Source organism: Pleurodeles waltl, chromosome 10 (genome assembly GCF_031143425.1).
Source record: "Pleurodeles waltl isolate 20211129_DDA chromosome 10, aPleWal1.hap1.20221129, whole genome shotgun sequence".
NCBI classification, from domain to species: domain Eukaryota; kingdom Metazoa; phylum Chordata; class Amphibia; order Caudata; family Salamandridae; genus Pleurodeles; species Pleurodeles waltl.
The window spans coordinates 358417198-358489286 of record NC_090449.1 but is presented as its reverse complement, the minus strand read 5'-3'; positions in this window follow the sequence as shown (position 1 = coordinate 358489286).

Here is a 72089-nt window from a genome sequence, read left to right as displayed (position 1 = left end):
TTTGGAGAATTTTGGAATTATACATTCATGAAGAAACTTGCCAGATAATCATTTAGAGCCTAAAGACTGCTTGCTAGTTCTTTTTAAAGGATTAATATGTTTTCAATAGTAAATGTATAAAGTATGCTTTTGTAAACTAATGTCTTGGGATTCTGCACTAAGGTGAGCTCCTCATCATGGCAAAATGCTAAGCAACTTAAGGACTAAATGATGCTGATCACACTAATGCTTCTGTATGCAATGATTAATTGGCTTGACTACTGTTATATCCATGGACTGTGGATGTGGCTATTTTGCTTAATACAGGCAAGTCACATATTGATATGGACATATGAGTGTGATTTTGAATACAGCACAACCCTTTTGATTAAGTATGTGATGCTTGCTCCAATAAGACTTCTATATGAGTTGCAAGTGTCGCTGAAAACTATGAGATTGCTTTCTGAGGCAGTATTATCTGAAGTTGTTGTTGAAACATAAGGCTTTAGTAATCTTTAGTATTTTAACGTACATTTTCAGTTATTTTAGCCTGGACTACTGGACTACCGAGCTTGACATACTCTAAATCATGTTTGTGAACTTCGCTGGTTTCACTCCTTATGCTTTCAGACCTCTTACTGTGAATAAGGTATTTTGGTACTTAAGGCACAGCACAGGTTATAGGTGGTTTAGCACTATTTTGGTGATATTTAAAATAAGGGTTGTCAGTCACTCTGGTTGTAATGGTGTAGGTGTTTGTTTTTATAAATGTTGTACTTTTCTTAGCTTTGTGACTGTGCACATTGTTGTTTGGTGCTGATTTATGTAGGTGTTTGGGACTTTCAGTTGTCTCTCTTTCCCTTACTTTTTCTCTTTTTTTAATCCCCTCTCTCTCTTTTTATGTTCTTGCTTTATTTTCTGATTTAATCGTTTTTTTGCTCCTACTCTCATGTGACAACTGACTGTAGTCATAATTTAACATTCTAGTATACATTGGATATTGGCTAGTCCCAGAGGAATTCATGGTCTCACTGGGGTTTTGATGCAGTTTACATTGGATCATGGTAGATTATAGACATACCTCGTGAGTTATCTTTTTCTATCTGTACACAGTATTCTTGGTTTGTCTACCACATGGGGCTGTAAAAGGTGACATGGGCAAGCTACAGTATGTTTTTCCTTTTTTTTTCCTTTTTACTTGCTTTGGTTGCACAAATTCTTGACAGTAATTGTGTTATCTCTGATTAGATGTCATAACATACATACTAAAGAGGAATGTTTTTAAGTGTAATTAATGATTGTATTTTAAAGTCTATATGTAAAGGTTCAGTTACGTATTGTATGTGTGTATTATTTTTTGTGTTCTTACATGCTGTCAAATACACACATTGGTGTGTGTGTGTATATATTTGTAGATTGTGTTTACCCTAACCAACATACTTGGGGTGATTACTCTTATGTTTTATGGACTGTGAATGATATGATATGCTTGTGTATTTGTTTATTTAAATGGTGTGCTAGGTTGACTAATTTGTTGTAATGGAGATCTTCTTGTTTTGTCATGTATGTGATGTAGTCATTCATAGTATGTTATAATATGAATTGCAGCCCTGAGGAAGCCAGTGATAGGGTGAAACACATTGGTTGTGCTTTAGCATAAATTGAAAACAAGAATAAATGACAGAAAGGACAGAGGAGGTGCCTACTTTGCTTTGATTTGACTCACTTCTTTTAATATACTTTTTATTTAAGTTGCCTCTCTAATGTAAATACGTGCTATCAATGTTGGACCATTTGGTTGCTGGCCTATAGAGGTGGGCAATTGATACTGTGTACAGAGTGGCTATGACAGGTGGTGCAGTAAAAGGTTCCCTGGCTGTCAATATTTGGCCAGTACACAAAATGCTGCATGCATGTAACTAATCAAATGCCATAGCCAACCAGCTAATTGTGAGGCTAGTGCAACATTCATCTCTGAATGGAGGAACTCAAGATCAGACCATTTTCTTTCTCAGTCCTTATCTTATCAGGGAGGGGATGCCCAAGACATGTTTAAATATAAACTCCACCAAAACCAAGCATTTGCTTACCTCCAAATACAGTTCAATATGTGACAGGGGTCTGGTCTCAACTCCTGGATACATCTCACTTCGGCTAAGTCAGTTTACAGTCTGGGAATGTGGATAGATACTGACCATTCCTCGAAGACACAAGTGCTCACGGTCACCTCCCCTTCTTTGAACTTAGAAAGCTAATGAGAATACTGTAATTCATTGAACTTCAGTGAATATCTGGATACAATCTTGGTTGGAGCTACAGTGATCTAATTCTTTTGCAGCCCAAACCAAAAGTTTACACCATTTAGCACTGGTTCAAAATGTTAAAGCCATGCTGCTGTTTGATGTTATTAGGATATGTCATATTTCTCAGGTCCTAAGATCCCTACACTGGCTTCACGTCAGTTGTTATAGTATCTTTAAAGCAAAGACAATTGTACAGAAATTGTAAATAAAACTATGCATGTGTTCACAGAATCCTCAGCCATTACGTTTATTTGATACATCCCAAATTCAATATTATCATCTGCTTAACAGTCTGCTCTACTGGTGATAAAACCAGAATGGTCTCTTATATGAAAAGGTATTTTTTAGCAACAGCTGCCAATGCATTAAATGGTCTCACTGTCCTTTGTGGATAAAGGGCAGATTTCTCATAGCCTGAAAGAGCCTCACATTCTTTCTTTTCATCCAGTAGTTTCAATCACTATGTTCATTAGTTAAATTCCTTATTAGAAATGTTTTATTTAAAAAAAAACAAATACAGTACTTTCTTAACTCGTCTTTTCCGGGCATAATTTAAAAGTCAAATATCTACCAAATGTACATTTAAGTATAATACAGCTGACACCTGTTTTTTTGAAAACCCTACTTCTCAAGACTTGATAGTTTAATATATTTTCACTTGTACAAAATGTGCAAGGAATTCCCTACAAGGGGTTTACAGTAATGAGTCTTGCAATAGGTCTCACTGGGATCATTTTTTCACACCCCCATACTGAACGACTTAAAATTCCCTTTAAGATATGTGCTGTATATGGCTTCTGAGTCACATTACACAAATGACTCATAGGTTGGCCTTCTCAACCGTTTCAGTAGTCCTAATAGTATAGCTCTGTTAATCCTCACCACTGAATCTGTGTGTAGATGTAGATACAAATTTATCTCACTGATTGACCACCCCCTCAGAACCTTACGCACCACAACAAAACTATTCCCACATAGTCCACTCTGATAAACTCACATTCTTCCAACAAGAACAGCGAATGGTGGAGCATATTACTCGGGCTTTGGGGTTCTATCCAGGTTATGGTATGTTATGTAAAGGCTACAGTATAATAAGTGCAACGTTGTGTGAAAATATATATTTTATCAGATGATAAAAGCTGAGAAATCCTTGTTGTTATTTCTACTATAGTTTCACTACCAATAACTCCTGCCTCAGAGATATCAGTTGGGAGGTAATTAACTCTGAAACCGAAGTTTGTGTACTAGGATGAATCATTTTAATCCCAAAGGTAATGCACGGCGAGTCATCCTGATGAGATCTCTCCAGCTCAATGCTGGTTATCATGTGGGATCACTCCTACGTAAAATCCTGATTGGAGGGTTCTTTGTTTGGTCAATAAGAGGCAACATGTGAACGATATTGTAAAATGACAGCACGAAAAGTAAAGCTCAATGAAAAAGATGGGTTTGCAAAAAAATTAGGCCCATATTTATACTTTTTTTGCTGTGCTTTTGCATCATTTTTTGATGAAAAAGCTGCACAAACTTACAAAATATAGGGAGATATTTATACTTGTTTTGTGCCGAATTTGTGTCATTTTTTTACGCAAATTCGGTGCAAAACTAACTCTATATTTATTCTTTGTTGTGGAGTTAAAGTCATTTTTTGGACATGGAAACCTACCTTGCATCAATGAGATGCAAGGTAGGCATTCCCATGCAAAAAATGACTCTATGGCCCTAGTGCCATATTTACCACCTGTGTGAAAATCACGCACGGGGAGGAGGGGTCAAATAATGGTGCAAAGCTTTCTTTGCACCATTATTTAATGCCTGGGTCAGGGCAGGAGTTAAGGGTCGTGTGGGCCTACGTCCATGGTGGAACACCATGGATAAGCCCACAGGTGCCTTCACCAGTCCCCAGGGACACCCCACCCACACCAGAGGGACAGCAGAGGATGGGGGACCCCATACCAGGTAAGTACAGGTAAGTATTTTTTTAAGTACAATGGGGGACCCTGAAATGGGGCCCCCTATATGGCACTGGGTGAAATGGCCATCCTCAGGGGACCCTGGTCCCTCGTGCTGGCCATTGGGGTGATGGGCATTACATGTGGTATGGATGGTTTGCGTCAGAAAATGATGCTAGGATGGTTAGAGTCATTTTTTTTTAACTCTAACATGCCTAAAGTCATTTTTGGGTGCAAAACCCCCTTCTCCCATACTACCACCCCCACCCGGCTAACGTCATTTGTTTTATGCTAGCCTACCCTTTGAGCTGGCTTGCACCATTCCATAAATATGGTGCTCGACTGGCGGTCAAGAATGGTGCAAACCAGTGAAAAACTTTTTTATGCAAAAGTGCGATAGTGCAGTTTTGCACCATAATTGTATTTTGTAAGTTTGTGTCGCTTTTGCATCAAAAAATGAAGTAAATGCAGCGCAAAAAAAGTATAGATATGGGTCTTAAACTCAAACTATAACGACTTACTAAAATAGTAAGAACATTTGCCATCCTTTGTACATCTCCCAAGTGTGATAAGAAGTAGTGGCAATGTGCCAGAAAGTTGCCTTTTCCAGTTACTTTAAAATATTATGTGATAGATAATAGAAGCCACATCAACTGTTATGCAAATTTTATGCTCACGTCTTTCTTATACTGCAAATCGTGCACAATCTGTGTGGCTATCTGCACTTTTTGAATTATGGAACTGCAATATATAATTGTCAAAAAATACTAAACATAATATTAACAAAATCATTTTAACAGTAACAGTAATAGTAGTAGGAACTACATTTAAATATATATTTTTAATGGATTTCGAGTGGGTGAAAATATATTGGGGGTCATTACGACCTCGGTGGTTTTGCAAAAAGACGGCCGAGGCCACGGGAGACAGAATACCGCCATTGCCGGCGGTATTCCTGGCTCCCTATTATGACATTTCCGCTGGGCCACTGTTACCGTCTGCTGGCCCAGCGGAAATGTCACATCCACATTGCTGCCGGCTCGTAATAGACGGCTCTGATGTGCGAAATTTAGGCAGTGAAATGCGCGACGGGGCTATGCCTGGGGGCCCCTGCACTGCCCATGCCCATGAAGCTCAAGTGCATGGGCAGTGCAGGGGCCCCGAGGGGCACCCCAAGTCCCCTTACCGCCAGCCTTTCAATGGCGGTGTTTACCACCACGGACAGGCTGGCGGTCGGGGACTCATAAGCACCTGGGGATTATGACCGCCAGGCGGAAACCTGGCGGAAAAGTGGAGGGGCCGGCGGTATGGCCGTGGCTTTTCCGCCACGGTTATGATTGCTGCCGGAACACCGCCAGCCCGTTGGCGGTGTTACCGCCAAATTACCGCCGGACGCCAGGGTCGAAATGACCCCCATCGTTTTAAATCTGCAACCTTTTGAGGAGTTCAGATTTCCGACATTTGCTTAGTGTGAGACGCTTCCCTATTTAAGTGTTAGCACCTGTTCATTGTGAGGTATTTTTCATTCTAATAGAAACTAGCCCGATGTAGAATGTATGCAGACTTTACCTAGCTGTTTAGCATTTGCATCGTAAATTGTCATACTTTTTAAGCAGCTATGAGGCAAACTTTGCTGTTTTCCATAGAATATTGCGAAACGTGAGAAAATTGCAGAATAATACACTCAAGTAAGCTATTCCTGAGACTGTTCTAGAACATATTGACATTATGTGATCCTAATTAGTGTTCCAATATTTACTGCTCAGAGCAAAGTAGCACTATTGACTATACCGTCTGCTTTTCACAAAAAAAGGTTGGCTTCAACTAATATAACGGTTTTGAATGTCTGTGTGACACCAACAGTACAAGGTTTTGATTCTTCCCCCTCCCCCTTCCTTTGGTATGTTTGGTCCAGTCCCATGACGTAGCGTAACTGAATAAATAGGTTCATAACCGTGTTCCGAAGCAGCCACAACCAAGTAGGAATGTGTGTGTCCGCCTTAATGTCAAGGTTGCCTCAGATAAAGACTTCTGTACAAGTGCGGCCAACATAACTAACACGAGAGCAAGATGAATGACAGATAGAGTAAACTGTTTTTTTTTTATATATATATATATCTTGTGTGTAGTAAACACGAGAACCTACAATTCCCACAATGAGTCAATTTGGGATTTTACCTCCAAGGAACACTTACCCAAATCTACCAGGTCATGAAACGTTTCAATTTTTGTGTTTGCTTAATTCACTTGCAGTGTATTATAATAAATATTAGCACTATTAGTACTACATATAAGACTATCATTAACAGTTTATATTTAGAGCCCGTCCAAAATGTAATGTGTGATGTTAGCTACTTAAATGTGCAACAATATTTTCTGACACTGAACGTGTTTCTTAGTTAATGAGGTCGTTGCTTCAGTGCGCTGCCTAAGCCAAACACTGACTATTCCTTATCCTGTGCTGCCATCTGATGGAAAAATGAAATTTTAACTTTACCGAAACAGAAAGAATGTTGGTAATTTGTTGAATAAATATTCAGCTAACCTGAAAGCTAGGTGAGAAGAGGCAAGAACATATTATAGTGGTTCGGAAAGTGGCTGGATGGTAGGTAAATTAGATTACTGTGATAACACGATGACTAAAAACGATAGTAAGTATCTGCTCGGTGGTTACGAGTTTGTCTTCATACTATCTGAACACGGGTACGTTGCATTTCAACTCACAGTTAGATTTCCATACTTTGGCCCATATTTATACTTTCTTTGCACCGGATTTGCGTCATTCTTTGACGCAAAAGCGGTGCAAATTTACAAAATACAGGGGCATATTTATACTCCGTTTGCGCTGGAATTGCGTCGTTTTTTTTGACGCAATTTCGACGCAAAACTAACTCCATATTTATACTTTGGCGTTAGACGCGTCTAGCGCCATAGTCCATGGAGTTAGCGTCATTTTTTAGCGTGGACACCTACTTTGCGTTAATTATATGCAAGGTAGGCGTTCCCGTCTAAAAAATCGACTCCGAGGCATGTGCGTCGGATTTATACTCCCGGGCAAAATTCACGCCCGGGAGTGGGCGGGTCCAAAAAAATGACATACGGCCGCTTTTGCGCCGTTTTTTAGCGCCTGCAAAAGGCAGGCGTTAAGGGACCTGTGGGCTCTGAAGGAGCCCAGAGGTGCCCTCCCATGCCCCCAGGGACACCCCCTGTCACCCTTGCCCACCCCAGGAGGACACCCAAGGCTGGAGGGACCCATCCCAGGGACATTAAGGTAAGTTCAGGTAAGTTTTTTTTTTTTTTTTGTGGCATGGGGGGCCTGATTTGTGTCCCCCTACATGCCACTATGCCCAATGACCATGCCCAGGGGACAGAAGTCCCCTGGGCATGGCCATTGGGCAAGGGGGCATGACGCTGTCTATCCCCCTACGCCGACGCTGCCTGGTGTACGTCATTTTTTTAACGCACACCAGACGGCGATGGCGGCTAACGCCGGCTAACGTCATTCAATAAATACGGCGCCCGCATGGCGCTTCAGAATGGCTTTAGCCGCCGCTAAGTTTTTTGACGCAAAACTGCGTTGGCGCAGTTTTGCGTCAAAAAGTATAAATATGGGCCACAATTGTTTATGGGCCAAAAAGTGACGCTAATGCGGCGCAAAAAAAAGTATAAATATGGGCCTTTATTTTGTAAGTTTGCACCGTTTTTGCGTCAAAAAATAACGCAAATGTGGCGCAAAGAAAGTATTTTACCTCAGTTTATTGGTAGTCTCTGATTTTGATATGGACGACTTATCACCAGCCTTATTCAGGTCTTCAGTGTGAGAATCACAAATAAATCTTTCAAGTTACCCATTTCCTGTGTTGTGGGACTAAAGTTTGTTAAAAACAGAAAATCTGCTATTAAATTAGGTCAATTTTGATAATTGTTCCCTTTGTTTTAGGTGAAGTTTCTGCCAGGGATGATAACAGCTCCTTCATTGAAACATAAATTATTCTGCAGATCCTTACATCTAAATGTATTCTCTTTGAACGTTCTCAGTGTAAAGCAAGAAAGCTGAAAGCTAGGGTAGATTGGCCCTTGCCATGAGGCCATAGTGCAAGGATTAATTCCCACGGTCGTATGTCTAATGAAAACCTTTTACGGTCCAGCACGCAAAGCGCTCTGTCGCTGTTGTTAGCTCTCTACAAGCCTGTAACCACGCCCATCAGTTAGGTTGGTTTGTGGGCTTGCCTTTTAAAATTTGCTTGATTTGATTATTGAAAGGCATCCATCCCTCATGCCCGTTCCACTGTTTAGGCCTCCTCAAGCATACTGGCCAACTACTGAGAACATACAAGGCTTGATGTTTTCTTTATGGTTTCTGGATTTCTTTTTCTCTTTATTTCGTAGTCAGTGCAATCTCGCTGGGCAGTAGTTGCGCGATTTGCATGACACTAATCATGTTACATAGATAATTGCACTTTTGCTGGTTACATGGATGATTGCACTTTTGCCAGAAACATGGATAATTGTACTTTTGCCGATAGATTCACTGCGAGCTAACTTCTGTTTCCTTTTGTGTGCTTGCTTCAGGTTTATGGGCCATTGGTTTGCTTTTGTGAAACTATTTATCAGTTTATGTGGCAAGAAAAATCCAGTTAGGAGTTCACAATGCTAATAGCTCTAACCCGAGCAAACGCGAGACCCATTGTATTGCAAATGCTTGTTTATCCTTCCTATTAGTCCAGGTGGGACTGATCAACTAGGAGGGTTAAGAGGGCTATCCAGAGTAAATCAAAAACATTTCTCCTACCTCTTGCATTACTAACAATCATCAACAAAATGTCTTTTGAGACTGGATAGCCCCTTTAATGCACGTGGCCCCGTTTCCTGATCCATTGAGTTGAGAAACAAATTGAATTTATGGGTGCATTTTCTCTGGAAGCAAAAGTGGCTTAATGCCACCTGTAAATACGGCACAGGGTAGTGCGCCACAAGAGAGTCTCTTCCGGAGTGACCCTCCGGGTGCACTAGGGGCTCATAAATATGCTGCTTTATCTCCTGCCCAAGCCTCTTAACATCTTAGTAGAAAAATAACTTAATTGTCCACAATTTTCTGCAAAGTGCTTATCAATATACTAAGATCAGAGATGTAAAGTTTTGCAAATGATGAAGGGCTGTATCCACGTTTAAGTGTCACCAATACTGGGTTACACAGAAACGTGACTAACACTATGAAAGCTTAAAACAGAGCTCACTAATGAAGGGCAGTCCTGAAAGGCATTTGGCATGCAAAATTGCTTGTGCAATGTAATACGACTTTGTATGTTTTATAAACTTGAAGGCTAAAGGTGAATTCATGAGTGGTTTAAAAGACACCAGAATTTGCTTATAGTGAAAATGTAATAAACATCACCAAATACATTAAAACAAATATACAAAAAAGATTAACATTCATTTGAAAAGTGACTTCAGTCCAACAGACGTTCATGAAGCCATGCATTAACAGTGCAATAAAAGGCATCACAAGTCCTGTTCTAGGAAACTTTTCCGTAACATGTCTACTTGCCTATAGAATCTATAACATATTTACACATATAAAATCAAGGGTTTTTGAAGCTCTGGAAAACAAAGATTGTACAAATACTCTAAAGCAATCAAATTGTACAGCGCCTCAACAGTTGTTTCTTTATTGCCCTTCACCAAGCATCCAGTGACCTTCACAAATAGTCAACACATTCCAACTATGTTTGAGATTCCTTCTTTTGTAGGACCTAAACTTGTCCTTATACTGCTTAGGGGTGAGATCATCTCTTGTGATTAGGGTGTCCTTCATGATAGAGTAAGTGAGCCCCTGAGGATCCCCTAAGGGTGTCAGAGTATCCCTCCCCTCTACCTCAAAGTGCTTCCACAGACCCAACCCCTAATGTGCTTCAGGGACCAGATTCATGTGGAGAGCAGACTCATACCCCTTAAACCACAGGTAGATGTCACCCTCCCTCTTGTAATCTTTCACTAGGTGTTTAGGAATGTGCACCCTCCTCTCATACTGCACTGTGGTATTACTGCCACCATCTCTACTAGATTGGCTCCTCTGATCTAGTTCCCTCAAACTAAGGTCATGAGCCAATAGAATCTTCTTCTCTTCTATGCCCATCATCATCTTCAATAACTCCAACTGGTGAGCCCTCACTGCCTGTCTGTCCTGCAACTCTTCAGGTGTCAGACCCTTGGATGACACACTGCTACCTGCCCTGGTGACCCTCCCCCCAGACATAACAGGTCCACACCATTGTGAAAACTCTGTGCTTCCTCATCCCCATCCTCATCCTCTGTTTGCCCCCCAGCTGTCACCCAGGCCCTCAATGCCTTTTGAAGTTCCTCCTTCCTGGTGGAGCTCCTAATGGGACATGCACGATCCTTACAGAACTGTTTCGACTGAGCACCTGAGTATCTTTTCAGTTTCCCTAATTCAAAAACGTATCCAGGTGCATCTCCACATTAAGACATGATGGCAAGTCAGAAAGTGCAAAGTTCCAAAGCAGAAAAAGAATTCCCAATGAAGACTTCAAGAATCACTAAAAAGACCACCAAAAATATGGAAGCAGGACAAAGTCCAAAAAGAGAAACAAGTAAAAACAAGTAGTATGTGGTCACGTAATGGTCTGCACTGAAAACAGTAGTGTACACTTAATCACTGTATGTCAAGCACAAATACAAGTCCAATCGTCACCGCTGATCACCAATGTTAGAAATGGGGTCTTTGGTTGGCAGTCAGGTTACCCCCTGTTCAAACAAGGACCTTCACTCTACTCAGAGTAAAGGAGAATCACACTCAGTTAACCCCTGCTCACCTCATTGGTAGCTTGGCACAAGCAGGCAGGCTTAACTTCAGAAGCAATGTATAAAGTATTTGTACTGACCCCCACAGTAATACAGTGAAAACACTTCAAAATGTACACCACACTAATTTAGACAAGACCAAAACAACGAAAATTCAACATAATCCATTTAAAATATGAATTTTCAAAACAAGAAGAGTCTTAATTCTTAGAAAACAGTGAGAATGCTGTTGTTACACAAAGTACCTGGTTAGTGTCAGTCAGTCAGTCAGTCAAAATAACTTTATTCGGTGTATTGCCATAAAAATACACATACGTACATATAAATCATCATAAAAAACAGTACTTATTGCACAATTCCAAAGGCAAGACTCTTCGATCTGCAAGTCTATAAAATCTAAGCGTACCACTTAAGCCTACTAAGTCAATATATAATAATAAATACTTATAAAGTCATATACGACAATAAAACAGTATTTGAATTCCATTAATAAATAAATAGTCACATCACTAATTCATATTGAATCCTAATGGTGATAGCGGATTTGATAAAACTTAAAATAGAGCTGCACATTTGTTTGGATGAAAGGCTTTGAATGCCAATCAATCCTTCTTTATAAGAAAGAGTGTGTAAATTACACAAAATAGGTAATAAAAAGGTTTCCCTAGGAACTGAATAGAGTAAACAAAATAAAATAAAGTGATAAGTACTTTGTTTCGAGAAATTGTCACAAGGGCATGGCGGTAATGTTTTTTCCCACATGCATTTTGTTGGAAACGCCACTCTAAAGTGAATCATATTAAATCTAAAAAGTACAAGTAAAGAGTATAGGGAAGGGATCGGAAACCAAACAAAATAAGGTTCTATCGAATTTGATGATGAAATTTGTACATATAAATCAAAAGAACTCTTTCTCTGCCACTTGGGGCCTTATTTATACTTTTTGGTGCAAAACTGCACTAAGGCAGTTTTGCCCCAAAAAGTTTTGCACCGGCTTGCACCATTTTTTAGCACCAGCTGGGCACCATATTTATGGAATGGTGCAAGCCGGTGCAAAGGGTAGGCTAGCTTAAAAAAAAAAATACGTTAGGCAGTTTTGAGTCAAAATAAATGATTCTGACCAGATTAGCATCATTTTTTGACGCTAAGTGGCGTATTTATACTCTGTTTGCAATGAATTAGCGTCATTTTTTTTTTACTCTAATTCAGTGCAAAACTAACTCCATATTTATACTTTGGTGCTAGACCCGTCTAGCACCAAATTAATGGAGTTAAAGTCATTTTTTGGAAGTGGAAACCTACCTTGCCTTAATGAGATGCAAGGTAGGCGTTCCCGTGCAAAAAAATGACTCTATGGCCTTAACACCATATTTATACTCCCATGTAAAAATGGTGCAAGGGAGGGAGGAAGGGTCAAAAAATGGGGCAAAGCTTGCTTTGCCCCATTTTTTAAGACCTGGGTCAGGGCAGGTCTTAGGGGACCTGTGGCCCTATTTCCATGGTGGAACACCATGGAATAAGCCCAGAGGTGCCCTCCCTAGGCCCTAGGGGCACCCCCACCCACACTAGAGGGACTGCGAGGATGGGGGACCCCATCCCAGGTAAGTACAGGTAAGTGCATTTTATTTTTGAAAGTGCCATAGGGGGCCCTGAAATGGGCCCCCATATATGGCACCGGGTGCAATGGCCATGCCCAGGGGACCCCTGTCCTCTGTGCTGGCCACTGGGGTGGTGGGCATGACTCCTGCCTTTCCTAAGGCAGGAGTCATGTGGCATGGTAGGTTTAGCACCATAAAATGACGCTAATCTGGTTAGAGTCATTTATTTTTACTCTAACCTGCCTAAAGCCATTTTTTGGTGCTAAACCCTCTTCTTCTATACTGCCAGCCCCACCCGACTAAAGTCATTTTTTAAAACTCTAGCCTACCCTTTGCACCGGCTTGCACCATTCCATAAATATGGTGCCCGGCTGGTGCACAGAAATGGTGCAAGCCGGTGCTCAACTTTTTGGTGCAAAACTGAGTTAGTGGAGTTTTGCAGCAAAAAGTATAAATAAGGGCCAATATTTTGTAAGTTTGCGCCACTTTTGTGTCATAAAATGACGTTAATGCGGTGCAAAAAAAGTTTAAATCAGGGCCTTGGTGCTAGATGGGTCTAGCACCAAAGTATAAATATGGAGTTAGTTTTGCACCGAATTAGAGTAAAAAAAAATGACACTAATTCGGTGCAAACAGAGTATAAATATGCCCCTAAATATGGTATTAAGGCCATAGAGTCATTTTTTGCACGGGAATGCCTACCTTGCATCTCATTAAGGCAAAGTAGGACTCCACTTTCAAAAAATGACTTTAACTCCATAAATTTGGTGCTAGAGGGGTCTAGCACCAAAGTATAAATATGGAGTTAGTTTTGCACCGAATTTGAGTAAAAAAAAATGACACTAATTTGGTGCAAACAGAGTATAAATATGCCCCTTTGGCCCATATTTATACTTTTTGACGCTAAACTGCGCTAACGCAGTTTAGCGTCAAAAAATTTAGCGCCGTCTAACGCCATTCTGAAGCGCCATGCGGGCGCCGTATTTATGGAATGGCGTTAGCCGGCGCAAGCAGACCGGCGCTGCCTGGTTTGCGTGGAAAAAAAACACGTAGACCAGGCAGCGCCGGCGTTGGGAAAAAATGACGTTAGGGCGTCTTAAAATAGGGCAAGTCAGGTTGAGGCAAAAAAATCGCCTCAACCCGATTTGCGCCATTTTTTTTACGACGCCCAGACGCCATTTCATGACTCCTGTCTTAGTAAAGACAGGAGTCATGCCCCCTTGCCCAATGGCCATGCCCTGGGGACTTGTGTCCCCTGGGCATGGTCATTGGGCATAGTGGCATGTAGGGGGGCACAAATAAGGCCCCCCTATGCCACCCAAAAAAAAGTAAAAAAATATAAAAAATAATACTTACCTGAATGTCCCTGGGGTGGGTCCCTCCATCCTTGGGTGTCCTCCTGGGGTGGGCAGGGGTGGCAGGGGGGGTCCCTGGGGGCAGGGGAGGGCACCTGTGGGCTCATTTTGAGCCCACAGGCCCCTTAACGCCTACCCTGACCCAGGCGTTAAATGGTGGCGCAAATGCGGGGTTTTTTGACCCGCCACCTCCCGGGCGTGATTTTTGCCGGGAGTATAAATACGACGCATTTGCGTCGCCGTCATTTTTTTAGACGGGAACGCCTTCCTTGCATCTCATTAACGCAAGGAAGGCGTTCACGCAAAAAAATGACGCTATTTGCCAATACTTTGGCGCTAGACGCGTCTAACTCCAAAGTATAAATATGGCGTTAGTTTTGCGCCGAATTTGCGTCGAAAAAAACGACGCAAATTCGGCGCAAACGGAGTATAAATACGGGCCTTTGTATCTAAGATTCGTAGCGTACTCTTTATATCAGAATTTAACAATTTCCTTCACATTGGTGGGCAAGAGCTCTGGTTTAGAATACATAAACTCCAAGTCCAAATTTCGAAAATTTTCGAATTTTGTTGTGGTTTGCTAACGAAATACAGGCCCATATTTATACTTTTTGACGCAAAACTGCGCCAACGCAGTTTTGCGTCAAAAAAATTCGCGCCGGCTAACGCCATTCTGAAGCACCATGCGGGCGCCGTATTTATTGAATGACGTTAGCCGGCGTTAGCCGCCGGCGCCGTCTGGTGTGCGTTAAAAAAAACGACGTACACCAGGCAGCGCCGGCGTAGGGGGATATGGAGCTTGGGTGTCAAGAAATGGGGCAAGTCAGGTTGAGGCAATTTTTTCGCCTCAACCCGATTTGCGCCATTTTTTTTCACTCCCAACCCCCATAGAAATGACTCCTGTCTTAGCAAAGACAGGAGTCATGCCCCCTTGCCCAATGGCCATGCCCAGGGGACTTCTGTCCCCTGGGCATGGTCATTGGGCATAGTGGCATGTAGGGGGGCACAAATCAGGCCCCCCTATGCTACATAAAAAATAAAATAAAAACACTTATCTGAACTTACCTTAATGTCCCTGGGATGGGTCCCTCCAGCCTTGGGTGTCCTCCTGGAGTGGGCATGGGTGACAGGGAGTGTCCCTGGGGGCATGGGGGGGGCCCTCTGGGCTCCTTCAGAGCCCACAGGTCCCTTAACGCCTGCCTTTTGCAGGCGCTAAAAACCGGCGCAAAAGCGGCCGTACCTCATTTTTTTGGACCCGCCCACTCCCGGGCGTGATTTTGCCCGGGAGTATAAATCCCACGCACATGCCTCGGAGTCGATTTTTTAGACGGGAACGCCTACCTTGCATATAATTAACGCAAAGTAGGTGTCCACGCTAAAAAATGACGCTAACTCCATGGACTTTGGCGCTAGACGCGTCTAACGCCAAAGTATAAATATGGAGTTAGTTTTGCGTCGAAATTGCGTAAAAAAAAAAACGACGCAATGTCGGCGCAAACGGAGTATAAATATGCCCCACAGTCTTTTACACAATCATGTGTTAAAGTAGCCGCCGGATTTGACCATACTTTTATCCATAACAAAAGGGGGGCAATATCTATCAAATCTGTAATGTAGCGGATTCCCAACTACTCATGGCATATAATATTCGCTACATTCTTGGGCACCATAAGTAGCCGGTGGAGAAATTTGTTCTCTGCCCGTTGTAATATACTTGAACTGGTATATCCCCAGAGGCCTCCCCCATAAATCGCCGCCGAGACACATTTGGATTTATAGAGCGTGATGATCTGATGAACCGGTCTATGCCCTAATCTACGGGCAAAGCGAAAGATTGCTTCACCATTTCTTTCCATTTGTTGAAGCTTAAAATTCAAATGGAATTTCCATGACAGAGAGGAACTTAGGTACAAACCTTGTTAAGGTGTTCCCCCCCATTTTAAAACATTTAGTGCGTGTGTTTTTAGGACCACAGATCATAACATGTGACTTTTTAAAATTAACTTTCAAGTCAAGCTCTTGTGTGTGCACCTGGTTAGTGTAAAAAAAAAAAGACGCACGGGTGAGCATTCATTGGAAAAGGCAGGGATGCTTTGATCCTTCCTTGCAAGGGAGGGCACATGTCATTTTCTTCTCCGGTCAGGTCGGTGAAGCGTAGTTTCTTCTCCCTCGCAAGAGAGGAATGTGTTGATTTCCAGATGGGGCACCTTAGATCTGTGCCGAATCAGGTTGACTTTGAGGCCCAGAGATGATGTTTGGAAAATAACCTGTTGCACGGTGTTAGAAGACCCAGCTGCGTTGGGTTCGAGTTGTTATCGGCAGCCGCAAGCGGGTGTTGTGCGTCTTTTCTCCAGCCACAAAGAGTCCATCTACCAGCTGCGATGAAGGAGGAGTGTCGATTTTAGGCACGAGTCCGGCAGCGCGTCATTTATCAGCCGCGTTGCAGGTGGTGTGTGGAAAGTTCCCCCGCACAGCGTTTTGTGCATGGATTTTCAGCTCTTGACTGCTACCTTTACCTCTCAAGGGCCCAGGGACTGGATAGGACACGATTTGGTAGGGCTGGAGTCTCAGCAGAGAGTCCAGATGTTAGCAAAAGAAGTCTTTCATGGCCCTGATACTTCAAAACAGGAGCCAAGCTCAACTCAAGCCCTTGGAGATTCTTCACAAGCAGGAATATACCAAAAACGTCCAGTCTTTGTCCTCTTTCACTGGCAAAAGCAGCAACTGCAGGATAGCCAAACAAAGCACAGTCACAGGCAAGGGTAGTACCTCTCTTCAGCTCTTCTCCTTGGCAGAGGATCCTCTTGAATCCAAAGTGATCTAATTTTGAGGGGGTTTGGGTCCAATACTTATACCCCTTTCTGTCTTTGAAGAAGCCTACTTCAAAAGAAAGTCTCAGTTGTTCATAAGATCCTGCCTCACCCAGGCCAGGCTCCAGACACACACCAGGGGGTTGGAGACTGCATTGTGTGAGGGCAGGCACTGCCCTTTCAGACGTGACCGACCACTCCTCCCTCCCTTCTTACCATAGATGTCTCATCAGGATATGCAGGTTACACCCCAGCTCTCTTTGTGTCACTGTCAGGAGGAGATTCACAAACAGTCCAACTGTCAAACTGATCCAGATGGACAAATCACAAACAGGCAGAGTCACAGAATGGTTTAAGCAAGAAAATGCCTACTTTCTAAAAGTGGTATTTTCTAAATAACAATCTAAAAACCAACTTCACTAAAAGATGTATTTTTAAATTGTGAGTTCAGAGCCTGTAAAGTCCATATTTCTATCTGCTTTCAAAGGGAATACAATATTTAAAACCAGCCCCCAGGTTAACCTATGCGAGAGATAGGCCTTGCAACAGTGAAGACTGAATTCAGGTACATGTCACACCTTTAACATACACTGCACCCTGCCCATGGGGCTACCTAGGGCCTACCTTAAGGCTGCTTTACATGGATAAAAGGGAAGGTTTAGGACTGTCAAGTGGGTTATTGACAGTTTAAAACTGCACACACAGACACTGCAGTGGCAGGTCTGAGCCATGTTTATAAGGCTGCTTATGTGGGTGGCACCACTAGTGTTGTAGGCCCACTAGTTGCATTTGATTTACAGGCTCCGGGCACCTCTAGTGCACTTTACTAGGGACTTACTACTAAATCAAATATGCCACTCATGGATAAGCCAATTTACACATACATTTTACATAGGAACCTTTGCACTTTAGCACTGGTTAGCAGTGGTAAAGTGCACAGAGTATCAAAAACAGCAAAAAAGGAGTCCAGAACACACCAATGACTTAGGAAGAAATTAGGGGAGACCACGCCAAGGATGCCAAGTCTAAGAACTGCCATGATGGGTGAATTTGTGTCAACACGGACCACTGGGATGTGGTCAGTAACAAATACCAACATGAATGGCTTGCGTAAGGGTTGCTCCTTCTGAAATGGAAATATTAATTTCTGTAACTAAAAGCTTTCATATCCAGAACCACATTATATTTTGTCTGTGATTCCAGAAGGACAAAAACTGTTTTACATCCTGCAGGTAGAGGAAGGCTTGTGCCACCTTGGATGAAGGGACTGTGATACGAGTTGCATTAAACTGAAAAAGGAAGTACTAAAAAAAGGTTTGACTTTGATGTAAAATGATTGTGTATAGTGAACTCTCCAGTCACTACCTAGTTCTTAGGAACCTATTCAGAAGATTCCTGGACCAGAAAACAAACATAAAAAAAGGTACCAGATTCTGTCTGGCATCAGGGCAAAGAGGAGCCAATAACTCCTACTGGCTTAAGTCATTGGTCTCCTTTTGCTGCTTCAGTGACACAAAAGGCAAAAGGGATCCCTGAACTGAAGAAGGTACGTCGATCCATTTTGGAATAAACTGTGATAGGGCCCTGGGTGGAGAGAAACCTGGCACCTAGAATTCTGGTGTGAGGACATAAAGGCAGCAGGAGAAGGAAAGAGGAACTTTTGAACAACTGAGAACTTTCAGGGACTTTGTGATTTTTTTTACCACCTCCACAGGATGAGGACTATGGGCAAAGGCTTCCTCAAGAAGAGTGCACCCTAGATGGTCAAGATTATCCGGTATGAGCCATGCTGAGCTTTTTTTTTCTGAAGAAACATGTTTCAGCTTGTCTTGTGCATCCCTGTGACAGAAACAGCTTCCAAAACCAAAATTGTGGCTAACTCACCTTTTACATTAAAACATCATATCTCATGTTCCCCTTTATCAATGTGATCCCTTTTTTCTATTTGCTCCTTCGATTTTTTATAATTTTTCTAAATTGGTTTGGTTATTTTATGGTGGTGTGTTCTTAAGTTTAATGTGGTTTGGTGCTGCTAAATTTAACATATATTTCTATGGAGAGTTGTCTACTGTTTGTGCCACTAATGCCAGTGCTTGAGGACAGATTCTCTTAAAAATGTATTGCGTCCTAACCAGATTGTGTTTATTAAATTGGTAGTGGTACCCCCTTCTAAAATAAATAAAAAACTAAATTTCTAACAATTAGAGCTAGTTGATTGCAACATTTGATGTGGAATTAAGTGGGTCAACAACCATCAATTTCATGTGACAGCTAAGATGGCAAGTGACATGGACGGTGGCTGGAAACTGTAAAGGTACCTGAAATTATAAAGCATTTTTTTATCCTTAAAGGAGACAGTTATGCAGAACACTTCATGAAACCATTACAATCTTGATGTCATTTAAAATCTGGATGGATTTTCGCAGGTGTAAAACTGATCTTTTCACAATGACCATCCCGTGAACCTGGAAATCTCCCGAATTCCTTAATAAAAGGAGAGTTATGAACAGTCAAGGAGGATACACAGAAACATTCTGTGTGATAATTACTAATAATAATGAATAATTGTATGGATTAAATATAAAGTTCATAACATCTGGATCCAACAAATAAGCCAGTTGCAAATTTTACTAAACTGCAAAACTTCATGCTAGTCCACAGGCACCACCAGAATCATGCTTCGATCTGAGTGTCAATAATGCTACTTTATTTTTTAATTAGATAATACAACTGAAATCCAAGGGCCTCATAATGAGTTTGGTAGTCGGCCCACCAGATCGCCATGCTGACTGTCTTTCAGACTGCCCTATTACGAGTAATACAGGCATGACCACCGACCACTAACCAAAAAAGGCAGACGGCCATCAGTGCGGAGGCCTGGCAATAGGCGTCCAACCTCCAGCGATATCAGGACCATGACCAACCACTGACCATATTACAAGCACACAGTAGCTACGGAGGACCCCCAGCCAATGGTGGTCCTAACCACGGTGGTCTAATGTGACCAAAGTAATACACAACTGCACATTTGGATGAATTTGAAAACAACACAGCTGACTCACATTGCCACACTGGACAAACCTGCAAAGGAGACTATAAAACACACCCCTTCACAGACCACAATCTTTTGCATTTACACTGCAATACATAGAAGCCAGAGCATCTTTTTTTCCACAAAGTAGAGATACTTGGCACCACTTTTTCCAACATCCCATACAACACCCTGAACAAATTTTTTGCCGAGTCACACCCTTTTACACTCCCCCTGTTTAGTAAGTCACTGTTACCTGTTTTTTTTCCCACCATGGCATGCTTAAACAATCCCCATTTTTCAGAAGATGAGTTTGGCAGTAGGACCACCAGACCACCATGTTGACTGTCTTTCATACTACCCTATTATGAGTTATTCAGGGAGGACCGCTAACGAAAAAAGGCAGACCGCCAGCAGTGCGGAGGCCTGGAAATAGGCGGCCTGACCTCCAGCACCATCAGGCCCACAACCAACCACTAACTATATTACAAGCACAAAGTCACCAGGGAGAACCCCTATGGCGGTCAGTCAATGGCAGTCCTAACCACGGCAGTCTGGGGTGTCCAAAGTAATACACAACTGAATATTGGATGAATTTGAAAATAACACAGCTCACATACATAGCCACACTGAACAAACCTGCAAAGAACACTATAAAACACACCCATTCACAGACCACAATCTTTTACATTTACACTTTTTTTCACCATCCCATACAACACCCTGCACACATTTTTTTGTCCAGTTACACCTTTTTGCACGTCCTCTGTTTAGTAAGTCACTGTCACCGGTTTTGTTTGTTTTTTCCACCATGGCATGTTTAAAAAATCTCATTTTTTCAGAAGATGGGTTAAGGGTCATGGTGGATAAAATGAAGGGAGGTATGAGATGAGAGCCACAATTGTCTGGAGCACAAGTCCAGCATACTCCTCTCAGCAGGAAAATGGAATTGTGGAACAGGATTGTTGACAGAGTCAGTGCTGTAAACTCTACCCTGCGCACAAGGGAGGACATTAGGAAGAGGTGGAACGACTTCAGGGGCAAGGTCCATTCCGTGGTCTCCAGATACCAGCTGCAGGTCAAGAAGACTGGTCGTGGCCCTCCCAGTGCCCCATTTTGACCATCTGGCATCTTTAGGGCTTGACGGGAATGCCTGGAGGAGTGGAGTCTTGTACGTCACAACATTAAAAATGTCAACATAAAGCTATGTCATGTATGCTTACAGCTCAGCTTTGCCACTTTTATGGTGACTCCACTCACCAGCCCAGTGTCCAGCTGTCCTAAGACCTCTATAGGAAACTCACATTTGAAGTGTACTCACTTGGGGAGGTGACATTTGTATATTGTGTGTAGTACCGGAACTGACATGACTACAACTTACAGTAGGCACTGTTCTATAACTCAAAATTTCAGATCAGTGGTCACTTCTCAAATACCGATGTTTGGTACCTCTCAATTTAAGGGTACACACCTGGAGAGATACCATTTGTCAAGTGCATGTAGCATAAGCACTGACATGACTACAACTCTCAGCAGGCATTATTCCTGTAACCACAAACACTAGCACAGTAGTCACATGCTGCAATACATCTGTTAGTGAACTCTCAATTGAAGTGTACTCACCGGGGGAACATTGGTCAAGCGTGTGTATTAGAGGGAAGTTGCTGAATGCATCTCACAGGAGGTGCTGGTTCAACCACTCGAAACACCTGAACAGTGTCTGGCAATTCACAATTTAGGTTTACTCAGCTGGGAGGATTCCATTTGTCAAATGTGAGACATAGAGGGACTGACATGACTACTAAGGTCAGGAAGGTCATGTGTCTATTAAACCAACCATCAGCCCATTGTTTACTTGTCCAAATACCATTGTTTGGTAACTCTCAAATGAAGTGGACTTGCCTCGGAGGATAACCTTTGTATTGTGTGTATAGTATAGGGAGCTACATGACTGCAACTCCCAGCAGCCCTTATATTTGTGACTCTAAACACCAGCACAGGGTTCACGTCCCCAAAAACACCTGTTTGTAATCCCTCCAAAGCTATTTACTCACCTGGGAGTATATAATTTGTCAAGTGTTTTGAAATAGAGGGAGTGACATGAATGCAACTCCCAGCAGGCCCTGTATCCGTAACTCTAAACACCAAAACAGTGTTCTTTTGTCCAGATATTCTGGGCCATATTTATACTCCGTTTGCGCCGAAATTGCGTCGTTTTTTTTTACGCAATTTCGACGCAAAACTAACGCCAACTAACGCCATATTTATACTATGGCGTTAGAGGCGAATAGCGCCAAAGTTCCCGGAATGTGCGTCATTTTTTAGCGTGAACCCCTTCCTTGCGTTAATGATATGCAAGGGAGGCGTTCCCGTCTAAAAAATGACTCCCAGGCCTTTACGTGGTATTTATACTCCCGGGCAAAAGAGACGCCCGGGAGTTGGCGTGGCTAAAAACGGCGCATTTGCGCCACTTTTTAACGCCTGCTCAGGGCAGGCGTTAAGGGGCCTGTGGGCTCAAAATGAGCCCACAGGTGCCCTCCCATGCCCCCAGGGACCCCCCCTGCCACCCTTGCCCACCCCAGGAGGACCCCCAAGGATGGAGGGACCCACCCCAGGGACATTCAGGTAAGTTCAGGTAAGTTTTATTTTTTATTTTTTATATTTTATTTTGGTGGCATAGGGGGGCCTTATTTGTGCCCCCCTACATGCCACTATGCCCAATGACCATGCCCAGGGGACAGAAGTCCCCTGGGCATGGCCATTGGGCAAGGGGGCATGACTCCTATCTTTACAATGATAGGAGTCATGTTGATGGGGGATGGGTGTCGTTAAAAAATGGCGCAAGTCGGGTTAAGACGATTTTTTCGACGTAACCTGACTTGCCCCATTTTAAGACGCCCATGTGCCATTTTCCCCCTACGCCGGCGCTGTCTGGTCTACGTGGTTTCTTCCCACGCAAACCAGGCAGCGCCGGTCTGATTGCGCCGTCTAACGCCATTCCATAAATACGGCGCCCGCATGGCGCTTCAGAATGGCGTTAGACGGCGCAAAACTTTTTGACGCTAAACTGCGTTAGCGCAGTTTAGCGTCAAAAAGTATAAATATGGGCCTCTGTGTCTTAACTTTCTATTAAGGTTTACTCCCCTGGGAGGATGATATTTGTATAGTGTGTGTAGTACAGGGAGTTACATGACTGCAGCTCTCAGGAGGCTCTGTTACTGTCATTCCAAACACCAGTCCAGTGTGCCTTCCTCCACAGATTCATGTCTGGAAACTCACACATTGAGTGTACTCTCCTGGGTGGATAATATTTGTATAGTGTGTGTAGTAGAGGGACTGGCATCACTCCAATTCCCAGCTGATCCTGTTTCTGTAACTCCAAACACTAGCAAAGTGGTCACTTGCCCAGAAAGCTCTGTTTGTCAACTCACAAATTAAGTATAAGCATCTGGGGGAAGAACATTCGAAACATGTGTGAACTAGATGGACTAGCCTGATTGCAACTCTCAGGAGGTGCTGTTTCAGCAACTCGAAACAGCAGAGCAGTGTTCCTTCATTGAAAGACCTGTTTGGCAACCCTCAATATACGTTTACTCAGCTGGGAGGATACCATTTGTGTAGTGTGTGTAGTAAAGTGTCTGACATGACTGCTTAGGCCAGGAGGGTCCGTCACTGTTACTTCACTCACCAGCCCAGTGTAATTTCTTCCACTCACCTCTGTGGATGATATTTTTCAAGTGGAAAAAGTAGAGGGACTGACATAACTGATAATGACAGGAGGCTATGTCTCTCTAACTCCAACCAGAAGCCCGGTTTTCTCATGCCCAAATACCTCTGTTTCCTGTGTCTTAACTCTCAAATTAAGTTTACTCATCTGGGAGGATAACATTTATATGTTGGTGGGAGGTAGAGGGAGTGACCGGAATGCTAAGCCCAAAAACCCCTTTGTCTCTAACTCTAACCACAAAAACAATGTTCAGTTGCCCAAATGTATCTATTCATGAACTCTCAATTGAAGTTTACTCACCTGGGAGGACACCACTTGTCATGTGTGTGTAGTATAGAGAATGACCTGACTACAACTCCCAAGAGGCACTGTTTCAGTTACTCCAAACACCAGACCAGTGGTCACTTGTCCAAATACCCTTGCCTGCTAACTCTCAATTGAAGGTTACTGCACAACTCTGAGATGTGTTTGGCCACTTAGCTCCATCTTGGACAGCTAACCCAATATTAAACTATTGAGGAGAGGAAGGACAGCTTACCCAGGGTGCAAAACAATTATCCCAAAGGCCTCAAGATGCATCACCATAATGGTATTGGCAGCATACACATTCACAAACCACTGGACCCATGATGGCTCCAGTCACAAATACAGCAAAGTCCTAGGTCTGCCTGCATAACAATCAACTAGGCCTCATAACGGCCAAAGACATATCTTGCCAAGCCACTGTTTTCCCTGCACTAGTGGCAAGATGGCCATCCTCCCAAGTGCTAATGATCTGCATATTTTAACAGCTGCTTGACTTGGATTGAATTGGCATGCTTCACAAATGGCAGGTCAATACAACCAATATTATGGCTACTTGCCACAATAAGATTAACTGCAAAACTTTGTACAAGGTATATGTTTAATGTAACAATACATTGCTGGAGCTAGATATCACAATACAACCAGCAACATTGCATCTTTCACATCATCAGGTCGAGCTGTCACTGGGCACACAGGGGCCACAGAAGAGACTGCCACTACCCCCCCTTGATGAAGCCCTCAGTGAAGAAGATGCTCCTGGGTGTCTGGATGTGGAGAACGGTTCTGGCCCATTTGGGTTACCTGGTCAAATGGCAACAGTGAGTCTCACTGTAGCCACATCAACACTTCCCAGTCGGGTTGCTTCAATATCACAGGCTACTATCCACCTCCCAGCCTGTGTCCCTAGCACAGTGTCAACTATCTTGTGCCCCCCAGTCCTGGATCTTGAGTTGCAGTGTAACACTTCCAACAATGAGGGTCCGGGACCCAGTGGGAGAGGGCACGCTGTGTCAAGGGCACAGGCCCGTGGGGGTAGGGTGTATGGGAGGAATGCTGTGGGCCAGCGAGGTGAGGCCATTGGGGCTGCTCCTGGCCAGGACACCATCAACCACGTTGTGGTAGTCTATTAGGAGTCCAAGGGTATGATGGGCTGGGTAGCAGCTGAACTCTGGAAAATCAAACAGCTATGGAGGGACATCCATAGGGATATGCGTGAATAGTGGGAGGCTCACAATACCAACATGGCCTCCCAAACAGGCGTGACAAGGGACATTAATACCACCCTGAGCAGGGCTCTACAACACCACGCTACTGTTTCCTTTGGAACATCAACACCAGGCCCTTCTTCATTGGTGCCAGCCACTAGAAGGGAGGTCCTGCTGGAGGAACAAGCCCTAGACACACCTGCCTCTCTAGCAGCAGATCCACCCCATCATGCAAGCGGGGACTTCCAGTGAAGAATTCAGGAGGTGCACTTGGCAAGACACCCACCACTGCCAACAAGTGACCTCTTGCTAAAGGAAATCCTTTGTGTGCCACACATTCACTCTGCTGACTGATCCTGAGCTACCTACCACTTCCAATGGAGGAGTACTCTTGACTTTGGACTCCCAATGGTGTGGCATCTACTCCAATAATTTTATTCACCATGACTGACACTTTCACTTTATTATTTTCCTCTTTATTGTCCAAATTGTATTTACTGCATCAGCACTGTAATAAATTAATCCATCACAAACTCATTGGCTTCTTGCTTAATTTCAACGTTTTGCTGTGTAGAGATGTGAGACCATGTGAACCATATGATGAAGACATAACTTTGTAAGGGGGGATATGTTACAGGTATGCAGTCTCCTGCTCAGGATTACAACCATTACACACAAACACATACACACGAGTGTCTGGTCACACCAAACCTTTTATTTCAGTGTAAAGCATGCAGGCTGTCCATATGTCTGGACCTTTTTAACATAAGAATATGTGACTCACACTGAGTCAAAGTACATATTCCAGGGTACAGCACCCCAGAACACGGAAGGGAGGGATTTTTCAGACATTGTCCTGTAGAACAGGCAAACATTAAAGTGGATGATGTCAGCAGCTTGAGCCTTATCACATACCACACCAAAGTAATCCGACATCAGATAATCCAAAATACTGACAAATGGCAGTACAACAGTCCCTGATCACAGCCCAATCATAATATCATAATCCAATGACCATGCATCTGGTGGTATGACCCAAACATTTGTCAGTGTTGTGGCACAGGCACTGTGACCTGCAATGATGAAAGACATCTATAGCTACATACAGGTCATATAAGAATAGTGTATATCTAATTTGAAGGGTAAAAGATTTACTTGCAATCGATGGCTACATATTTCATGACCACATGATGACACACATGATGCAATTGGCCCAACACAGCACATAAAACAAGTCCAATGTGTACGTCTGACCTTCCACCCTAATAGTGTGCAAGCTGCATTGGCACAGGTCTCACATACCCTAAATCAGAGAGCTACATTACCTCGAACTATCCATGTCCACTTTTTATGTCAGAACAGCATCAGATACCTGCCAGGGTCACAACTCTGAAATGGCCACATGAGGATGTCATGGTGAAGGTACTTGGACAAAGACAAAACAAGGAATACAGGCTTAAAAAATACCTATTACACAAATCAAATAGCAAACCACTGGAAATATAATTACATTGCAAGGAAACAATCAAAGCAACATCATCAAGGTCGGATATGTTAAAAACGAACTCTTCAAGCAGCATTTGGCTGAATATTGCGGAGTATCTGCTCCCTAGTTTTTGCTAAAACACTCAGTTCCACACATTCTCACAACTACAGTTTAGTGTACAGTCACAGCCATGACATCACATGACATCCTTACACTCATGAAAAGTGGCTGTTGATGAGATCTTCCTGCAAGTCAGTCCCTTCTTCTTCATCACTGTCATCCTTGCTTGGCATTTCAGGATTCTCATCCAGTGGCACTGCAGGCTCCCACTCCTCTCGGATGTACATAATGTTCATACATGTTGTGAAGCATGCAGCATGCTACAGTGGTTTGACACACTTTTCCGGGTTAGTAGAGGAGGGCTCCACCAGTCATGTCCAGACACCTAAATCTGGTTATTAGGAGCCCAAGAGCTCGCTCCACTACCCGCCATGTTCTTCAGTTGGCCTCATTGAAGCAGATGTTCCCTGGCTTATTTGGATTCCTTAGTGGTGTCAACAACCAAGGATGGTTTGGATATGTGAAGGCTCCTGTTAAAGATTGGGACATATGTGCAACAATGATTCATGATTATAGCACCAGACATCGCACACACCCAAACAAGACAGATGTGACTTACCAACCTCAGACTCACTCTGTTTACAGTTGTGGCATCACTTGGGGTATGGAGCTGTTCTGCATTATGAAGGAATCCTGGGCTGAACCCAGATAATGGCACACACATGTGAAATGTGGAGATCCACCAAACAGGCTACTTGCACATTGATGGAATGAAAGTTCTTTCTGTTGCAATATACTTGTTCATTGGCCTGTGGTGGATACAAGCCAACATGTGTGCCATCAGTGGCTCCCAACCATATGTGGAATGTGTGCAAAACCATTAAAGTCAGTCTTTACATGGGCTAAATCCTCACGTCGGGGACACCGGATATAGCAGTCAAGGTGTTTCAACATTGCTGAGAGGACATCGCTCAACACCAGTCTGAACATAAGTTGGGACATAGCAGTAGATAGGGCTGCTGTATGTTGAAAAGACTCTGTGGCTAGCAAGAGCAATACTGACATGACTTGTACAAAGGGTGGTATGCTGGTTGGATAACTTTAGCTGCCATCAGATCTGACTCCAACTGTCAACATAAGTCTACTAATGTTTGCCTATCCAGGTGGTTATATGTTATTATGTGGCTTTGCTCTGTCGTCTAAAGGTCTGGCAGTGAATGGTAGACAGGAGGTTGTCCCATCCTCCCTCTCCCAGGGTACCTATATATGACAAGACATGATTTGTAACGTTAGTCAGTGTGTCCACAGCAACATACAAGATACATGTGTATTATATCATGAGAAAAGGCATTTTTGAATGGATAGTTATGGCAACATGTACACATCATAGTTGCAAATAACACAAGGGTCACATGTGACCCCCTTGGTTTTCTACACATGTCCACAACATGTATATGGACCAAACTCAAAGATGTACAACACAATTTCCCCTCAAAATGTGACTGGATATCCCAACCGCCAAAATGACTGTTGGCAGTCGTGGACTGTGCCCCACTATTAAATGACATCTGTGCCCTGCAACATACTACAATGGTGTTTGAGTAGTAGGCCCTACATGACAAGACAGGATAAGGATGTTTGTGAGGTCAAAAATCCTTTTTTGCAGGTGTGACACAGTTTCTAAAGCTCAATAGAGCATCTGGGGCCACCAAAAAGGCTGCTGCTTGACCTCCTCCACTGGACATTAAGAACCGACTGACAGTGGAAGTCGTCATGGCAATAGGCAGTTGCAACCATGACAGACCTAGCCATAGTCTAACGTTGTTGCCAGTGGCAGTCGTGGGCCAATGGCTGTGTCTGCCAGCAGTGACAACCACGTACATGGCAGACATGACCCCCCATGTTCTGCAGATTCACTCACTTGAGTCCTGACACTGCTGCCAGCAACACCTCCTCGACCTAAGCTGCAGTGTTCTGCCTCTGCATGCAATCATGCCATGTCTTTTAGTTGATAGGGCCCCTGCCTTCTCACCAGAGGAGCTGAAGAGGCTGGTGACTGAGGTCCTACCCCTGTATGGATAGCTCTATGGCTCACCAGAGGAGCAGATAAGTATCTTGCAAGTATAATTTACTCTGTACTTCACCATCCTAGAATGTGCCCATGTGTGCCAGTTAGACTACTCTTGTGCCTGTTGGCATCAATAGGATGGACAATGTGCAGGTATTAGTGGCCAGTGCCATATGTTGAGATCAGTCACATTGTGCTGTGTGAGGTTTCTGGGGTCCTAGTTCCTCCTTGTGTTGGATATACATAACTAGGTAAGGAGACATTACTGCCATCTACTCACATCTCTTTCCTCATGATTGTTGTAAATGTCAGACAATATGTATGTGCATGACAACATGAGCTATGCATGCATGTTGAATGAGTCAGTTGAGAGTCATGTGAGCAATGTGTATAGTGCCACAGATCTTTCAAACCACATTTCCCTTGATAAACTGTTGTGTGGAAGACAAATAATGAGTCACTCTGCCCTTCAGGTTGCCATACACACCACATGACAATTTGCTCTTGCTACATTGTGTATTACCATACATGGAATTGATGGGAATGGAGTGTCATGTAGGTTCTGTCATCTCAACCTGCAGAGACCAGGGCCTGTCAAATGTATCTCCCAGTGTGGGACCTTGTCTAGGCTGTGGTAGAGTCACTGTCGCTATACAACTATGACACTGTGCCTACTCTCTGTACCATAGCAGATCCTGTCATGTGGCCAATATGAGGCTCTGGTGGCAAAACCTGTCATGAATGCCTCATTCCATTGACTAGATTAGGAATGGGTTGAGAGACAAATCATTAATCTAATATATATGTGCATTTAGCAGCATTGTCAATGTGTGTGTTAGATTAATGACAGGTTCCTTGCTCCATAGCTCTGTGGTCACCTTCACACAGGTCATATTTGTCCTGTTCAGGCATATTGCATGACTGATAGTCCTACAGTGCAGACAGTGTGTTTATTCCTGGAAGGCCATGATATGTGACTCAATAGCTTGGTCACATAGCAGAAACTGTGCAATGCATGCCTTTGTTTCTTGGAATGCTTCTCTCCAGGAATGACACATATATCCATAGGAGTGTTCTATGGTACAAGTACATAACACCAAATCCAACCACCTGAAGTGGCATGAGTCTGCATTTGGTAGGCCACATGTCCAAACATGGACAAGGAAGACACTTTCTGTGCCCACCATGCCAGCCCCTCGATTGTTACTCATGTGAAATGTTGGAGTTTGTGCTCTGGCAGTTGTAGGGACTGTATGAAGTGAGTCATTCTGACAGAGTGTGAATGTGTTGGTCTATTCATGGCTAAGGACTTTACACTTCAGAAGCCATATAGGTGTGTAGTGTTTCATTGTACCTCACATCATTTACAGGCTGCGAGAGCATGGGCTACCTGATGTCAGTAAGCTTGCTTAGTCATTGTAGGCCATGAGCAGGGCAGTGGGCTAATCTGTGGAAGTAAATTCATAAGTCTGTAGTCAGGTTCCTGTACTTATTGGCTTGTGTGTTTCACACCTGGGGAGTATTAACAAATAGAAAAGTCCTAGTTTGGTGTTACTGACAGGTATGTGACTCAACCATTTGTGATGAAACTTGTGAGTACAATCTCTTGATTTCTCTTTTGCATTCATGCAGGTCAACGCCCATCATATAAAGGAACTATGGAAAGCCATTGCCAAGAAAGGGTGAATCCTGGGGGTCCACAGCCGGCAGAGTGCCCACAGTAGGAAAAGGTGGGAGGACCTGAGAAGCTGGGCCCGGAAGCTAGGGATATCCGCCGAACGTGGAAGGGTGCCCGTGGGACCATGCCCCCTCCCTTATGGCCCACATGCTGGTGGTGCCCTATACAGAGCTTGATGGGAATTTGAGGACAGCACAGCAGCCACAAGGGGATGAGCACAGGGCATATTCTTGTCTGTCACACTGCCAAGTGAATGTGTTAGGTTCCGACAAATTTGGATTATAGATGAGCCATGTGTAACACAGTAGATGAGAGATTTCTTGTGTAGACATGTCATGTGTTGTATACTGATGTGCTTTGCCTACTGGCCCAGGGACCTAGGACACAACTGTGTACACTCCACACACAACTTGTTCTCCAGGGAAGACATATGGCTGTCTATAGTGATCAATCAAGTAGTGATTGTTGTTGGAGTGGGTGTAAATTCTATGCAACAGATCACTACTCCTCAATGTTACAGTCCAAAACTAAGGAAGAGATGGATCACTGTCCTCAGCCATGTTTCTGAGCAAGTCAATATTTTGGAATCTCTCACCCAGAGGCTACTTGTCTTTATCGCATGACGGGTGCTGGTGCCTCAATAAAGTCTGTAATGTGAAGATGGTTGTCATACATTGAACTTTGGGTGCAGCTACTTTGGGTGCAGCAACAGATAAATGTTTTCTCTTAGTAAGTGGGGAATGTCCATTGACATGATTTATGTGCCATCACTGTTGCCAACATTCCTTGTGCCTACATGTCAGCATGTGTCCCTTTCTCATTAGCAAAACGTTTGTAAGCTGCTCTTTCATGAATGTCTACCTGTGTCGATGGGATGATGCCTGTACTCCCTCACATATATATGCATGGAAACCTTTGTGTGGAATAAGACATTCACAATGAGGGTACATTTCATGTTGTGCCACATACAGGAGTGTGTCACCATAGTTTATTGGCTGACACATACCCTCATGCATCAAAGCACGTCTTTAGACATGCACAGCTGCAGTAGAAATGAAGGACATGACAAGTAGGTCTAGAGATTTGGACCGCAATGTGCATTTCTATGCCATTGATGTGGCATCATGTAGCAAAGTGCACTGCAAATGTGAAATGGGTATGGTGTGTAACCGTAAGGCTTGTAACCTGATTGTTGGCATGCATCATGGACTGATTTGCAGTTATGTTGAAATCACATGTGTTTGGGTACAACCATCCATCCACAGACATTTGGATCTGCATGACCATAATGGAGACAGTGATGTAGCTTCCAATTGGGCAACATGTTCAGGGCCTTCAACAAGTACTTGCAAATCTCTGGGCCTCTCCAGCATCCAAGGGATGACTGGCATCTACTAATGCACTCAGAGAATGTCATTGTAAGAGGTGCCAGACATTAGTGGTGATTTCCCTGGGGCTTGCTGATTCATTGAGTTGTGATTTTAGGGACATCTTTCCCTGGCATTTTGCAAATGACATCTACAGTGTCTATTTCTATGCCACATGTGTGGCCTATCTGAGCAACATTAATACTACCTCCATGACTCCACTGGGAGAAATATCTCTTGGTGAATTGCGCATTGTGGAACTGCTTCAGTGTGACATGAGTATTTCCATGTCACCTTTTCCAGGCTATTATACTTTTGTCAGCAAAATGGCAAGATTTGAGACACGGTGGTTGGACCAGTCATGTGACAGTTGTGGTGGGCAACCTCATAATATGTCCAGTGGCAACACAGACTCCGCCAGCCTGTTTGTGCTGCCTCATGTGTGAGGTGGTCTGTGCTGCACGGCAGTGCCGAGGGAACCCCAGCGGTCATTGCTCCATAGGCCCACATAACTCGTAGTATAGGGATCTGACCACCAATTTGACTGAGGTCAGACTACCCAACGCTACCATGAAGGTCCACGGACTGCCAAACTTGTAATGAGGCCCCAAGACTTTAAAGTTGGTGATACCAAATGCGAAACACTTTATTAATCTCTAAATACATTCAGTCTGGAAAGATAAATCACATATATTTAAATTCAGCAAATATTGCAGATATTTGAGCAGCTTGGTCTGCACAGGAATACTTAATCAAAAGTCATGCTGTCATGGATACGTCTGCTTTCTGAAAACAGTTTGTAATAGCGTTGAAAGTATGCAGTCAACTTGAAACTCACCTATTGCACCAACAATAGAATGAACAGTAAAACCCTACTAATCTGCCGCTTATTAGGGAAACTCATTATTCCTCCAGAATGAGACATTTTCGAATTAGTTAATGCTTCTGTAGGTGACATTGCTTTATAAGATAATATGGTGCAGTTCCAGACTCACTACAATCTGACTATTGTAAATGTAAACTTCATCAACCATGCTTACTGAATGTTCCATGACAGAACCAAGCATTTTCACTTTATGAGACTATTCTAACGATTTTGCTAGAGAGCTGAATTGTGCACTGGTTACAGATCTGTCCCAGTTCTCCCATGATATTATTGTAAATGCTGTTCAAGGTAGTCCATAAATTTCAGTTTATTTTGTGGTCACAGAAGTAATTTGAGTGCAGTCAGTGCTCTTAGCTTTGCCACTAGTGTTTTGTTCTTCTGAACTCTTCAGAAGGCAAAAGAGTCTGGCACTCATCCATAGACACCTACCAGAAGGTCATGTTTCCCATTGAAACTGCTCCTTGGTGGGAACTCCTTATTCAAGAAACCAATCACCAGCTACACCAAGGGACAGGAGAATGGCTATACATTGCTAGTGGGTAGGTCTCTCACTGGTCATAGGTCTGTGCTAGTCATCCAAAAGTGCATTAGAGAAAATTCAGTCTTAAATAGCCCATAACTCATTGTTTAGTATGCAGTGGCTTGAGTGTTGAAGCACAGGGAATAAAGTTAGCCCTTGACATAAGAGTTTTGACTTAACATTCGGAAGAATACTATATCAACGAAACATGTGTTAAACGTTTCTAAGTGCTGGGCTACACTGGAACATACAAGTCACGACTTACCCAATGTGTGCAAGAACTGTACATGACTGCAATAATCATCACGAATTTGGGGAGACCTGGAAGAGTTTTGCCCGCCAATTTGCAATCCCACCCACTTTGATTCAATGCAGCAGACTCCTATTCAATAGAGTAATTTTTCATTTGGTTTCTTAGCTTCTAGAAGCTGTACTGGAATTTATTCATGAATAATACAGCATCAAGGCATGCCTGCCCCACCAAGACTTACCCTTCTGAAGATACTGAAAGTATGAAACATGGCTCAAGGTTCAAGCTCTGCGATGCACTTGAACCTTTAAGGAACTGCTTATCTATTGCAACTGAAGATTGTTTGACCACATGTACCATCATGCACTCGGGGAAAACTGGGACAGAGTTGTCAGACACTGTGCATCTCGACCAACTTTGATTTATTACAATGAAGTTGTCAGATAAGGATCCAACCTGGTTATCGAATTTCAATCCAAGCACACATCAGGTACGTAGATTTGTTGTTACATTAAAAGGCACGAAGGGAAAAGTGCATTGGGTGTGCACACCCCTGGGGCCTGATCTCAGAGAAGAAGATGATCATTTATACTAAGGCAATTTACCAAACGATACAGTAGAGTAGAGGATTCTTCATGTATATCTTTAAGTAAAATAGTAATGTCCCATTATATACTCATCTTTCCTCTGTCTGCGACTACTGTGCTGAAAATCAAATAGGGATTTCCAGATCATGCTAAATTAAAGCTTATAGTAGTCAATTCAATTAACTATCAAATTCATTAGCAGTTTGTTAATAATGGTACCACTGCATATTCCCGTAGATGTGTAGTATTTGAAGCCAGACAGCTCACCGATTTGCTTGGTCCGACCTCGCTGCAGCCTACAATTTAGTTCTTTACATCATCATCACGGCTCCAATGGGATTGTCCTCAGCCAACCATTAATCACAAAATTATTTGCCTTTTCAGCTCTGGTTCCCCAGATTTTGCAGCCATATGTGAGCCCAAAACTGTAGGCTGCGTGATCTCCTAGCAATGGCCACTGCTGCCTCTGTTTAGCTCCCGAATAGAGAGTTTTCTTTTGAAAGTCAACATTTCTGCAGCCATAATGTGCAAATAGTGTATTTTTTTCTTGGGCATAAAGTTCATTGATTTATTTCCCTGACAGGGATCGCCATGCCTTGCATAGAAAGTCCCAAGTAAAGAATTCTTGTGGCAGTTGCCCTGACCATAATCGTGCAAGATGACCACCACTATGACATTGTGGCCTTTTAGTGGAGGGGGCCACTGGACACAGGTTTAGAATGCTGGAGACCTTGTAAATGTTATGATTCTGCCACTTCTGCCAATTAGAAGGTGTAAGCACTTATTTGACAGAGCATTTGAACTATCAATTTGTGGCAAATTTCTTATTCTACCAAACTCTAAATTACCCCATGAGTTTCTATCAGGGCCAGCCCTTTCATAAGACAGCTAAGTAAGGATTCATAGGACTCCGCGTAGAGGTGGTACACAATTCCTGCAAAAGTCCAGAAAAAAATGTATTTTATAATTTGGTGGGAAGCCTACAGTAGGTGAATGTCTGTGTTACTTCGAATGCTGAGAATCATCACACGGTTTCTGGACTATATAACACTTAACACGACTTTGTCTTGTCAGATCACGACTTTATAACCATTTCATAAAATTACAGGCACTTAAATAACAAATAATTGACACTATGTAAATTAACCAATGTCCAAAATTATACCATGTCTCACCCCAGAATGATCACAACCTTAAAATATGCATAAACTGAAAAAATGCACTAAAAAGCTATAAATTCAGTACTTGTTCCTGCTACTCACACTTACAAAGAAGTATTCATTGACAGTACCTTAAGGGGCAGTATTGCTCATTTAATACATTCTCAATTGGAACAAACAGTTTAACATGAATGCACCATTTCCAATAGCTGCAGACAAAGGACCGCTTTACAAGAACAAACCAGTCTTTTATCTACACAATTGGCTATTTTATAACTGAATGCGTATAACCTGTAATACTTTACTTTGGCGGAGAGATAACTTACCCTCCTCCATAGTTCATAGGGCTCAGCATAAACTAATACAACTTTTATGAAGTTAAAATTTATTGCCTAATCAAAGATATACTTTTAATGAGATTTTGTCTTTGATTGAACGTGCGAGGCGGTAATGAACAGCTGGGTCATTACTCTGCTTCCAGGCATTTTATTTAATTTTTATTTAATTTCAGTTCCCTGATGCCTCAGATATGGTACCCATAATTTATTCTTGTGGTGTAATTCAAGGTTCTCTTTTTCAATCTGTAGTTTCCCTATTGAAATGTCTAACCTTTGTACAAAAAAAAAATGCATTTATCCACACAGAGTTAAAATCTTACATTGTGGGTTACCAAAACAACTTTGATTAAATGATGCACGAAAACATTTTGATGTGTTATAATAGCTGCCGCTTTGGGTTCTAACGCAACATATCATGCTCTGCTAGTCTCACATGCACCATTTTGTTTTGGGTAGGTATAAGGAAATCTAATCCGCTGGCTGATTTCGTATTTAACTTTATCAACGCAGCATAGACGTACTCCATGGGAAAATAGAGTATGATGTGCAACTGCACATCTTCTCTCTCCATGTGGAAAGTATTTATGCTGTTAGGACACTTGGGACTATATTTAAAGGAAAATGACGGAGTGCGACGCTGTGCCAAAATTGGCAGCGCCACGCTCCATCATTTTCACAATGCACGGATGCGCAATATTTAATGGAATACGGCTCACCCCTGTGTTGTCCTCCTAAGCTGCTGCTAAATTTAGCTGCCAACGCAAGCACCCTTGCACCATCGTGCAAGGATGTCTGCATTGAGGGGTTTGATTGTTTATGTGTGGAAAGGGACACCTTCAATCATGTCTGGCATTTTGCTCTTTCTATGCGTGCTGCAGAATTTAGCACGCATAGTAAAAACAAACAATGAGGAGGAATAAAAGTATTCCTCCTCGTTGCGCATTGCTAGCGCCACCCATGGCGTGACAGTAGATTTTGGCACTGCCTAGGGTTTACGAAAATCTGAGGCAGTGTCAAAATGCAATGGGTGTTGCTGTGGCACACCAACAGCAACACCCATTGCATGCCCCTTCCAAGCAAAGGGCTGCATGTGAAAGGGTAGTATTTACAAGGTGGAGTTAAGCCACAAAACTAGCTTAACGCCACCTTGTAAATATGGCGCAGGGCATAGTACCATCGGAGTGTCACAAAAAATGATGCTCAGGAGGTGCTAGAGGCTCATAAATATTCCCGTTAAGGTGCATTGCTTCCAAGTATGGAGGTTATCCACGTCATTTATCGTACTGCTAATGGGTGTTATTCCTGCCCATTTCTGGAGTAAATGTCCTCATATTGCTATGGTGGATAAGGGTGAGATCAGAGTTTGTAAATACCCAAAAACATACAAGACATGGGGCAATCACAGACTTGCAATGGTAACCGCTCCTTGTAGTGCCCAATTTTAATGCGCTTGGGTGGACGTTGGTACAGCACATATCTCTTCATCTGTGGAAGGAAGATAAACAGTAGCAAACTGATTTACACATAGTGAGATTATTTTTGTGAATTCCTGGCAGGCATAAACAGAGTCACTTTTAGTTGTAAACTATGGTGCATATTTATACTTGGCTTGTGCAGTGTTAGAGCCAAAAATTCTGATCTAAAATGGTGCATAAATAAGTCTATATTCATATTTTGATGCTAGCATCAACATATTGGTGTTATTGGAGTTAGCTCCATGTTTAGGATGTGCGAAACCACCTTGTGTCTATGAGATGCAAGGTAGGCGTTCCTGTCCTAAAAATTACGCTAACCCCCTAGCGCCATATTTATCCCCTGATGCAAAAACAGTGCAAACAAAGGAACCGGACTCAAAAAATGGCACAAAGTCCGATTAGCGCAAAAAATGAATGCCTGGTCAGACACAGGCATTAAAAAGAGACTCACACACCACCACTCATAGAAAAAAAACCAAAATGAGCCTTGGAAACTGCCAGGTTAGTGGCCAGTATCTCCCAGTCATCCCTCTCTGACTACCTACCAAAGGTCCTGGTCGCAATCCTACGCCACAACACATCTGCTTTCCAAACACCCAGCAGCTGCAGCATGAGACCAAGCAAGGTTTCTATTAGACATCAGGATTTCCACATGTGCCAGGTGCAATGCACTTTACCCATGTCAACTGATGCCACCTGCAGTTAGGGAACACCTCACCAGGAACCGCAAGCAGTAACAATCCATCAATGTGCAGGCTATTGTGGACTACCGTGGGCTCTTCACAAACATCCTGGTGAAATATCCCAGCAGCCTCAAGGATGCATACATCTTTCGCCACTGCACCATCAACCAGCGGTTCCAGTATGGCGAATATGGCAATGGCCTACTCAAAGGTAAGTCACCATACCAATCAATACCACACAACACAACAACCATCAAGAACAAACAAGACAAACTCAAAAAGAAATACACATGGTCAGGGCCACATAGATGTACAGGTAACAACAATATGCCACATGCCACACCACACTGCACACATTGCATGTCACAAATGGATGCACCCAAATCTTCATAACACAGCAAACCCTGACTGGCAAACCAGATGTGGACAGGTGGAGCCAAGTTTCCTTTGCATGCAAAAGCTGCTCACAAATCACTACAAGTATCCACTGGTAGACAAATAAATACAGAGCACACACACACATCACACCAAACAAAGAAGCACACATGTATGTCAATGGCATAGGCTATGGTCATGTTGAGGAAGTAACACCTAGGCACAGTCCCACGTAACTCATGGTGTACCTAAATCCAATGCCCAAGGGGTGCCATAACCAAGGATACATCAGCTACACATACCTGACATACCTGTAGTGTACACATACACCTGCCTGCTGTATTGTGTCCCACACATATGTATACAAACATATTTGCCATTGAAGACCATGGGGTTGAATTATGAGAAATGGGGCAGCACCTACTCCAGTGTCACCTCACATGTGCCCCTAGTACCCACTAAGAACACCATGGCGGTCATTCTGACTTTGGCTGGCGGCGGTTGCCGCCAGCCAAACGGGAACCGCCACTTGGCCGCTCCAGGCCATTCTGGCTTTCCCGCTGGGCCGGCGGGCGCCCACCAAAGGAGCGCCCGCTGGCCCAGCGGGAAAGGCCCTGCAACATTGAAGCCGGCTCCGAATGGAGCCGGCGGTGTTGCAGGGGTGCGACAGGTGAAGTTGCACCCGTCGCGATTTTCACTGTCTGCTGAGAAGACAGTGAAAATCTTTCTGGGGCCCTGTTAGGGGGCCCCACGACACCCGTTCCCGCCATCCTGTTCCTGGCAGTAAAAACCGCCAGAAACAGGATGGCGGGAAGGGGGTCGGAATCTCCATGGTGGCGCTGCAAGCAGCGCCGCCATGGAGATTCAGCCCAGCCAGGGGTAATCCGGCAGGAAACCGCGGATCCCCTTTTCTGACCTCAGCTTTACCGCCACGGTCAGAATGGGCACTGAACCACCGCCAGCCTGTTGGCGGTGCTTCCGTGTCCCTCCACCCTGGCGGTCATAGACCGCCAGGGTTGGAATGAGGGCCCATGTCTGTTCCAACTACCAGAAAGGCTCCACCATGGTCTTGGGTTTGTGAAAAAATCATTAACATTCATCGATGACATAGTCGGATGTGTTAGGTGTATAGTAGAGATACCTGACCTTATATGTACCGTACTAAGGAACCCATGTGAAAAATAGCTGTGCTCCCTCCTAAAGCCAGCACTGTACATGTATTGAAAGTGTCTGTCAAAAATCATGTAATAGAAGGCATGCAAAACTTCTGCAACAAATTACTTCATCCTACCAATGTGGGACACACACTCATGTACACGTCATGGTTGGTACAACCATCATCTGCCACAAAAGGTCACTAGGACACATTAATTTTAAGGAAATGACAGAGTGCAACACTGTGGCAAAATAGGCTGCACAGCTGACCCTCATTTACATGACACAGGGATGCACCTAATTTAATAGTATACAGTAAACTCCTGTGTTTTCGCCAGTGCTAGTGCAAACATTAACTACCAGCACCAACCCAGGCATCCTTGCACCATTGTGCAAGGATATCTGAGTTGAAGGCTATGATTGTTCATGTGTGGGACGGGACACCTTCCAACACATAAACTACCATGTCTGGCATTTTGCTGCTACTAAGCATGCAGCAGTATGCAGCACATATTGAATTTGCTAAAACACAAGGAGGAATAAAAGTATTTCTTCTCGTTGTGCCTTGCTAATGCCACCCCTGGGGTGGGATGAGGTATTGGTGCTGCCCCAGGTTTAAAAAAAATCCCAATTCAGAGTCAGCTATAAAATGCTCTGGGTGTTGCTATTGCACACCCCCAGCAACACCCACTGCACACCCATTCTACGCAAAGGGTTGTGTGTGAGGGGGCCGTAGACACAAGGTGGCATCAAGAAACATAAAATGGTATAACGCCACCTTGAAATACGGGGCAGGGCATAGCGCCACCAAAGCTTCTATACAAGTGATGCTCTAGGTGCTCAGAATTATGCCCCTAAGTGTCACACTGCATGCATAGTGCAACATGTCAAAAAGGATGGCACAATCTTGCTTTGTAGGGCAACAATGCTGTCTCAACATCTGACACCATTGTGCTGGTAGGAAGTGGCATGTGCCATGTAAGACTAGTACACCGCTCCAAATATGGACTATACAACACAGGGGCACAAATCATGACCATCACTTCTGGGAACAACATGGAAACTTTCCAGGCCCTTGAGCCACTACCTAAGTTTGTCATGTCCATCAACACAGTTAAAAAAAAAAACATTTCACAAGAACAGGAACATACAGTACACCACAAACAAGGTTGTATCACAACTCCAATGAAAATGAGGAACTGCCATAGGATGTACCAAACCACTCTCAAAACCTAACAACACATCTCCTCTCTATCCTTTGCACCTGACCAAGGGTATGGTATCCAGCCGTGGGTGATGACCCCTTTTGCCAATTCCACAACGGTGGAACAGCGGGCCTACAATGAGTGACACAGGAAAACCTGCAATGTGGTGGAGAGGACATTTGGCCTGTTGAAATCCAGGTTCAGGTGTCTGTCCCTGACAGGAGGAAGCCTCTTACATGCTCCACCACTTGTATGGAAGATCATCTTTGCATGTGCCATCCTGCACAACATTTGTGTCTTGACAAATATACCCTGGGATGAATAGAATGATGTTACCAGTGAAGATGAGGAGGATGATGGAGCAGATCATATGGAGGGGGAACAAATTAACACTGCAGCCGGAGTTTGTAGGAGGCTCCACATTGTGGGGAACATCTACATATGACCACAATACTTTCAACATCACCTTGTAAATAGCACTAATAAATCACTTTGTATTTGAATCTCCTTGGTGTACGCACTCTTGACTACATTTTCCATTGGAATGTGACTCAAAACACAGTGAGCAGGTAGGTAACACAAAAGTGGCGAGTATGGTAGCAACAAAGTTTGTGACATGAGTGGGTCTACTGCCACCATATAAAATATCAGTGACATGCAAATTGCGGGCAGTGAAATCCTGAAGGTCTAGATCCATGCACCCCCACATATACTGTCCTGTCAAGTGGGAAAGGTGCCAGTACCTGGACCATCCACCACAACAACACCATGTATGAAAGGAGGATTACAAGAAGGTAGAGGTTGTCACCAAATGGATAACAACTCATGTACGAACAGTACACTGTCACAACTCATGGTGGCAGTAGCATTGCCTGCATGGTACATGTGTGACAAGGGTGGTACATCATTGTGAACTGTGGTCCCTCAGTTGAAGCTCAGGGATTGTAACCAATGTCCCATGCTGAGCCTGCACAGTGTAAACATGAAAATGTGTCCCAGTACTGCCAATGTGCATGACCCAGGCACATGGTGGGTTATACCTCACGTGTGGCACACACATGTTGGCTGTGGAGTGTGCAATGACTTGCCTTCACTACATAAGCAGCTATGGGTGCAGAATCACTATCCAAACACATGACCCATTGTCATCATTCATGGATATTTTGGGTTGAATGTAGTCAGAGTAGTAATGAGCACAATGTACATAAGGTGCCTACTTTTCACACAAATCTCCTGTCCTGACACATGCTAGGACATGTCTAGGCAAACATGTGCATACTGATGTAAGGGTGTATGTTCTAGGTAGAAACGGTTTTGCCAGGATTAACAATGCTTGATGTGACCGCATGCATATTTAGTATGCTCTGTACAACTACATCACAAAGCACAAAGTAATACACACCACCCATTGTCACTTACATGACACGACAAGTGCATTATGGCAATACAGACAATTAGTCCTGCACATGTCTTGGTCTCCAACATCGCAATCAGGTGTGGGATGTGCTACTTTGTCCAGCATTGTTGAAATATGTCTGAGACACAATGCCAAAAAGAGTGGGAGTAGACCTATCCACATATGTTGCAATTGGCTAATAAATTCTCCAGCACTGAGATGATGTTACACCTCAATATCAGTCAGTCTAGGTAAGAGGTATCTAGGCAGTGCCATGCTGGAAGAAATGCTAACACATGTACAATGGACATACTGGATGGACTGCTTCCAGACACCCACACATACTTATACATACAACATGGGATGTCAAATGGATACAAAATAAGTGGTGTGGCAGGAGTGATGTCATGTCTGTGTGAAACACATGACAACTCACATTTACAGACAATGGAACTGTACCTATTAAGTTGGCAGCAGAAGGAGATGTGAACATCTCCCATGAACACAAGTCACATGTAGCATCATGTCCATGTTTATATAGGCAATGTTGCAGTATGAGATGTGCACAAAGTGCTAACAGACTAAATAATGGGAGAAATGTAGGTGGCAATACATGCCTCACCAGTTGTGCAGGAATACATGGAGAAGGGACACACATAGACCAACACTTACTATATAACACATCAATGTCTACATATTACACATTTGAACAGAGAGAGTGGCAGAGTCAGTACATCACCCAGTCATGTTGCCCACTTGCATATCATGGTATTTGTCCATCGCATGTCACCATGACAGGAGGCTGTGACAGGTAACACCATATGTACCCTGGCATGTTTCCAATGTTGAAGCCACAACAGAGATGCTAGGCCAAAAAGATGCCAAGGGAAATGCTAAGGACATCAAAACATGTCACATGCACAAGATGTCCAAGATCAGAGTGATGTATGTGAGAGGAGAAAGCGGACATCAAGTACGGCAGTGGTAAATGTGAGATCCAGGACTGTTTGACCACAAATGTGCATGTGTCTGCTAGGGGGTGTGCAAAGTACTGCTGAGTGGCAAAAATGAAGAGGCTAGGTCCATGCTCAATGAATCCACACACCACTGTTCTAGCTACATGAATATACCACATTGTCAAGGGCCTAATGCATGTACACAGAGGTGTGATTAGACTGGGGTTCCATTGACTTACCTACTCACATACAACCATGATTTTGTGTTGCTATAGGAACTCACACTGTTGTGATGATGAGTAAGCTGGCAGCTATGCCAGACTGCAACACTGTGACACAGTGGTATGCAGTTATTTGTGACAGTCATTACTAACCTGATGGGGACAAATATGGGTGCCTAGTTGATGGCATGCAAACATATGCCACATATGTCAGCACACACGGACCACTGTATTGGCTCAGACATGGAAATGTGAATGGATTGAGTGCAAAAGGCAACCTAGCACAAAGTAGGGCATAGGTGTCACAAGATCAGTGAATGACAGAAATGAGCTACACATGTGTTCGGACAGAAACATAGGTGGCACTGATGTGCCAATACATGTGTTAGAAATGGGGTTTCTGGTGGGATAGGGTATGGACCAAAGCCAGGCAGAACCCACCCACTCTAGTGAGGGCAAGGGAGTTACATGTCCATGATAACCCCTGCTCACCCCCTTGGTAGCTTCGCACAAGCAGTCAGGCTTATCCCAGAGACAATGTGTAAAGCGTTTGCACAACATAAAGGAAACACATCACCAAGTTACATAAAAATAAACTGTATTGTACACATTATTAGACCAAACACAACATGTCAGTAATACCCTGCTACTCATGCAGTTGTCAGAACCTTACACAATACTGTTATCCTGCAGAAACCAGCAGTAGTCACATATAACACATAAGTTACTTATCATTCTGCAACATAAGCAGTAGTCAGGAAACATTACTACACAATACACTTATCATGACAGTATCATAAATGCCCATATTAGGACATTAGAAAACATATGGCAAGTCATGAAAACATATAAGCACATCATGCCTATTAAAGGAACATTGGCAAATATATGGCACATCATAAATAAAACAGGTTAGCATACAAGTCCCAGCATGCCCCTACAAGGAACATCCAAAAAGACTCTGGAGCAGAGGCGCATGTTCATGAAGAGGGCAGACCATTGCACCACATCCTAAAAGTGGAAGCGGGATACCGTAGGATGGGCAGGCAGTACAGGCATGAGCAAGAGCTTCCGGGTAATGGCGTGCCTTTCCACATGGTGGTCCCACGATGCAGGCACCAAGGGACACAGAAGCCAGCACCTCAGGGATGCAAGGGGTCCCAGCTCCACCTACACCATCAAGATCAGCACCACATGTGAGCACACAGCCACAGGTACAGTCACCAGCAGTCGGTGCCCCAACCCAGTTTGAGCTGGACCTCAGTTGGGACTTGAATGCTTTCCTCAAGCGACTGGACAAACTGGAGGAGGAATCGTCTGACAATCAGAGAACATTACAGTTCATTAAGAAAAAAATCAAGAAACAGAAAAAATGAACTTTTGGACTATTTGGACTACCTCTCAGTTCCTTCCCCTCCCTATTGCCGTTTTGTTAGTTTTGGGTTGGGTTTTAGATAGTTAGTACTAGGTTAGTGTATGGTAGGCATTAGTTAGGTTAAGTATGTTGGGGTGGGTTTTTATTCTAATGTTTTTATTGGTGGGTGTTGGGTGGGGAGTAATGTTGGGGCATGTGTATGTCCGCAAGGGACTGCGGGACTCAAAACAGTGGGGAATGTGTGCCTCGGATCACACCTGTGTGTTTATTACCTGTTATGAGGCACATACACACTCCCTCTAGGCTGCCTGCCACGGTCTCCATCCTCACCCACACCTGCTTTGCCAGCTCCTGCTGGACTCCTACCATTGTCCTCTGAAAGATGGTCCCTGGATCCTCATTGTCTAGGGGCATGTCAGTACTGGCAGGTGGCATATTCTGGTTGTTGTGTGGTTCATTTGTAGACCCCACAATGCTGTGTGTCCTCCTTGCAACTAGAGGTGGTGTCTGGAGGGATCCTAGGACCTCCTGGAGTGTCGGTTCATTGATGATTATCTGCTGGTCATTCAAGTCATCAATGAAATCCAAGACAGGCAGGTCGGCAGGAGGGAAGCCATCATCCTCTACAATGAGATATTTTTAAATCAATCATAGATTGTTGTGGCAGTTGACATGGCACATAATGTGTTCAGTAGTGGAGGCTCAGTGACTAGTTAAAGGCCCAAGGTTGTTATTGTACATTATGTGGCATATATTTGCCACTGGAGAGTCATATGAAGGGATCCTCCAGTGGCACTATGGGCTACATCGTATTTACTAGGTGGCATTAAACCACTTCTTGTGCATTGACGCCACCATTTAAAAAACCACCCCTTCCCATGCTGCGCTTTGTGTGGGAGGGGCATGCATTGGCTGTTGCTGTAGGTGGCCCACGCCAACACCCATTGCATTTTAGCACAGCCCCAGATTAATGTGTTTCTGTAGACCTGAGGCTGCGCCAATATCTATCACCACCTGAGGTGTGATATTAGCAGGGCACAGTGTCGACTTATACCTTATTTCCTCCTCATGTTTTCCTTTGTCAATATGTTCTGCATCACACTGCACACATGGACCAGGCAGATTGCCATATCAGTTTCATGTTGTGCAGGGAGGTCCTTCTTCCTACCACCAACTGCAGTTGCCAAACAGGAACATTGGGGCACATTGGGACCATGGTGAAAGCGCCATGGTCCGATGGCCTGGCACTGCCAGGTTGCCGGCAGCCTACGGGCTGGCGGTGCTACCGGTCTTGATCCTCCAGGTTAGCACTGCAATCAGCACTGCCCTGCAGATTATTATCCCACTTTTCACCAACCTTTGCATGGCAGTCCGTCCACCATGCATCAGATGGGGGTAATGGGGTGTTGGGTGCCCATGCATTTTTCATGGGCAGTGCAGGGACCCCCATGGGCAGCCCCTTTTCCCTTTCCACTGCCCAATTTACTGGCAGTGATAAGCACATCCCAACATTGGCACTGGCTATATTACAAGCCAGCATTAATGTTGTGGTGAGTTCCCCACAGAGGAGGCAACCCGAGACACGGTTTCTAGCCACCATCCCAGCAAGATTCTCACAATGCCTACTGCGGAGGAAACACCACACTAGTGGTCTGTCCAACAAAGGACTTTGGCGGGTAGCCTCCGCCAGCAAATTTCTAAATGGGTGCCAATATGTTCACAGACATGTAACATGTGATGTATTTGTTCAATTGTTTGCCCTTTCCCATGTGTGTAATATGGTTGTGTCTGAGTTGTTGTGGGATCACCATGTATGTGTTGTGTTCCACGGGTTGCAGGCTTTAGTGCAGATATTTCTCTTGTGGCACAGTTCAGGTCAGCAGCAATATGTGTAGCTCAACACTGCACCAGGTTAGTTACACAGGGCAGTGCCAAGTTTACTTGGATACGGGACAGCCCTGCAATTCCCTCTGCAGATGCACTGATTTGTTCTCCCTGCACCGAGACAGGCAATGTTGCTGCATAATGTAGGTGTGGCTGCCTTGAGGGGTTGAATTCTTTCTGTTCAGGGTGGTGTCCCTTCCTGCACATGTACAAGTAATATTAGCTAAGGTGGCATTTCAATGTGTGCTGCAAGATATGACACACAAGGGCACTGGCAATGCTACAAGGAGGTAGGGGAGCACTTTTGCAAGATCCAGCCCACTCAATGGTATTGAATCCGTCCTATTGTCTGGGTGCAGGAGGTTTGACAATATGCAAGGGGTGTTGTGATAACACAGCCCCATGGAACAGTATATACACATACATTCCAGCCTGTGTGTTGCATATTTACGTGGTGGAGTATAGCCCTGGTGCTTGTTATATATACACGTAGTGTATATGTTGAGGGGCTTGGCACAACCAAGGGGTGTGTACATGTGTTGCTTGTATGGGGATGGGGCATCTAGATTCAGGGCGCATGTGTCCCCATGCACCCTATTTAGCATGCATTGGGTGTGCCCTATCTACCTCCCCCTTCTGGTATTTGTAAGATCCCAGTTAATTCCCCCATGCAACTTATCTTGGTGGTGGTTGGTAGTCTGCGCTGTCCTATCCTTGGATTCCTGTCACCAGCTCTTCCAGGATGACTGCAGAAAGCATCTCCTCCAGCTCATCCAGGTCCTCCTGTGATGCAGGACTTCCACCTCAAGTCTGCAGTGCTGCCTTTCTGTTCTTTGCCAATTTCTCCCTAATTCTAAGCTTGCAATCTTGCCAGTGCTTCTTGCACTGGGTGACAGTTCTCTTCACCTATGCCATGCAGTTGATTTTATCCTCTATTTGCTGCTATGTAGCCTCTCTCTTACCAATTGGCAATTTGGAAGTGACAAAGAGATGGTGTTCGTTCTCCATCACCTCTCTGACAAGGATGTTGTGCTTCTCCTCACTGAAGCAATACTTGTGCTTTTTCTTCTCCTTCTCCATGGACTTCTGTGGATCCTCCTGACTTGTGCTTGGGCAATTGGGGTCTCCCTGGGGGTCTCTCCTGGCCTGATTCTTCCATTTTGCAATTTCACTCTTTCCTGCTTGTGTGTTTAAATTTGGAACTAACGCGGGCTAAAATGGCAGTAACCCATGTGTGACATGTATATGTACCGCAAAACGGGTTTTGCACAACTTTTGCAGCATTAATATAATTTTTCTTTATGACAGGGTGCAATGGTTAACGTCATTTTTTTTTAATGCTCACTATCCCTTTGTGCCTGCTTGCCCCATTACTTAAATATAACACCCGGCTTGTGCTCAGGAATGGTGCTAGCAGACGCTAATATTTTTTACGCTAAACTGAATTAGCGCAGTTTTGCATCAAAAAGTATAAATATGCCCTTATGTCTTAAAGACAAAAATGTCTTTGGAAATTGCCCTCTCAGTTCCTATCTGTGTACTTAAAAATACACTTATGCAACCACACATTTCTTCGTGCCGATACATTTAATCATGGTCTGATAAATTCTAAGAGTACTCACAGAGAGAGGACCATTTAAGATTGTCCAGTGCAGGGTGGCTAAATCTGAAGAAGCCCTTACAGCTTTCCTGTAAAGAACATCACAGTTAGATTGGTGTGAGAACGTAGTGGTTATCATGAAGGTTTTTACTTGGAACCAATCTTCTGCTCTACTGGCTACCAGTGAGGGACACCAAGATGATAAGATATCTGATCTCATGTTTACGAATTGTCAGTTTGGTGGCAACATTTGAATGCCCTAAGAATGTTGAACATAGGTGAATAGCTTGCAGAGATAAAAAAATAAATGCCTTAATTCTGAAACCAAAACAAGCTCAAAATTCCAAAGCTAAGGCATTGTGACTCAGACCTGGCACAGTCCTTCTCAGGATTCATACTTAAAGATGCAAATATATGAAGAGATACATTTGAATAGAGAGTGCTATTGAGTACCAGGCGTCAAATATAAAGTCCAGACTTTAGTCTGTTTATCTGTTTGGGATAAAGTCTATTAGACCTGACATCCTTGGTGTGGTTTACCCTAAATGTTTTGCCTTCTCACCTGTTTGGTGACTTCATTTTTGCGGGCTTTAGGACTCTAGCACTGGGCATCAGTGGTAAAGTGCCCAAAGTGCATATGCTCTTTCTCTAAAACATATCACCATTGGCTTATCCACAATTTACATATTTAATTTACTTGTAAGTCCCTAGTAAACTGCAATACATGTCATTAGGGCCAGTATATTAAATACTATTGCTGGATTATGCAACACTGATTGTGCCACTCACTTCAGTAGCCCTTTAAACATGACTCAGGCCTGTCATTGCAGAGACTGTGTGTGCAGTTTTAAACAGCATTTCAACCTCGCAATTCAATCCACTTGTCAGGCCCAAGCCTTACTTTTAATACAAATAAGTAACCCCTAAGGTAGGCCTGAGGCAGGGTGTTGTGTGTTTAAAAAGTTGGGCATGTATTTAAATTCATTTTCAATTCTGCAAGGCCTATCTCTCCAATAGATTAACATTTGGATTGCCTTATTACATTTTATAAATGTAATTTACAATTGTGAAGAAATAGAACCTGCAGGTTTGGTATCTCTGGAATTACGATTTCAAATCAAAACTTATGGAGAAGTCGGTTTATAAATTGTAAATCACTTTTAGAAAGTTGGAATTTTCTTACTTTAAATCATCTAGTGCCTTCTGCCTCTTGCTAAATACATGTCTGGGTGAGTGACAGTTGTGCATTTGTGCATTCCCTCCCGACAGCCACACCTAAAGGAAACATGGGTGTCCTGAGTGGCCCTTCTGCATGTTGATGGGCCATTCTAGGCAGGATGGAAGGGAGAAGCTAACAGATATGAATGGCCTGTGTCTTGAGCTCTCACGAAAGGCTGAATAACCGCCTGTAGTGTGTCTGGAACCAGGGCAGGATTTACCTCTCTTTAAAGCACCACTGGTATTCAGACCCTACCAAATCAGTTCACTTCTGGATCTGACAACATTCTGCCAGGAAAAAGAACTGCTGTGCTGCTGAAGGGACTGTCACTCAGCTGGATCTTGAAGGATTTTGCTGGACACCTGCTTTGCACACTTTGTTGAGCCTTCCCTGCTACCCTCCCTGCCTGGGAGTGAGAAGGATTAGATCTTATTTACATCCCTGGAACCAAACTTACTCCAAAAGATTGCTGTTTTGCCTCATATTCTGAAGTCTCAAGGACATCAAAGACTCTTGCAACCTTGCTACAGCCTCCAGACTCTGCCAACTGTCAGTCCTGCACTGCCAATTCATGCAATGCTCTGAAGTTAGGAAAGATTAGCAAGTTCTGCCAAAACACAACTGAGGTGAATTCCCTCTGATCATGTCAGAAAGTGAGAATAATTCTATCTTGTTTAGTCATTCATGGAGGGATATGATAATCCAGGATTTATCAGTTTAGTCTAATACAATAAAAGAGTGCAAACTGCTTTTAAAAAATCGCTTCTGATTAATATTATCTAATTAACACAATTACAAGATTAATTACAAGCTACTACGTTTTTTTAGAATCCTCTGCATCCAAATTGGCATCAAAGCTTATCCAGCTTTTGAATATATGTCAGGGATTTTAAGTGTTTTTTTTTTTTATAATAGGGGCATCCTGGGTACAGCTTCTGATGTTTTACGATAAATGAAGCAATGCTGTCAAATCCTGACAGAGCAGCTCCCCACACTACTATGCAATAAATCCTAAAATTAATTAAAAGGCAGACACGATTACTAAATCCTAGGGAAAGACAAAATCATAAACACAAAGAGTTACTCATTCCCTCAGATAACTACTTGCAGATGAACATCTACAGACAGACACTTTGGAGCCCAGTCACAAAAGTAAATTTACAAGCAAAGACATCATACTAGTAAATTTACTTTTATACTTATGAGTAACTTTACTGTGTTTGGCTATTCACCGGTCTTGCCAAAAGTGCCCATGTGTATGTCCCCATCCCCTGAAATAGGAAGGGAGTTAATAAAGACATCAAATATAACCTTAAAGTTACTACTACTGATGATCTTATGACCGTATTAATCATTCTACACTCTTGGCGGAGAAGTCTGCAATTGCGGCAGAGATCTCTTGATAGGAAAATATAAGGAATTGTTTAAAAGTTTATTAAACAAATACTTATAATTGTGCATTTAAAATCATTAAAGGTAATGCATAACATTTATTAAAAGCCATGTGATTTTTAATAATTATTACAGTTACATTATTGTTTAAATTAATAAAAAAATATGGTTATGTTTTATGTATAGGCAAGTGTAACATTAAATACAAATATTTATATTCTAACATAGTTTAAATAATTGTAATTTATTTCAACATTAGGTTCTATGAGGTTTTCTTTTCATTTTAAGTCCCTGCGTTCAATATTTTCTACAGTAGGGTGTGCAGGACCAGTGGTTGGCCGTGTGTGGTGCTGGACTTGCTCCAGCTCTAAGCTGAAATACATTTATGGCTGTTTTGGGTCCTTTTTTGGCTATAGTACCTAATGAAGGGCAGTTTGTGAGAAGCAGTGTTCTTACTCATTTGTAGGTGGGTGTTCGCCCACTTCCTAAGTCCCTTATTAATCCCTCCTTACTCCTCACTTTATCCCTTCCATTTAGTGATAAGTATTACTCAGTTTCCAGCTTCTCCCTTGTTTATCTCAACATTTACGACCAAAACATATACTTGTGTGTGGGGATCTCTGCAGTCGGGCAGAGGACTATAGTTTCAAATCATAGCAGAGGCATACATCTCCACACATAGTATGTGCATAGCATTTTGTATTATGTTAGTAGTACTACTAAACATACAAAAATATGCAGTTTTTAATTAGGCCTCAACGTGTTGAGGTTTATTATAGAAATGCTCCCATTATCCTATTCACTCATTCACACATGCAAAGTAAAAATATACATCTCTGATGCTGGCATGCCGTGTTTCAGGCATTTTCACTGCAGTGTTGGCAAATGTTGATGTTTCCATTTTCTTCTACGGGCAACATCTTATCCGTCACATTAACAACTTTGTGAAAAAAGCACAACTTTAGCTGTGGGTCCTGTAAAAAATGTAATCCTTATGCATGACGTAATTTCTGTAGTTGAAGTCTATTTTTTATCAAAAACAGATTATTTAGTTGTTTGCTAACCCCCCAAAACCTCCTCATACTAAAATATTTTAAAGAGCACAACTGATTGTGGGCAATTCACATTCCTAATATAACACAAGACTAGGGAAGTGTGATAGAGTGGGAAATGGCAGACACTAGAATATTCGCACATGAACAAACAAGTCTAAAGTACTTGACAACAAACCAAATAGCAGATACCATTACACACACAATGGTTAACCAGCCCCAAAAAACCTAAAAGCCCTGTCTCTGTAATTTGACTATCCAAAATACACCTTTTTGGTTCACTGCATCTGGAAAAGGCCACAAGCTTTCTACTATCACAGTGCATTTAGGTGAGAACTGCTGCATGTCAAAGAAAAGAGAAGCTCTCCTTGTTATTTGAAAACACCATTTGTTAAACAAACTGAATATTTTCTGGATCACTCTAAAGGCACGATTTCCTAACAGGTATCACAAATATTTGTTAGGGTAGAATAATCCCAATCACTTTAGAAGCACGTAGCAAGCAGCCACAGAGTCAGAAAGAAACCAGTTCAGAATGAGAGTCTGGACTTAAAATGTGTCATTATCACTGACACTCGCTGTGTTTGCGTGAGATCCAATTAATACTTTATATTTAAAAAGAGCAGGGGGACAAAGTCTTTCTTATGAGGCATCTACTGTCCCTATTCAGTGCCAGAGATGCAGAATATCAAGGATGGCTGATGCTTCTTTTTTCTCCACCCTACACTTCCTGTCTTTTTCTTCATCTTGAAGGTGCTTTTCATTCATGCTATCCAGCTTTGTTGCTGTTTCCCTATTTTTCACTTCGTTATTTCTCCCTTTGCTCTCTTTTGGTCCGTGTCATAGTCTGATGATTAAAATTAGGTCCAGTTCAAGAAAATGAATGCTGTTGTCTACCACCTTCAACCACCTGCACAAATTAAGCTCTGGGTCCAAGGCTCTCGAACAGAGGCTGGAAGGCTACCTAGCAGGACTTTACTCCTTTGATTAGTGGAAGTGGGCACATAGCCACACTGTGTCCCTGCACTTACACTCCCTCAACAACCTTTGCCAATCATATGTACCTTTCCTGCTGATGGTTCCACCAAGGTCTCTCCTTCAGGGGCGAGGTGTTGTTGGTGCAGTCCTTAATGACCAGGAGAAGGGGCATATGACTGAATTCACAAGGTCATACTCATAGCTTTAAATGATTGTTTTTAAAACTCCTTTAAAGCACATCTAACCCCTTTGCTGCCAGGCCTTTTCCCCTCCTGTGCCAAGCCTTTTTTTGGCTATTTGGGCATTTCGCGCTTGGGCCCTCATAACTTTTTCTCCACATAAGCTACCCATGCTAAATTTGCGTCCTTTTTTCCAACATCGTAGGGATTCTAGTGGTACCCAGACTTTGTGGGTTCCCCTGAAGGAGACCAAGAAATTAGCCAAAATACAGCAAAAATGTTTTTTTTTTTTTTTAAATGGGAAAAAAGGGCTGCAGAAGAAGGCTTGTGTTTTTTTCTCCTGAAAATGACATCAACAAAGGGTTTTTGGTGGTAAAATAACCATCTTCCCAGCTTTCAAGAACACACAGACTTGAATTAGAAAACCCCATTTTGCAACACAATTTTGACATTTTACTGAGACATACCCCATTTTTACTATTTTTTGTGCTTTCAGCCTCCTTCCAGTTAGTGACAGAAATGGGTGGGAAACCAATGGTGGATCCCAAACAGCCAACCATTTCTACAAAGTAGACAACATTCTGAATTCAGCAAGGGGTCATTTGTGTAGAAGTGTTTCTAACAGAAAATAATAGCTGAAACAAAAGAATATTTAAATTAAGGTGAAAAACAGCCAATTTTCTCCAAGTTTTACTCTGTAACTTTTTCCTGCAATGTCAGATTTTTTAAAGCAATATACCGTTACGTCTGCTGGCCTCCTCTGGTTGCAGGGATATATAGAGCTTGTAGGTTCATCAAGAACCCTAGGTACCCAGAGCCAATAAATGAGCTGCACCTTGCAATGGGTTTTCATTCTATACCGGGTATACAGCAATTAATTTGCTGAAATAGAAACAGTGAAAAATAGGTATCAAGAAAACCTTTGTATTTCCAAAATGGCCACAAGATAAGGTGTTGAGAAGCAGTGGTTATTTGCACATCTCTGAATTCCGGGGTGCCCATACTAGCATGTGAATTACAGAGCGTCTCTCAAATAGACGTCTTTTTTACATACTGTCTTACATTTGGAAGGAAAAATTGTAGAGTAAGGCAAGGGGCAATAACACTTTCTATTCTGTGTTTCCCCAAGCCTCCTGATAAAAACTGTGCCTCACTTGCATGGGTAGGCCTAATGCTCGAGACAGGAAACACAAAGTGGACACATCACATTTTTACATTGAAATCTGACATGTTCTTTGCAAAGTGCCTAGCTGTAGATTTTGGCCCCTAGCTCAGCCGGCACCTAGGGAAACCTAGCAAACCTGCACAGTTTGAAAACTAGACACCTAGGGAAATCCAAGATGGAGTGACTTGTGGGGCTCTGACTAGGTTCTGTTACCCAGAATCCTTTGCAAACCTCAAAATTTGGCCAAAAAAAAGCTTTTTCCTCCAATTTCGGTGACAGAAAATTCTGGAATCTGAGAGGAACAACAAATTTCCTTCCACCCAGCATTCCCCAAAGTCTCCCGATAAAAATGGTACCTCACTTGTGGGGGTAAGCCTAGCGCCCGCGACAGGCAAGGCCCCAAAACACAACGTGGACGCCTCACATTTTCACAAAGGAAACAGAGCTGTTTTTTGCAAAGTGCCTAGCTGTGGATTTTGTCCTCTAGCTCAGCTGGCACCTAGGGAAACCTAGCAAACCTGTGCAGTTTTAAAAACTAGACACCTAGGGGAATCCAAGATGGGGTGACTTGTGGGGCTCTGACCAGGTTCTGTTACCCAGAATCCTTTCCAAACCTCAACAATTGGCCAAAAAAACACTTTGTCCTCTCATTTCGGTGACAGAAAGTTCTGGAATCAGAGAGGAGCCACAAATTTCCATCCACCCAGGGTTCCCCTAAGTTTCCCATTAAAAATGGTACCTCACTTGTGTGGGTAGGCCTAGCGCCCGCGACAGGAACTTACCCAAAACACAACGTGGACATATCACATTTTCCCAAAGAAAACAGAGCTGTTTTTTATAAAGTGCCTAGCTGGGGATTTTGGCCTCTAGCTCAGCCGGCACCTAGAGAAACCTAGCACACGTGCACAGTTTTGAAAACTAGACACAGAGGGGAATCCAAGATGGGGTGACTTGTTGGGCTCTGACCAGGTTCTGTTACCCAGAATCCTTTGCAAACCTCGACATTTGGCCAAGACAACACGTTTTCCTCTCATTTCGGTGACAGAAAGTTCTGGAATCAGAGAGGAGCCACAAATTTCCTTCCGCCCAGTATTCCCCCAAGTCTCCCAATAAAAATGGTACCTCACTTTTGTGGGTTGGCCTACTTCCCGCGAAAGGAAATGCCCCAAAACACTATCTGAATACATCAAAAGTATCAAATACATAACTACCTGTTTTTGCGGGGCGGGGGCACCTGCATTTTTGATCCTGGGCTCAGCAGCCATCTAGGGGAACCTACCAAACCCAGACATTTCTGAAAACTAGACACCCGAGGGAGTCCAGAGAGGTGTGACTTGCATGGATCCCCCACTGTTTTCTTACCCAGAATCCTCAGCAAACCTCAAATTTAGCAAAAAAAATATATTTTCTCACATTTCTGTGTGGGATCACCACATCGGGACACATTTTTAACCACCCAACTTTCTCTTTAATCTCCCGGCAAAAATTATACTTCATTTGTGTAGGTGGGCCAAGTGATTGTGACAGGGAAGAGCCAAAAACATGTTGAAATTGAGGGGGAACCAAAGCGGGTACATAAGGGAAGTTTGAAAAACAAAAAAATTAGGCTGACAAGTGCAGCAGACTTTTATCGGTATAGATGAGACAGTGCTGGGTGGTAGGAATTTTGTGGATTTCTCCAGATTCCGGAAGGTTCAATTACAAAAATGTGGGAAAAATGTATGATTTCCAGCAAAGTTGTAGGTTTGCAGGGCATTGTGGGTGAGAAAATGGTGCGTGGTACATGTGAAACACACCACCCTGGAATCACTCAGATGTTTAGTTTTCAGATGAGTCTAGGTCTTGTGGATTTTTCTACATGGCGGCATCCCAAAGTCCATAAAGTGCAGCCCTCACCATTCCAAGTGGGACGATTTTGAGAGTTAGCCAAGCTCTCATGGCCCAGATGTAAAACCAAAACCCAAAATAATCAAATGTCCTCTTGCTTCCCGTGAGAGAAGGTGTTTTAGTGTGCGGGGGAGAGCTGAAAGACTGTTACCCCCTTCAGTTGGCGTGGGGCATAACGAGGCCGATACTGGTAGGTTGCCACCACCCCAAAATATCTTTTTTTTTATTCACTGGCATCTATTAGACTTTCTGCCCCCCCCCCAGGGTGTGGATCAGGGGTAATTGCCCCATCTGCCCACTGGTGGGAAGAACAACTTTGGACCCATTTATTTGGGGTGGGGGTATGGCCATACCCCCACCCTCTTATTTTGGGAAAAAAACTTCCCTGTTCTCTGGTGGGCTTTCTGCCCCCCCCTTGGGGACCGATGGGCCTTCCAAAAATAGGCCAACCTGCCCCCAAGGGGGGCAGATATGGTAAACAGTAATGTGCCCCCATGGGGAGCGACCCTTACCCAAGGGGCTGCCCCCCCAAAGAAAACATACACTTACACACACCAATCCCTGTTGCCTAAGTGGTTCCTGCCCCCGAGGGCAGATCGGCCTAATAGATATACGCCGATCTGCCCCCAAGGGGAGCTGAAATGGCCTAAAATAAACTCCCCCCCACAGGGGAGCGACCTTTGCCTAAGGGGTCGCTCCCCTTGCGTGAAATTGGAGCAAAAAATAATCCCCAGTACCTAGTGGATTCTGGCCCCAAATCGGCCTACTAGAAATACGCCGATCTGGCCCCAAGGGAAGCAGAAATGGCCTGAAATAAATTTGCCCTACCAGGCAAGCGACCCTTGCCTAAGGGGTCGCTCCCCTTGCAAGAAATTGGCGCAAAAAAAAAAATCTCCAGTGCATAGTGGTTTCTGCCCCCCATGGCCTAACATAAATCAGCCGATCTGCCCCGAATGGGGGCAGAAATGGTCTAAATACAATTTGCCCCACAGGGGAGAGACCCTTGCCTAAGGGGCCACTCCCCACCTCAAAAAAAATAAAAAATAAATAGCCCTGGTGCCTAGAGGTTTTTGCCCCCGGGGGCAGATCAGTCCGATAACAATAGGCCTATCTGCCCCTGGGGGGGCTGAAAAGGCTTAAAATAAACGCGGAGCGACCCTTGACTATGGGGTTGCTCCCCTTGCGTGAAATTGGCGCAAAAAAAAAAATCCCCAGTGCCTAGTTGTTTTCTGCCCCCCCTTGGGGGCAGATTGGCCTAACAAAAATCGGCTGATCTGCCCCTTGGGGGGACGAGAAATGGTCTAAATACAATTTGCTCCCCACCTCTAAAAAACAAAAAAAAACAAAAAAAGATCCCTGGTGCCTGGGGCATTTCGGCCTAATAAAAATAGGCAGAAATGGCCTAAAATAAATTTGCCTCCCCCAGGGGAGCGACCCTTGGCTAAGGGGTTCAACCCCCTTGGCTGAATTTACCTTCATAAAAAAACTCCCTGGTGTCTAGTGGTTTTGGCATCATACAAATAGGCCGATCTGCCCTCAAGGGGGGCAGAAATGGCCTAAATATAATTTGCCCCCTAGGGGAGCAACCCTTGCCTAAGGGGGGCAGAAATGGCCTAAATATAATTTGCCCCCTAGGGGAGCAACCCTTGCCTAAGGGGTCGCTCCCCACCTCTAAAAAAAAAAAAAAAAATGATCCCTGGCGCCTATAGGTTTCTACCCCCCCCTGGGGGCAGATCGGCCTAATAATAATAGGCCGATCTTCCCACGGGGGTCAGAAAATGCCTTGAAAAAAATTTACCCCCGGGGGAGCGACCATTGCCCAAGGGGTCGCTCCCCTTATGCCAATTTCTAAGTATAAAATAAATCCTTGGTGTCTAGTGGGCATTTCAGAAGCCAGATAGCTTCGCGATCCGGCTCATGAAATGCTCTGAGAGACTTCAAAGGGAAGGAAATTCCTTTCCTTCCCTTCGAAGCCTCTCAGGCCCCCATCACATGATCGAAGAGAAATGCTGAACATTGCGATGGGGAAGTGGCCTCTGATGGGGGGGTCGGGGTGGAAGGGGAAGGGCTTCCCCTTCCATCCCTGCCTTGGGGGGGTGGGAAGGAAGCCCACGGAGGGAGTGCTAGAGCTCCAGGCCGAGGACGTAATGGTTATATCCTTGGCACAGGAGCAGATGGACGTAACAGTTACGTTCCCGGCACAGAAGGGGTTAATCAATTTTAATGGTTGTGGGTTGTTAGCAATGAAATGGGCGTAGAAATGTAGCATTTGCCGTTTATTTTTGCAAGGGTATCTTAAGAAAGAATATACAACCCTAAGTATAATTCCATTTAGCTTCTATTACGTTTTAATCATTTTTACATGTTATGATTTAAAAACACCATTTGTTAAACAAACTGAATATTTTACAATGTATCTGGATCACTTTAAATGCACAATTTCTCAACAGTTTTCATAAATATTTGTTAAGGTAGAATAATAACAATACTTTAAAGAAGCAAAATGTTTGTTCTTTAAATCATATTATTTAGTAGCATTTAAAGGCAGTGAGTAAAATAACAGTTCATATTTCTGAAAATACAAGAGGCTAAAGTAAAAGCTTGGAATTAGGTAGGAGACTGTATTTATGATAGTACAACAAGAAGCTTGTCCTATGGGTAGGCCTTGCAGTAGTGGAAAACTTACAAATGTTTTACTACCAGGACATGTAAAACGTAAAACTGCATATTCAACTTTTTTGTGTTCAAAGTATTTTATTTATTTTAGTTAAATAACAAATAGTCAGATATCATTGTGATACAGAGAGATGATGGGTGATCAAAACAATAAAAAAAAGCACATGATATATGAATGACATTAATATGCAGTAATCCATTATACACTTAGGGTTGCTTTATAACAGAAAGAAGGATACAAGGGTATTCTACTAATTTATGTAAGAACAAAGATAATCAAGTGAGGGCTATGGAGCCATCATGGAATCAGATCACTTTATAAATTCTGCTCCAATGGGTGTCTATTTGTGCCCAAAGGATAAGGGACAAGAGTGGTAAAACTTGTATAATGATCGCAGTATAGAAAACAGTTTGGAGTTAAGAAAATAGTAGTGATGTATCACCTTGATGTCAGATAGAACAAACAGGAGTGAACTGGGGACATGGGGGAGTGGGAGGAATAGAAGGAGGGGGGAGTGTGAGTCAGAAATCCAGAGTCTGGAGGTTACTTATCATTCAGGTGCAGGGGTGTGGCAGGGAATGTGTTGTTCTCCCTTTATTATTAATTCCAATGTATCTATCTAAGGTGTGCCATACTGTATTGGAAATCTGGAGGGAAGATTGGAGATTGGAATGAAGGGTATTTGCCCCTCTAAGGTATGAGACCCATGCCCACAAAGTATAATGAGATACAAGGTTAAAGGACTTAAATTCAGAGAGAATAACTTTTACCGCAATGGTTAGACCAGAGCCATATCATTGGCTTTAAGAGTCACAGTGGGTCACGGAGCCCAGGGACCAAGAGCAACCATAGGAAAACTTAAGCCCATATTTATACTTTTTTTCACAACAATTTGCATCATTTTGTGACGCAAAAGCTGCGCAAACGTACAAAATATAACTGTATTTTGTGAGGTTGCGCCGCTTTTGCGTCAAAAAATTATGCAAATGCAGCACTAAAAAAGTATAATTATGGGCCTTAGTTTTATGGGTACATCATATATCTCTGGTAGTTTGTTTTGAATCAGGCACCAGTATGTGTCTAATAGTTGGCAATCAAAGAACATGTGTTGATGAGATCTTATGTCTTGGTTGCAGTTCCAACATTTATCATTTTCTCACAACTTTAGATTATGTAATCTCGATGGGGTCCAGTGTAGAAGATTCATGGTGAAGAATTTACATTGAAATAGAGAGGCGGTAATTTTGGTATGTAGTGAAAGTTTGCCAATTTTTTGCCAGCTGTCTTCAGTGATGTGGCAAAATATATCTTCATCGAAAGGCTTAGACCATTTTGTGTACAATACTGTTGCTTGTGATATGTATGGTTCAGAGAACACTTTATACATCTGTGAGAGGCGTCAGAAAATGGAGGGACAAAAGGGTATCTTTATAGAGAGTTTTATTAATGGAACATATGGCAATATGAGTCTCTTATACTGTTGTATTTGATGGTCGTTACTCCTTTTCCTTCTCTCTGCCTTCTATCTGGGTCTTCAAGCTTGTCCTCTTGAGCTTCTTTCTTTTCCCCAGGGTCAACTCAGGAGGAGCATTAAAAGAAAAGAAGAACAAGGAAGTGGGTAAGTAGGTTCTTCCTTATTCTCTCCCTCTCTAGTCCCCTCTTCTCCTTTCCTCTCTCGTTTTCGGGGCAAGATTTTCCTCGTCCTCGCTCTCTTTCTCTCTTTTCTTCTGTTGATCTCGGCTTATGGTTTTCTTACTGTCACTCTCTGCTCTTTCACTATTTTCTCTCAATTTACCTTTCTTCTTTTCTCTTTTCTTTTTCTCTCTCTCTTTCTTTGGTTATAGTTGTTCTTTCTTCTCTGTCTGTCACTGTCTTTACTCCATTTTCTATCTCTTGCTCTTTACCTTTGTTTATATTTAAATAAAAGAGATTGTCACAACCATCTTTTCTTGTGTTTTATGCTTCCTAAATGTTTTCTGGAAAAAAGGGTTTATTTGAGGCCACAATTATGGTTTGAAAAGGGAAAAAATCCCAAAAGGAATACAAATGGGGAACAAAACAAATCAATAGGCTTCTTGACGCTGAGGCCGGGATCTGGCACTTTGGAATGTGGGCAATAATAAAAACAAAGTTTGTTGCAGGTTTTATGGAAAAGGAAAAATTGTATTGGAGCTTGCCACTATGACAAAATGTTAGTCCCCAGAACCACTAATCCCCACCAAACATAAACTCTACAAAAACAACCCGTTCCCAACTCCCTACTTCCACTCACGTCCCGTACCTGGTGTGGCCACACTCACCAGAGCGTGGCCGGCTTCAGTGCGGTGCGTCCTCCTGGTTCCTGGCTCCCTGGTGCAGCAGCAGGCAAGGTTCGTTCTCCTGGGTGTCGGCGTCGGCAGGGGGCCTGGACTCATCCTCCTCTGGTGGTTGCCGACCTCCCTGGTGGTGGGGGCTCTTAAAAAGCCCTGCCGACACATCCCCGTCCGTCCTGCAGGGAGATGGCCAAAGCACTTCCGGGTCGGGAATGCTGTTCCCTGTAGTCTCCCCGGGGCCTTCCTGACTCAAGGCCGTTCCCCGGGGGTACCGAGGGGTGTCTTCAACCGCAGATGCCCTGTCACAGTCACTCTCCCTGGACAGTGGCCATTCAGGCCACAGGTCAACCGGATAACGGGAGAGGAAATCAGCATTGGCAAGAAGATGGCCAGGTTAGTGACGAACCTGAAAGGAAAAGGATTAGAGGGATAAGAACCAACGGAGAACTCATGCATTAGAGTCCTTATGCTTCACCAACCAGGTCAAGGGGGCATGGTCGGTAAACTAGGTAAAGGTCCGACCTGCCAAATAATAGTGTAGAGATTCGACGGCCCACTTAATCGGCAAGGACTCCTTTTCCAGGGTAGGATAATGCCTCTCTCGGGCAAAAGCTTGCGACTCAAGAAAACTATGGGATGGTAGAGGCTATGTTCATCAGCTTGGGAGAGAACAGCCCCTAGGCCCTGGTCCGAGGCGTCAGCCTGCATTTGAAAAGGTTTCTGAAAATCAGGACATCGTTATACAGGTTTGACAGTGAGGAGATGTTTCAGGAGCTCAAAGCGGTTTTTCTCTAGTTCAGACAAAGGAGAGATTTGGTTGGGTTTGGATTTTGCTAATAGGGTGGTGAGGGGAGCTGCTATGTCGGAGAAATGAGGGATGAATCTTCTGTAGTATTCAACCATCCCAGTAAGGCTCGAACATCTCTCTTTCTTTTGCAAAGAGGAATCTGTGTGATGGCCTGCACATTTTCCAGTTGGGGTTTCACAGTGCCCTGACCGATAATGTAACCCAGGTAATTAATGGAGTCGTACCCTCGTTTACATTTATCCGGATTTGCCGTAAAGCCTGCATCTCTAATGGCAGATAAGATATTGATTAAATGGAATAGGTGGTCCTTCCATGATTCACTATAGATGATGATGTCATCTAAGTAGGACGCTGCATACTGTTGAAAGGGCCTCAGTACCAGATCTATTAAGCGTTGGAAGGTTGCGGGTGCTCCATGGAGACCGATAGAAAGGACTCTAAAGTGATAAAGACCGGATGGGGTGGAAAACGCGGTCTTTTCTTTGTCTTCTTCCTTTAAAGGTATCTGCCAAACCCCTTTTGTCAGGTCCAAGGTGGTCATGTACTTGGCTTTTCCTAGACGTTCTAAAAAGTCATTGATTCAGGGCATAGGATAAGTGTCGAAGTGGGACAGAGAATTTAATTGACGGAAGTCAATGCAGAATCTAATAGTACCATTGGGTTTTGGTACCAATACAATGGGAAAACACCAGGGACTAGAAGATCGTTCAATGATACCAGCCTGTAACATCTCTTTGACTTCTTTTTTTACCATTTTCCGTCTGGCCTCAGGTATCTGATGGGGTCTTTGTCTAGTGATTTTATCCCCTATTGTCCATATGTGATGAGAAATTAGATGGTTCTTCCCGGGGATTTTTGAAAAAACGTCTAAGTTGTTTTTGACTATCTTTGTTAAGTGTGACTTCTGTAGTGCAAAGGGACATGTACCGAATTGGGGCCTTCTTTTGTGGTTCTCTTGTGAGTTCAAGGGATATAATCGTAGGTCTCCTGAAAAGCCTGTGCGGACTAAACAAGCCCAGTGGGTTTTCTCTGCCTCATGCCATGTTTTAAGGAGGTTTATGTGGTAGATCTGCTCCCTCCCGTGGGGAATTTCTAATTTATAAGTCACAGGAGTGACCCTTTCGAGTATCACAAAGGGGCCTTGCCGTTGGGCTAGTAGTTTATTCTCATTAGTTGGTAATAATACCAGAACCTTCTGCCCTACCTCTAAGGTTCTGGGTCGAGAGGTTTTGTCAAAATACCTTTTTTGAGTGTCTTGGGCATTTTTCAGACATGTATGCGCAGTTTCCCATACCTCGTGTAGTGTTTCCTTTAGTTCCTGTGCATAACTGAGCATGTCTTTGTTTTCTGTGTCTGCCTCTTCCCATTGCTCCACCAACATGTTGACCAAGGTGCGGGGTTGACGTCCCAAGAAGAGCTCAAATGGGCTTTGCCCGGTGGATGATTGGATATGGGTACGGAGGGCATAAAATACCAAGGGCTATTTCCTCTCCCAATTTTTTCCTGATTCATTAATAGCCTTTCGTAGAAGATTTTTAATTGTTTGGTTGTATCATTCTATGAGACTATAAGTCTGGGGATGGTAACCTGATGTTCTGATCTGCTGTATTCCTAATATCTGGCATATCTCTTCCATGAGGCGGACGGGACATAAAAGGAGTCCGTTGATCTGTCAATATATCTTTAGGAAAACCCACTCTCGAAAAGAATTCTATCATAGCCTGGGCTATCATTCTGGTGGTCATACTAGCAATGGGAATAGCCTCAGGATAAAGAATGGCATAATCTACCAAAATCAGCCTTTGACTGAGGGGGTTAAGGGGCCTACTAGGTCCATACCAACCTGTGTAGATGGTACCTCAATAATAGGCAAGGGTTGGAGTGGAGCCTTATGACCATTGGGTGGGTTAATGAGTTGGGAAAGAGGACAGGCCTGGCAATGTTTTATAATATCCCCATAAATCCCAGGCCAATAAAAACGTTTTGTGATAGCCTCTTCCTTCTTTTTTCTTCCTAGATGCCCCTCACCGTTATCCCCGTGGGCTAGATGCAATACCTGTTCCCTAAATGGTTGAGGAAGCACCAACTGGGCATTGGTATTCAGACCTTGTCTATGTAGCAAGTCATTTTTCAGTTGGAATGAAGGACCTACCGACTGCGTTGTTTGAGAAAGAGCTAAGTTCTTAGCATGTTTTAAGGTTGTGTCTTCCTTTTGGGATAATCAAAACTGACTGCTACTGATAGAATGGTCTTCGGGTCAGCAGCAGGAGAAGAAGTCATCATATAGCGTCTACTATTCTCTCTCTTTTGTGCATTTTGTGGGTTTTTCCCTGGGTTTGCTCTCTTCTATTTGGACTGAAGTGAAAGAGGCTTCTTTCCACCACTTCTCTGAGGTGCTCTCTTGCTTGAGACTCTCTAAAAGCTTGGGGAAAGCTACATAATCGGTCCCTATTATAAGGTTCTCCCCTAAATCGGGTACGACCCCCACAGTGAGCTGCTCCTCTTGGCCTCTCCAATTAACGGCTACATTAGCTACCGTATACAGTTTTTGATCCCCAAGGGCACAGGTTATTAAGACATTTGCTCCTTTCTCCCATTGTTGGGGTTGTACATAGTGTTTGTTGACTACACACAGATTGCATCCTGAATCCACAAGCATATCCCTCTTTTCATTAATAACTCTTATGGGTATAGTAAACTCTGCTTTTCCTGTGCCGGCCCAGAGGACTCGTCCTTTTGCTAAACCAATTTCCATCAGCTCTTCGGGGTCCTTTTTGAGAGGACAATGTCTGGCTATGTGGCCCCACTAAGCGCAGTGAAAGCATTGGGGCCTTATAGTGAAGTCTCTCGGAGGACCACGAGAATTACCAGGTTTTTCTAGGCTAGGGTTTGGGGTGGATCCCACAAACAGTGGTTTACGGTTAGGCCCCTTTGTGGTGGGAGGAATTATTCTGGTAGGGGTACTCCTGAATTCTGGAGCTCGATGGAACGCGCAGGCTAGTTCTACAGCAGCCATGATAGTGAGGTTTGGATGTTGTCGAATCCAATTTCTAATAGAAGGAGGAAGCACATCTGAATACTGTTCTAGTAATATTGTATCAAACATATTGGCCCTCATTTCAACATTGCCGCCCGCCAAGTTGAAACCACCGGGCGGACGCCAATGCGGCCACACTCCCGCAGGGTCTATTTGGAGATCCCCGCTGGGCCGGTGGGCGGAAACCTGGTTTCCGCCCGCCAGCCCAGCGGGGATCTCGGCCACAACACAGGAGCTGACTCCAAATAGAACCGGCGGTGTTGCGGCGGTGCGCGGGTGCAGTTGCACCCGTCACGCTTTTTACTGTCTGCTATGCAGACAGTGAAAAGCTCCATGGGGCCGTGGCAGGGGGCCACGCGACTCCCCTTTCCACCAGCCTTTTCATGGCAGTTCATACCGCCATGAAAAAGCTGGCGGGAGGGAGACTCGTAATCCCCTGGGTAGCGCTGCCCTGGGGGATTACAACCACCGGGACAAAAGTGGCAGGAAACTGCCGGTCCTAGCGGTGCGACTGCGGCAGTCCTGGCGGGGTTTTGAACGCCAGGGTTGTTATGAGGGCCACTGTCTTTAGAAGTTTCTGTGGGATTGAGCCATTTCCCTGCAGCATATTGTACCCTGTAATATAACATACAAGGCTTTTCTTGGGTTGCCCACTTGGTTTGTCTGAACCGAACCCTATAGTTTTCTTGATCCAGTCCGACTCTTTCCAGAATGGCCTTTTTGATTTCAGCATAAGACGTCACACCCCCTGGTTTGACAGCCTGATAGGCGGCTTATAATGTCCCAGTGAGAAGAGGTGCGACTTATTGTCCCCATTTATCCGCTGGTCAGTTAGCGGAGCTAGCGACCCGCTCGAAGTTGGTAAGGAATGAATCTGGGTCGTCAGTTTCTTGGTATTTTTGCAATTCACTACTGGGAACATTTGGATGGACTTTACTGTGGGCAATAGTGTCCGTCAATTTCCCCAAGGCCATCTCTTGAACCAACTGATTGTTAGCAATGATGGTCGCCTGACTCTTCAAGGCCGTTTGAAGGGCCTCCCTCTCAACCTTGGCTTCTCGGATTTGCTCCTCCCACACTAGTTGAAGATGTCTCTGACCTTCCGCTAACTGTGCAATCATATTAGCCAAGGATGGTTTGTCCTCCATTTTCTTTTCTTGGTAGCTGGGTTGTGGGATATGGACCGGCACTAAATCTGATACCACTGTGAGAGGCGTCAGAAAATGGGGCCACACAAGAGTATCTTTACAGAGAGTTTTATTAATGTAACATATGGCAATATCAGTCTCTTATACTGTTGCCTTTGATGGCTGTTAGTCCTTTTCCTTCCCTCTGCCTTCTATCTGGGTCTTCGCGCTTGTCCTCTTGATCTTCTTTCTTTTCCCCAAGGTCAAATCAGGGGGAGCATGCAAAGGAAAGAAGAACACAGGCAGTGGGTAAGTAGGTTCTTCCTTATTCTCTCCCTCTCTAGTCCCCTCTTCTCCTTTCCTCTGTTGTTTTCGGGCAGGATTTTTCTCGTCTTCACTCTCTTTCTCTCTTTTCTTCTGTTGATCTTGCCTTATGGTTTTCTTACTGTCATTCTCTGCCCTTTCACTATTTTGTCTCGATTTTCCATTCTTCTTTTCTTGTTTCTTTCTCTCTCTCTCTCTCTCTCCCTCTCTCTCTCTTTGGTTATAGTTGTTCTTTCTTCTCTGTCTGTCACTGTCTTTACTGCGTTTTCTATCTCAAGCTCTTTCCCTTTGTTTATATTTTAATAAAAGAGATTGTTACAACTATCTTTTCTTGTGTTTTATGTCCCTTAAATGTTTTCTGGAAAAAATGGTTTATTCAAGGCCCCAATTATGGTTTGAAAAGGGAAAAAAAAGGAATACAATTGGGGAACAAAACAAATCAATAGGCTTCCTGCCACTGAGGCCGGGATCTGGTTCTTTGGAATGTGGGCAACAATAAAATTAAAGTTTGTTGCAGGTTTAATGGAAAAGGAAAAATTGTATTGGAGCTTGCCGCTATAACAAAACGTTAGTCCCCAGAACCACTAATCCCCACCAAACATAAACTCTACAAAAACAACCCGTTCACGACTCCCTACCTCCCCTCCCGTCCCGTACCTGGTGTGACCACGCTCTCCGGAGCGTGGCCGGCTTCACCGCGGTCCGTCCTCCTGGTTCCTGGCTCACCGGTGCAGCAGCTGGCAAGGTTCGATCTCCTGGGCGTCGCCGTTGTTGGGGCTCCCGGACTCATCCTCCACCGGTGTTGCCGACCTCCGTGGTGGTGTGGGCTCTTAAAAAGCCCCGCCGACACATCCCCATCCATCTTGCCAGGAGATGCCTAAAGCACTTCCGGGTCGGGAATGCTGTACCTGAAAGTCTCCCCAGGGCCTTCCTGACTCAAGGCTGTACCTCCGGGTAGAGCCGCGGGATGGTAAGGTGAATAGTAAGGGTAAGCTTTGACATTTACCTTGATCTTTAGAAAGCTTTAAAAATCTAGGACAGGGAGGTTGTTTGTTTGGGCTAAAGCAGAGAAGGGGAGGGGTTTATTATTAGTATCATATAGATCCTTGATTAGCCCAATACCTTTAAAGGCCCACGAGTTTATAAACTGAGTGTTGGCTTTTACCCTAATTTTGGGGATGTGCCATAACGAAGACCATCAAGTGTTACGGATAGGATATGGCAATTTTCTGTCCAGAGTTTTTAGTGCATTTGCACTATATGTGAATAGTTGTTACAAATGAGGTGGTAGAAAAGTTCGACATTGTGATAAAAGAGCATGAACTAAATGGAGCACATTTGTTCTGTTCTATCTCCATCCATCCATGGGTTTAGGGGGCACATTTACAAGAAAGTGGCACATCAGCTCTGATGCGTCACTTTTCTTGCATCACCATGTGCCCCCTTATGTCATCATGGAAGCACTGTATTTACTATACAGTGCACCATGGCACACGTTAGGACAAGAGATTCAAAATGTTTGACGCTATTGTGGTGCTTTGCTAGACTAGCGTAAAAAAATGTTTACGCTAGTCCAGCAAAGGTCATGGAGGCCCATTGGGTATAATGGCAGCATCAATTTAACGCCTGCATGACGAAAAAAATGGTGCAGTGAAATCTTGTAAATTTCACTGCACCATTTCTTGGGCCTTCCTGTAGGGAAACTCCTCCATGCATACATTATTCTTGACCCAGCTATAATGTTGTGCAAGGGATTACAAAGTGGCTCAAAGGAAGCCTTGCACCACTTTGTGACTTAGGCACACGGTGGGGACCACCTTAGTGTAAAAAATGACACTAAGGCGGTGCAAGGGGCATGTAAATATGCCCCTAGGTGTCTTTTGGAGAAGCCATATAGTACCTTGAGCTGCTATAAAGGCTGATTAGTACAGCATCCAGTTTGGAAGATTCAAATCAATAGTTTATTCGGTCCAAATTTGGGCCATTTAAAAGGTTTAAAAAATATATACATACATACAGAAAGATAAAAACCATAAACCAATACACAGTAAAAGGAACAATAGTAAAAAAAGTAGGGGTCCAGTAGCTGCCTGAGAAAGATTTCATAAATAGGTGGGGTGAAGGAGGTGCTCGGAATAGTCTTTGGATCTTACCCTGTACATAACCCTGTACAGTAAAATAACAATAACGTAAAAACTGTTGTGTAGCACATCTCTATATAAAATCAGGCATTGAAACTCCAGACAGTAAAACCGATTAAAAATTTAAGAAGTCAGACAGTGGTAGATGATGCTCTAGGTTAATTAGTTCTTTTGGGTTAATTAATCCAATAAATTGCATCTTGACAATTATAAAATTAAGTATAATTTTAAATTTATAAAACACTTTAGTTAAAATAACTCAATGTAGCACTTATTCAGAGATACGGTCTTTTGGGCTCAATAAGTCGCGGTTTACAATTAGAGCCCAAGGCTAATATAACAGGATGCTGATTTACTATTTTCTAGACAGCTCTTCAAACAGTGAGTTAAAATCTAAGATAGTCCTATTATGAATTTTCCATGCTGCTGCCAGATATTTAGAAACAGCGCTGATTATCAGAATGGAAGTGTCGTATTTACATATTCTGAATAGACTGTTGCGGGATAGTGGTTGGAGTGTTCTGCACAAGGGAATAATCCACTTCCCTCGGGGACCTTTGTACAGAGGGCAAAAAAATAGGACGTGTTCAGTAGTTTCCTTGCATAAGTGACAATTTATGCATTTGTCCGATGGGGAACTGTTAGTCGACCAACCAGCCGTGTAGCTATTGACCGCCAATGTCCCGTACCTGAGCTGGAGTAATAGAGAGCGAGCACGGGCTGGTATGGGTAGATCCAGGGAGCTTTCAGGGAAGGGAACGTGTTTGACCAGCAGGAATTCTGCTGTCAGCCGACCTGACCCATTTGGACCGAGAGATTCCTCGTTGATTTTTGCCCAATAATGTTCTTTGATCAGGCGTTTAGCACTGCCAGGAATCATATCGGGGTTCTCCCAGTACTGGGATAGACTCAATTTGGCCCATGCCGCTTTCATCTCCCTAAGCCACCGTACTTTTTCCCATCCGTGATGAGGTGGTAATAGTTCTTTCACTGCTGCCCTGTAGGGTTCAAGTTCATCTGTTTTCCATAGTCTGACCCAATACAGGAGTGGTCTTAGATATGCTATGTCTTTGATACTATTTAAGCCCAGGTCCAGTCTGAGGGGGAGCATTGGCGTGCCCCTCCCCAGTCTAGATATGTGTCTAAGGAAGTTATTTTCTTTGATTTGGAGAGTATCCATCTGTCTGTGTAATCCCCAAAGTTCTGCTCCATATAGGGCCGCAGCACGGATTTGTGCTTTATATATTTCAGAGATAAGGATCAGAGGGGGGCTTGTAGCAGTACTAGCTTTGCGTCCTATTACTCCACATCTTTGGCTAATTGTTAGTGCCCCTTTCCTTATGGCTGGCTCCCAGCTGCCCTTGTCAGATAGTCTAATGCCCAAGTAGTCATATTCCATTACTCTCTCCAGGGGAGTTAAATCCATCTTTATGTTCGCGCTGAGCTTCTTGTTCGGGGCGCTGTATATCATAAGTTTAGTTTTCTTATGGTTTATGTCTAATCCATAGTTTCTGCAGTATACACCAAACTGGTTTACCAAGTTTTGAATTCCCATGGGTGATTTAGACAAAAGAATAGTGTCATCTGCGTAGAGTAGGCAGGGGACTTTGGTTCCAGCCTGCTTGGGAGAATCATTTGTGCAGTTTACTAAGTACTTGATACAGTTGTTTATGTATAATAGAAAGAGAGTTGGGGCCAGGACGCACCCCTGTCTAACTCCCCTCTCAATAGCCACTGGTTCTGTGAGATCACCCTTCTTGCCGTTCCTGATTTGGGCATAGGTATTTTCATGTAGGCGGATAATAAGTTTCAGAAGGCCATGTGGGACACCCATATTGGCTAGCGTCAGCCATAACTGGTTTCTGGGGACCAGGTCGAACGCGGCTCTGAGATCGATAAAAACTACGTAAAGGTTACCCCTTCCTATTTCTACAGTTTTCCATTTTATTGTTAAAAATCTTAGCACCTGATCTATAGTACTGACTGCTGGTCTGAACCCTGCTTGTAGATCAGAGATGGCATTTGTTTCTAAAATCCAGTCTTCTAGACAGGACAAAAATTTGCTTTGCAAAGATTTTTTGGAAGTTGTCGAGTAAGGAGATTGGGCGATAGTTGGCAGGGTTAGAGGGGTCACCTTTCTTAAAAATGGGGACTATCTCTGCTCCCAACCAGGAGCTCGGAACAGGTGCTCCAGCAGCTATCTCATAGGAAATGAGGTTTAAGTATGGGGCCCATACATCTGGATTCGTCTTGTAAAGGTCTCCTGGTATTTTATCAAGGCCGGGGGCCTTTCCCCATTTCATTGAGGCAATCGCAGCCTTGGTATCTGCCAAAGTGAATTCAATTTTGGGGGTCTCGGTGGTCATGATATGGATCAGATCCCATGAAGCAGCATCGGTGGTCCCCAGGTATAATTGGGAAAAATGGTCGGACCATTCTGCAGGGAGTATTGAGGCACCAGGCGAACGGTGTGGTTCATTGCTGGCATCAGCTACCAATTTCCAAAATTTCGTGGTGTCGTTTGTTTTAGCAGATTCCAGGAGGAGGACCCATCTTGATTCATCCCATTTCCTACGGGCTCTACCTTGTTCCTTTTTGTAGTCTTTTCTAGCTTCCCTTATATAATCCATCTGGCCACCTCTTAGGGCTCTCAGCAACTTATGCTGTGCTTCTCTGCATGCAGTGTTGAACCATCTTGCGTTAGAGTTCTGTTTAGGCTCTGTTGCTGACTCTTTAGTAAGTAGGGTTTTTAGAGAGTTAAAAAACAGTGTGTGGGCTGCTATAAGCCCACCACTATCTTTTGTGGGTTGAAGTATATATTCCATATGATCCGCCAGCTGCCTGTACACTTTTGCCAAAGTGGTTATGTCAGTGTTCAGGGATTTCCATCTAACATTTCGCCTGTTGTTGGTCAGTGCGAGCTGCTGTCCATAGGACTTGGGGCAGGAGGCTTCAAGTAGGGGTAGTAGGTTCCTGAGAGATAAAATCAATGGTTCATGGTCGCTTTCCTCATGTTCTGTGATGTTCATATCGACCATGTGGCCCCAAAGGCGGATGTCGAGCAAGATGTAATCAATCTGGCTCTTCTGCAACCCACGCCTAAATGTGGGGTGAAGGTTAAGATCCGAGCGGGAACGGCCATTGCAAGCCCGGAGGCCGTGTGCCAATGTAATGTCCATGAGCTGGTATGATAGTCTGTTGATTTTAGGTCTTTTGCTTGACACCAGCTGGGGGATGCCCCAGTGAGCATCTTCATCTTTATATAGTTCCTGGGCCAGCGAGTAGGGTTCAAAAGTGGTGTTAAAATCCCCGGCAATGAGAATAAAATGAGAGGGTGATTTATCGGTGAGAAAATTGTCTAAAATAGTCAGTGCGTTGGACTCATATTTATTGCCCAGGCTCCTATTATAGATGTTAATTATTAAAAGTGGTTTCTCTCTAAGGGATGGTATTGATAGACCCATTAGATCAGGGCAGCCCAAGTCAATTGGTTCAATTTGACATTTGAGAGAACAGCTGAGCCATATTAGCAGGCCACCTGAGGGTCTCCCTGAATTCGCCTTATTTGCTGGAACCCAGTAGCTTTTGTAACCGATTCTATATTTAGGCTCCAGCGCCCATGTTTCTTGGAAGAGACATATTTTATGTTTGTCTATAAATTTTCCCCATTCAGGGTTGTTCATTTTACTCTCCAACCCGGCAATGTTCCAACTGAGGATGGTATCTAAGCCTTCTGGTTTGTTATCGGGAGCTTCAGCCACAGGATTCTCTCTTGGGGCTAGGGTACCGTGGGGAAGCATTGTGCCCTTCTCAGTCGTGTCTAGGGTGCTTCCAGCCCCATCTAGGTCGGGGGGTGGCCTAAGCCATTCAAATACCTGGAGTAGAGGTGGGTCTGCGGGTTTGCTGTGATCTAGTGGGTCTGTAGCTAAGTTAATCTCAATCGCCCTGCGCTCCTTATCTGTTCCCCCGATATGGATT